Here is a 60,948-nt window from a genome sequence, read left to right on the forward strand (position 1 = left end):
TTGACAAAAGTTAACAAATTTTCCTACGAAAGTTTATATTTAGTCAAATTCAACCATAAAATGGCGTATAATTGAAATTAAAATCAGATTACACACAACAAAGGTAAATACAACGTGCCTATTATGCTTAAATTTTCTCATAATCTCATTTATTACTATAAATACAATGATTTTCAATCGGTCGGGTCCAAAACGGGTTCGGTCGGGTTTTGACCCATTCCTTTTAAGATTGCTCGGGTTCGGATAAAATCGAGTTACGGGTCACAAAATCTTGTTCAGGACCCAGTATTTTCGAGTAAATAGGTCTGGAGGTCCCTTAACTTTGCCAAAAGGAGCAGTTAAGTCCCTCAAGTTTCAAAAGGAGCATTTAGGTCCCTCAAAATGGATGGAATAAGCTATTTTTATTAACACCGTTACATTTTCCGTTAAGTTCAATTAAATAATAATAAAACTGATTTTAAATAAAGGGAAATCAATTTACATGTGTATAAATGATTTAAAATAGCTTCTTTTGATTTTGACTTAGCTTTTTCAAGTTCCTTAGCCTTTTCATTTGCTTTTTCACCCTACACATTTCATCGTAATAGAGCAATTTAACCCTATACATCTACAATAAAAATTAACAAAATATATTAAAAGAGATGCTAAAATATTTGATCTTGATTAATTCCGAGAAAGAAAAAACTGAGATCTAATCCCCCCAAACAAATAGATTGATCATTTGGTGGAAGATGGCAGTGTATTCCATTGAACAATGATATAGGGATTACAATATGATCGAGTCCTAATTCATTAATATGACTAGAAGTCTAATATACATCAAATATCCCAAGGCAAAATCCTATGAGATATCTAAGTAGTTAAAAATCAAGTGTCGATGTGATTACAAATAGTTCTTACACTTAACTTATTAAACACAAAATCACAACATATATTAATAAAGGATAATCTAGTTACATGACAATGGTCCTTCCCCACTGTACAAGGCTAGTAAATACCCGTTGCCAACCCAATCCTCAAAAGGGTAATACACTTGAACCATAACATAAGACCAACCGAGTAACGGATACCATTTATGCACAATTTGATCCGACTCACGTTTGTTCGGCCCGGGATACAGACATTCTGGGATACAGACCAATTGCCTCGCGTACCTTCTGTTCACATGCCATCCAGTCGTTTCATGTACTGCTTGAAGCCTTGATTTGATGGCCATCATCTAGAACTCTCGAGGTGAGGCCCCACGAGGTGGATCCCTTCACAACACGCCTTTGTCGAACCCAAGCTTCACTTCATCGAAAAATGATTTCCTCACCATTCGATGATCTGCTTTTCAGGATTCTCCAACATTCACAACCCCTTTGAGAATGACTCAACAAGGGGTCATGGAAGCATGACATTGGAAGGCTACTTAGACAGAGAAACTACGGTCGTGTTTTTTTTATGACTAATTTTTATTTTCTGATATGGGGGGTGATATTTGTATACGAAATCTTCTATGGTTAAGAAGATATTCATTGTGTTGTGATGAATTGAAAGGAAAAAAACTGGGTTGTTGAGTAGAAGAAGAAATATATATGGAGTATTGAATACAAACCAAGATATAAGAGATGAATATTGTTGTAATGCTTTAAGCCAACCCCCTTGTGTTTATATAGTCAAGGAAGACCAATGGAAGATAAGCTGTTTCTCACATCTCAATGCTCCTCATTAAATACTTAGGAGTAGTTAGTAGACCAAGGAAGACCAAATTAAATATAGTCTTGTTGTAATGCTTTAAGCCAACCCCCTTGTGTTTATATAGTCAAGGAAGACCAATGGAAGATAAGCTGTTTCTCACATCTCAATGCTCCTCATTAAATACTTAGGAGTAGTTAGTAGACCAAGGAAGACCAAATTAAATATAGTGCGTCTGAAATGCAACTTGTATCTAATACAAATGTTTAAATTTCCAGAACAGTGGATACATACTCCGTATATGTGCCTAGTTTGAACACATACTCCGTATTAAGGTTCATTACCTTACTCGGACGAAGCTCTTTTACGTCCTCTTATCTAACTAGTATAACCATTAATTGAATTTCGTTAAATAATACTCTGATGAGCGAGCTTAGCTTTGAGACGAGATAGAACACAAAATGAGGCTCATTAAACAAATCAGTTTGGACATGATCTGAACACAAACATGCTCGTTCATGTTACAAGCTCGTGAACAAGCTCGTTTATGTTCATTTATTTAATTAATTAGACGGGCTTGAACACACATCTAAACTTGATAAATAAATTAGATTCAGGAGCATGAAATATTGGACATATCGGTAAGTGCAACGTCTAATTGTAAATTGTAACAAAATTCATAATTCACGTTCTACAAAATTTTTAAGTGTTTTATTTGCCATGGAATGTTAAATACTCTGTTTTTTTGAGAGCCTCAACGGCTATATTTTTGTAAAAAGCTAACTGAAATGAATTTCCCTTTATTTAATTATTGGTAAATGGTAAATGTAACTGTTTTTTTGTCGTTTAGTGCCTTTTATTTAGTTTCCTTTTAATTTAATTGAATTTTAACGGCCGTTAGTAACAGAAGTCAAAAAGCAGCGGTTTCCATCCATTTTGAGGGACCTAAATGCTCCTTTTGAAACTTGAGGGACCTAACTGCTCCTTTTGGCAAAATTTAGGGACCTGCAGATCTATTTACTCCAGTATTTTCAGGTCGGGCGGGTCGGGTCGATTTTTAACAGCTCTACTGCACAGGCATGACTTGCGTGAATTTGTACAGACGCAAACAAACATAAACCTCACCCCCCTTTCTCTCTCCTTCAATAATCAAGCTTTTTCAATGGGGATTTCTTCAACTTTTTCTTCCTAGACAGTTAATTTATCTTTAGAAGTTTGTACTGTAGTAACTACAATCAATTAAATACTAGCAAAACCATCTTCCTCACCTGTCTCTTTCTCTCTTCTCCATCTCACTTTAATGGTGGACAAAATAAAACTCAACCTCCTTGTTTTCATTCTTCTAATTGATAATTAGTCTTTTCTCTTTTTACTTTAATGGTGTAGATAGGATTTCTGAATTTGTAAGGTTAGACGAGAATCTTGATTATTATATCGTCATCGATTTTTTTTTCTGATTTAAATTGTTTGACAGTGGTAATATTTGTTGGTAGACCTGTCAAAAATCGACCCGCCCGAAAACCGACCCGAACCCGACCCGAAAATATTGGAACCTGAATAAGATTTTGTGACCCGTAATCCGATTTTATCCGAACCCGAGCAACCCGAAAAGTAATGGGTCAAAACCCGACCGAACCCGTTTTGAACCCGACCGATAGATTGAAAATCATTGTATTTATACTAAAAAATGAGATTATGAGAAAATTTAAACATAATAAACAAGTTGTTTTTACTATTATTGTGTGTTATATGATTTTAATTTGAATTATACGTCATTTTATGGTTGAATTTGACTAAATATAAACATGTGTAGAAAAAGGGTGATGATAAAGGTCGCAAGTTGCGACAATATTTAGTTGTCGCAATCTTATGTGTCACAGTTTAATTGGTACATATAGGCGCCACGTAGGCTATGTGTCATCCGAATATTTTTACTACCAATGCAATATTTTTACTATGAAAATATGTAAATAAGGTAGTCGATATAAAAAAGGAAACAAATTAGAATATTAAGATTTTCTCACCTTTTTTGTACATATATAATATGTTATATATAAGTTAAATATTTCAGTTTCCAATTTAAATCATGACACGTAAACATGCCATGTCATCATTGTGACACGTCTTAAAGGTCGCATGTTGCGACCTTTATCATTTTCGGTAGAAAAATTTGTTAATTTCTGCTCATATTTTGTATATTTATCACCTAAATTAATGAAAATATAATGCGCGTTTTAAAATCTCTTAACCCTTTGGGTCGACCCGAACCCGAAAGTTCTGAGTCTTGAACAAGCATTTGTAAACCCGAACCCGAAAGTGACCGACCCGATTCAACCCAAACCCGAAAATAATTTTTTACGATCCGACCCGACCCGACCGACCCGTTTGACAGGTCTACTTGTTGGAGTATATTGTTCTAAAAATTAGGTAAGATTCCATTCGACTTTTCAAGACAAGAATTGAGGCTCCATTTACTCCTCCATCTTTTGGAATTGAACAGTGAGCAATTAATTTTGTTCATTCATTTTTTGCTCATTTACATAGATGAGCAAATACATTTTGCTCATTGTTCATTTGTGTTCGAAAATAGGCGGTTGTAATTGATTCATCTAGACTATTCTCTCAGTTTTAAGATGATCCTACTCGATTTGTTAATGGAGTGAGACAAATTAAACCCCCCCTTCGAATTGGATAAAACTCCCCGATTTGATGATGGAGTGAGTATTTGGTGATATTTGTTTGGATTAATTGCTAGAGTTTGAGTAAAAGGAGAAGGAAGGTAAGAATACTGACTGCCATAGCCCCATGGCTGCTTAAGGATGAAATAAAAATTGAGCTTATATTACAAATGAGAGTAGGAGGAAGACACCTTAACCTAATTTACACTCAAATGAATGTTAGGTTCATGATTTAGGTGTCTTCTCATTTGATTTTATGCGGCTTAACTAGGTTCTTATTACTGGGAAAGATGTTTTTGATTTTATGCTTAATTAGGTTCTTATTACTAAGCAAAATCTGGATTGAGTTTCTGAAAAAAATTTCCATAAAAATGGCATCATTAATAAAATATTATGATTATTGTATTTATTATTTATTATTATGAGTATTTATTATTTATTATTTATCCTCCCTCTCTTTTCGAGGCCTATGGGCTATGGGCAGTCTAGAGTGTCGCCTCATCGCCCACCAACTACCTAGCTATAAACTATAAAGCCACCACTTACCACGAAAACACCCACCACCCACCATGAATACAATCCCGTGAAAAAATTATCTCATTTTTTCCTATCATATTTATTTTTTAAAATAAAATAACAGTTGATAACCAAACAACCATTTATCACCTAAAATATTATAAAAAGGTGAATTTACAATAGAGATATTTCTAGAGTAAATAGGTCTGGAGGTCCCTAAACTTTGCCAAAAGGAGCAGTTAGGTCCCTCAAGTTTCAAAATGAGCATTTAGGTCCCTCAAAATGGATGGAAACCGCTGCTTTTTGACTTCTGTTACTAACGTCTGTTAAATGAATTAAAAATAAAGGCAAATTAATATAAAAGGCAGAAAAGGACAAAATAACAGTTACTTTTACATATTAACAATAATTAAATAAAGGGAAACCCTTTTAAGTTAGCTTTTTACAAAAAACTAGCAGTTCAAAGTATTTAACAAGGCCATTTGTACCCAAATTATTCAACATTTAATAAAATAAAATAAAGGATCAACGCTTCCTACTAATCAAATCCCCCAAATTAACACACCCAACAAGCATAGGTTAATCAACAACATTTCTCAGAGACAATTTATCAAACACCTTGTGTGCACACCCAAGTAACTTACATTTCCGGTAAAATTCATCCGAGCTCAAACCCATAAACTCCATGCATCGTCATCATCTTCAATCTCATGTTTAATCAGCAAGTCGATCGATCGATCGAGAACCAATACTCACAACCACAAAAACAAAGCACCTTGCTGGATGTTCCTTAACAACAGGGCCCGACTCCGAATTTTCAATCGGAGCCTCTGAGTGGGCTTAGCCAAGCTCTGGACACCTCTTGGCTGATTTCCTGAAAGGGGGTTTAATTTCCTCCGCCTCTTAATTCTTACTCAAAGTCTCGAACCATCTTAGTTTACTCCTCTTCTTCTTCGGTATTTCGTGGCTGCAAGTAGGGAAAAATCCCATGGTTGATTGGTTTCTTCACTGCTACTCTGCATCATCGTTGATCCTCATCATGATCACCATCAATCATCTACCAACTTGAGCTTGAGATCACAATAATCGTGCACCTTCAAAGATCACTTTCAACAGTATCCCATAATAAAAGAGGAGAGAGAAAGAGAGAGAAAAAGGTAGAAGAAGAACTAGTGGTAGTAGCAGACATCTGGGAGAAGAGAATTTGAAACTTTAGAGTTGTGGAAGAACAACAATTAGCTGAAGTTTATGGCGATAATTGCTGAAAATTTAGAGTAAATTTGCTTGGGTTACTCACTAAATTCGATTTGATTAGGAAGAGTTGTGGAAAAACCTAGAAAAGGGAATATAAAGGGTGAAACGTGTAAATGGAGAAAAAGCCATATGAAAAAGCTAAGTAAGTTGAAAAAGCTAAGTCATAATTAAAATCAGCTGTTTTCATTTATTTATACACGTGTAAATTAATTTTCCTTTTCTTTAAAGCGGTTTTATTATTATTTTATTGAACTTAACGGAAAATGAAACGGTGTTAACAAAAGTAGCTGATTCCATCCATTTTGAGGGACTAAAATGCTCCTTTTGAAACTTGAGGGACTTAACTGCTCCTTTTGCCAAAGTTTAGAGACCTCCAGTATAGTTTACTCGATATTTCTAGGTACCTCTAGTAATGCATTAATACAACGGGCCTATATATTTAATGTTAGCAAGCCAAAAAGTTGTCGGCAAAGTGCCGATTTATGATTTCATGGGCGTATGTAGATTTGAGATGCCCCATACACACATAAGTCATAACACTGACAAAATGGTGAATACAAAATCATATGGTACCTACAATTTTGGTTATAATTGAGAATCGTGGCAAAATGGTGATGGGAGAATGCACCTAATTTTTTGAAGGCAAAACACCAAATCATATACTTCTCCCCGTTTCAATTTTTATAATTTTTACTCTGCATAATGTTCGATATTTTTTACATGATAATTGTGGCATTTTGTTATTGTATTGTTGCTTAAGTGAAAAGCTCATCATTATTACAATACATTTTATTCTACTCCCTTCGTTCTATAATGATTTTTCAATTTAGATTTTTAACACTATTCACAGTGGAAGATAATTTTCTAAATTATTTCCAAATATATAGGAAAAAAACATATTCATGTGGAGATAATTGTTTGATTCGTCTAAATGAATACTTTAAGAATATCAAAAATTTATAACTTGTTGTGAAATAAAGAGAAAGATATGGAAATTGGGAGAGAACAACTGTGTATCTTATTCCATGAACAATGGGTATATATACATACAATAGAATAGGGTTTGCTTGGAGAACAATAAACCCTAAGATCTAGAATATTCCGGAAAGGTACTAGGGGTATAATGGGCATCCACATAATATTTCATAACACTCCCCCTTGGATGTCCATTATTGAAGACTATGCCTCGTTAAAACCTTACTAGGAAAACCCTGTGGGATAAAAACCTAGTCAAGGAAAAAGAGTACATCATTCTTCATAATACGCTTAAAATGTTGCCTCGTTAAAAACCTTACCAAGAAAACCCAGTGGGACAAAATCTAGGTTAAGGGAAAAAGAGTGCAACGCGTATTTCTCCACCTGATGAATAACACATTTTAAATCTTCTGGTGCAATCAATCCAATATTGTTGAGTAGCTTCTCAAATATAGCAGTAGGGTGTTCCTTGATAATTGATTCTCCAAAAATTGCTTGAATCTTCAAATCTTCACTTGAATAGATGAGCTAAATGTTCTTATCATCATTCTTTTGAAAATAATACATGTAAGATGTGTTTCTCTCTATCTCATTCGATATCTCTGTTCTCAAGTAGTCAAATGCAATACCCTTATAGGTCATCGATTCATGTGAGATAAATACAATTTCTTGTACATGATATTACAAACTTTTAGGCATCATATTAGAGATATATACCTTCTACGGGAGGTCATAAATAGTATAAATCGATCAATATTGATCATGCGTTTTATAATCATAATTTTATGGCAACACGTGACATCATCAAATATCATTGTCCAATCTTATACTCCCTCTGTATTTATTTAAGGGATACACTTGCCTTTTCCGACCGTATTTATTTAAGAGATACACTTGCCATTTTTAGTAACTTATCAACCCCACCATCTAATTAAATAATATATCTATACCCCACCCACACCCCCACTCCCTAAAATGACATGGTCCCCACTTATTTTTCTTATTAAAATATCTACTCAACCCAACTTGTTTTATTACTTTATTTCATTCAATTCTTTTTTCTTAATACTCGTGCTCTGCCAAGTGTATCTCTTAAATAAATACGGAGGGAGTATGAATTAGTAATATAACGTAACTAATTACATACTTTGTTCATGGTTCTTCCGGACCATAAGAAAAATAATCTCACTAAAAGATATCTCATTGCTATTCTTTAGACATTTCATATTTAATACGAGAGTTCTCCCATGAACACAAAGACTGATTAATTCTCACATACTCAAACTTCAGGTTGAGATGTCGATATTTAATCACAAACTTCGGGAGCTTTCATAATAACGTTCATAATGAGATATTCAAAATATAAATTTGAAGGGCTAGATATTTAAACACTGTGTATAAGTTTTTCATGGACGTACTCTTCTTGAATGATTCATAACATGATATTAGATCAATGTCATATATAATTTCGTCACAGCTATAAGCACATTGGAGTATAAATGTCTCCTTGTAAGTAAGTTCGTCTTACTATGCTATATATGGACGAACATTTACATACACCACATTTATTGTATGAAAGATAGTGAATGCAATATGAGATGTAAAATTCTTGATGAAATTTTGAACAAAAATATATATAATGAGTAATGCATCTAACTACTTCATACGCATGCAATGAGTAATGCATTTACCTACGACTTAAACATGCACATGAATGTAAGACTTAAAAATGTAAGACACTCTACAGTGTGGATTTAAAAATTCATTTTCTTTGATGGACTTCTAGCCCACGATAAATTTGTGCTTATCATCATTCATATTCCGTTGGACTTCTGGTCCATGATAAGCCATTGATCGTTATCATTATGTCGACATTATAATGGACATACTTTTCAGATCCCTTATTCACAAGTCCATTCTTTCATGCATATGCAAATTATTCATCGGTTCCATCATATACCGGTATCATATAATTCTTCCAAAATACATTTCGCATGCTATTTTACAATGATATCTGAATACATTTCCAATTGGTACCATTATTATACTTTTCTCATATCATAGGTCATCTATTATAATTCAGATATCTATACCACTTTTGGGGCATTTTATACACTGTGGTATCATTATTATTATTACAATTCAAAGTGTCAAGACTGTCAACCGCACTATCTTGCCATATATCACATCTTTACATTAGAACCGATCAAACAATCTACACTCCAGGTGTAGTAATTAAAGTAAAAATTGGCAAGACTTATCTCAATGTATGCACATAATATCACTATCACTATGACCAAAATGTTAGATCTCTATGCCTCTGAATGAGTTATAAACTTATAACTGTATACAATTCAAATCATAGATGTGCAACATATCTTGATAATATAGACAAAGGTTGGCATATAACTTTTCAAATTACCATTATAGGGATCAACTTATAATTTCAAATTTTGTAATTTTGCCAACTTACTCCAATTCTTCTCCCCCTAAGTTGGTAAAATATCGATCTCAAATATAAAGACATCAAGATTCTTAACCAACTTAGTATTTAATGTGAATCAAATTTCATTTCTTTGGGATGATCGTATTCAACAAAATTTCTCTCTCCTGGAGAGCATTATCCATGAGGAGGAGTATATTGTGCAGTTATTTATAATTTCTCTTATTTATTCTTGTACTGACTGATAATCGCCCCATCAAGATATTTTTATATAAATATAAATAACCTTTATGTAATTACATTAGATGGTGATCTTGTGGATCCCCAAAAACTTTAATAGTGAGAGTTACCCAACAAACTTCAGTTAAAAGTTATTTTGGTGAGCTTCCAGTCACTTAATAGTTAACAGCATATAAGAAATTCTGGTGAACTTCTGATTACCTGTGAACTTCTGGTCACTTATTACATGTTCACATACAAAGTTGTTCAAAATTAATATATAATCTCTTGAAATTTTCTTCAAAACAAACTATTAAAATCACAATCCAAATATAGCTCAATCTCAATGTTATGGTCTTGCCATTCAATTCATTTCATATATCTAACATGAGAGAGCTTCAGCACATTATTTCATTCATATCAATTGAAACTTCAGGTTTCCACAACGGGTAATTATTAAACCCGGATGACCTAATTTAATTATCAAATCCAATCACTTTTCTGACTTTAAATTCTAGTCAGTTTTCCAACACTAGTGATCACGCTATTAGACATACTTTATGAATGACCATGAATATGATGTGATATAAGAACACTGACATGTGTTTCTTTCTACAATTGAGAAGATATTCAACTAATATTTGATCCAATAATAAGTCATATTCTGTCGGAGCATTGATTATAATCTTGATACATGCTAATCTTGTTAGACATTTTATGCTCTTCTGGAGTATTGTAATAATCATGGTATATATATCAATTTTTACTAAACATAATCTTTTCTTGAGATCTATCAAAATGTATCACTTCCTCGAATTTTCCATTATCAATTGTTGCTCCTTTCCTTTCTCGAAGATTCTAATCTTTGGAAACTATTGATCTACCACGCTTCAGGTGTGCTCTAAGTTCATTAGCAACCGATGTTGTCTTTTTGGACGTCAAATATGATTGGAGCATTTACAGTTGATATATAGTCAATGACATTTATTCATATCCATCATCCGGATGGTATCATTCTAAATATTATCATGTGAGCACCTCTATTAAATAAATCATTGATATTTGTGCTAATGTATGTACCAAACTGACCATCAATGTATTTTATTATTCATGTGCAAGGATTACATAAAATAATGGAATACATACAATCTCCCCCTAATCCTTGCATATGGGGATATGAATTTAATCTAACAACCTTTAGAACTCTTACATCTTTTAAGCCATAAATTCTTTTGGCAATGTCATGTATCAAGCAAAGTAGAATTATTCTTATAAAACTCTTGCCTATTTCTCTTGGCCCATTATATTAATCTTTATGTTGAAAATTCTTTAAAGTATGGGCATAATGAATACATTTTCAACTGAGTTGCTCACAAAGTCATGTTCAATTTCTTAAACTCATAAAACTATTTATTGCTTAAATAGATATTATGTACTCACGGTTACAATTCTTAAGAACTTTTCTATAAATTATATAAAAGAACATCATGCAAACATAATATTATTCTTTCAAGAATGTAATTTATCATTCACTTCTGGGAATGAGCTAGTAAGTCTAGTTAGTTATGAATAACCACTTCTCATCCAGAGTTTGGTATCAAGAATATCCACCCAAAATACAATATATAAGCATTTCAAATATTGTGTGTATATTCTTCTTTTTTTCACGACATTGCGCTTATGAGGTCACATTAGTTATGTGAATGGTGGATAATCTAGTCAACATACTATAGAAAATATTAGATATTTAGGTCATGTACATTTCTTCCTATTAGTCTTAAGGGTTTGGGACTTTGGGTCCTTCATAAGTTTAAGGAGCTTCAAGTCCATGTGTACGAGAATTTCATGTTTTATTTACATTCAATCCAATCACCCAACTTCATGTAGGTATATAATACAATGTATAATTAAATTCAATCAACACATCGATATTAAAATCAAGACGATATTTTTCATAATAGTATCAACACATAAGTATACTAATAACGTGACCATGATATTAAGTTAATTAAAATACATGAACATGAACAAATTTTGAAACTTCTAGCCCAAAAAAGTAAGAGAGTAAGCAATTATAGAGCATTATCTTGCAAGTTACTAGTATTACACTACTTGTCTTACATATTTTGTAAGAAATAATAAGTATCTCCTATAATAATCAATTAGTTATTATAAACTATAATTCATCAAATGCATCTTCAAACAAATACTAACATAATTTGAGGTCAACAATAAACAGTCATGTGGTCAACAAAATTATGACATCGTGCATGTATAAGTAATATCACTCATAATAATATAAGTAATTTTGTGATCATCAAAGAATTATTGGTAGATCATTCTCATAAAGATTAGTCCACAAACTTCTATAATTTAAAACACATACTCAAATAGTTGAGTGCTATCTCATATAAAATATTAGAGTCGATTTTAGCAATGTAAGATGCTTCAATGAACAAAATAATATGTTAGGTATTTCGACTTCCCATAAATAATAAATAATCATGCTCATACCAATTGAGGTTGGCATGAGTGGTTAAGGGTCTCTTGCTCCTTAACCAAGGTCTCGGGTTCGAGCCTTGGGAATGGAAAAAATCTCAACTGGGAGGGATGCTGCCCATCGAGGTACCCATGAAAACTCCCGCGGGAGATTAGTCCACTCGCCGAAGGCAGTGGGAACTCCTCGTAGTAGAACCAAAAAAAAAAAAAAAATTCATGCTCATAGCTTTACACAAGTTAATACCTTGACTGGTTCACATTAAACGATCATGCGTCAAATAAGTTACGACTATGATATACTCAAAGTTTTTAAGTAACAAAATTTGTAACTCGATCAACATATATGATACGGAGTATTTACAAAGTATACCTCATAACAAATACGATACTGCTTTCAAGTAAAATATGAAACTAAAATCACATTCACGCTTTATAAAATAAAGAGTAATTAACCATGAACATTATTTGGCACATACTAAATTTGGTTAATTCTCAAAGTCAAACGATTTAATTAACCCAACTCGGAGGTAACTAATACTAGTAATTCATAATATGCTACAGTAATATGCATGATGCACTATTATTGCATGTATCAAATTCACCTTAATTGGTTACATTACCAATTAAACAATTCAACCGACAATTCAGTAACCATGGGTATCAAACACAATTAAAGCTAGATAAGGAGAATGGATTAGAGTATTAGAAAAATTAACTAGCTACGAGACTTAAGAAATATATACGGTGTAGCATAATGACGCAAATCGCAATCCAGAATACGAATACAAATTATCCCAAATTATTGGAAAATGACATATACTCCTTTAATTTATCAATCAAACAATTTGAAAAGTATAGTATAGTATAAGCGTACCTTTTGAGATGTAAATTTGGTTCAGTGTGCAAATCTTTCATGATTTATGATATAGTCAACGTGATTAACAGTTTATCCCTCAGACGCTCAATTTTCTAGGGTTGCTCGATCAGTTGGCTAGGGCTTGATGCTGATAACGTGTTGTGAAATAAAGAGAAAGAGAGAGGAAATTGGGAGAGAACAACTGTGTATCTTATTCCATGAACAATGGGTATATATACATACAATAGAATAGGATTTGCTTGGAGAACAATAAACCCTAAGATCTAGAATATACCGGAAAAGTACTAGGGGTATAATGGCCATCCACATAATATTTCATAACATAACTTTTACTATTGTGCAATTGCAGATAAAAATGATACAAAACGTGCGTTGAAAAACGTGAAAAAAGAAATTGGAACATCATTATGGAACGAAGGGAGTATAAAAGAACGTCTTAACTCTTTAATTTTTAATAAATGTCTATCCCTGTAAAACATCTGTTATTTTTGTTTTTTGAGGGAGTTAATTATAATATATATAAATACACATCAAGTTTTATTTAAAAGTGTACTCAATGTTCCTTGATTAATACTCCGTAGTAATTTATAGGAAGCGATGAAATATTTTACGGAAATTTTAATCTACTACGAGTACCGACTACTGTCTTATACTCCACAGATGCATAGGCACAGTGGCGGATCTAGGATTCAAAACTTGGTAGGTCACCTTTCAATACGCTCTTTAGAAAAAGCCAAAGTCTTTCCTCAATTTTAGATACTATAAATCAAATTAAAGAACGTGGAGTTTGTTATATCATACTATGTATGACCTAAAGTAGCATCAATCTAGATATAATAATGTGTATTTCACATTCGCATGTAAGAAAATGAACGAATTACCTATAATATAATTCAATGCGATATATTCACCACAATTACAACTAGCAAATACATTAAATAATTAATACTCGTATATAGTATATGTTTATTTTAAAAAAATGAGTTTACTAACAAAATTATTCACCTTTTATTTTTGCAGCATTGATATATTCCTCTCCAAAAGCATGACTTTTGATTTTTTGATAACTATTAATATAATAAACAAAATACAAAAATGGGAAAGGCATAAAAGAATGGGGATATAAGAAATCAAATGAAATAAAGAAGGAAAACAAACAAGGGACTGCAGTCAGTGGCAGCTCCAATAAGGGTTCAGTGGGTTCAACTGAACCCTTACTGGATTTAAAAGAAGAAGAAAATGTCGAAAACCTGAAATAAAGTAAATAGCTAAAAGAATTAGCGCCCAACATATGACAAAGAGAATCAGGATAGCTCAGTGGTTGTGTTGCAGTCGGAGGAGTCTAAGACTTGGAGAGGTCTGGGGTTATTGTATTTTTCTTCCCCTCTACTCTCCTCTAATGGTCCAACTATTAAAACTAATTGCAAATTGTTTGATTGAAATCAAGTTTAAAATTTTTATATTTAATAGTTTTTAGTTGCAATGCTAGCTAGAGAAAAGCACAGCATGTGTAGTTTTTAAGTGAAAGTTTTCTTATTTAAGTTTTTTTGGACATGATATTTTATGATATTAAGTCACTTTCAAACAATAAAAACTCGGCGAGTTTTATGTAATTGCAATTTTTCCTAATTTTAAATGAAATTGCACTCTCAAGATTTGTTTGTTTCAATTTAGGGTAAGAAATTGTATCTTATTTTATAGAATTCATTTCAGTTACCTTACGTTTGAATTCGAACCCTTACTATAAAATTCCTGGCACCGCCACTGGTGCAGTGTTGTAGTTTGCAAACCAGTCGTATGGAGTAAATAGAGAAAGAGTAAAAATGTTAAGAAAATATTGGAGAATCGTAGATCCAATCTGTAAATAGGGGAAGGAAAAAAAATTGTGTCCAGGTCCGCTTGCTGGGAATCGAACCCATGTTCGCGGGGATTAAGCTCAGTTTGAGCAGGGTGAAACCAGTGACCCAACTTACACTTTATGATTCATAGAGCACATTATATTACTTATATTTATTTTTAATTTTTTTTTTGAGATTGGTGGGTCCTGTGACCCACCATGCCATGCAGTAGCTCCGCCAATGCATAGGCATTGCACAAACTTTTCAAAAAGATTGATCTACGATAATATATTGTATGGCGGCTTAAAAACGGAAGGTTATTGCGTTATCCTCAATAGTTATCCACACCTGTACTATTCTTTTAGTTACCCTTATTGATGTTATTAGTTTTCTTTATTGTAGTTATAATTTACCTTGTTTTCCAGGTTATTAGCTCAAATGGTATAGCAATGTACAATATTGTACATGGTGTGGGTTCAATTCAAACCCCACATATCCTACTACCTATATATATTACACTTGTGTATTGGCGTATTCTCATTGTTGGTATGTATTGGTCATAGTTATAATTGTAATAAGCATACCACTCTTGATCATAGTCACTTCATTGTTTATTATTAGGGTCACATTTTTCATTGGTTATGATCACATTTATCTTTGAGTAGGGTAACTTTAGTCCTCGAATAAGGTCACTTATATCTTTGGTCGGGTATACTTTTATCTTTGGTCTGGGTCACTTTTTACCTTAAGTGAGTTCTATTTTTCACTTTTTACGTGCTAGGTTGGATGTACAATAAAATAGCGTAGATCGAGGGCCCACAATTTTTTTTTACACATTGAGTATTTTAAGGGAACATTGAATTTATTTCAAGGAAATTCTAATCTAATATTGAATTTCTATAAATAATCCGCATAATTTTCCATGATTTTACAGTCACCCGGAGGGAGCACATTAAAATACATATCGCATGCATATGTATAGAGAAAATGAGTTTTCTTTCAGGAAAGGGAATGATGGATTTTCAGTCCATTTGTTGTTGTTTGTTTAGTGGTTTTTATCAATTCCTTTATGCTTTTTTAATTCTTTTTTACTTACCCCACATCACTCTATAATGATACCCTTACCCCATATCCCTCTATAATGATACCCTACTCAGTACCCAACTACCCACCATGACTTTCCATTCCCTTATCATTGACCAATGACCACCCTCTTTTTACAATAAATAATAAATCATAAATCATAAATAATAAAATAATTAATACTCATTATAAATGACTTCATTGGTGAAATTATCTACTCTAATTATGGTGGTCCTTATTTGAAGTTGATAGTGAGAATCTATTTGCGGATTTTGGTAGTAGATTTGACAGTGAATTTATTTGCGGATATTGGTAGTAGATTTGACAGTGAGAATTTAATAAAATATGTCCCACAAAAATTTATGGAAAATATGACGATTTAGTTATAATAAAAAGAATGAAAATGATAAAGGTCGCAAGTCTATTATACATATTAAGAAAAAAAGTACGGAGTAGGAAAATCTTAATATTCTAATTTGTTTTTTTTTTTCATTTAAACTACCTTATTTACATATTTTCATAGTAAAAATATTGCATTGATAGTAAAAAATATTCTGATGACGCATAGCCTACGTGACGCCTATATGTACCAATTAAACTCCGAAACATAAGATTGCGACAACTAAATATTGTTGTAAGTTAGGACCTTTATCATCACCCTAAAATGAATCCAATGTTACGTTCCAAGTTAGTTAGTACTCCGTATCAGTCAAAGAGCATAAACAATTTATGATTCATAACAATGGCAAATATGAAAGTGATTTCAGAATGCTTTGTAAAACCAAAAAAGAGAGATAGAAGCCTCGAATGAAGCTTACCACTTGGGACCGGTTGATTTACATGTTAAAAAGATCCCATACAAAAAGGTCTTCTAGCTCTTTACACTAAAGAATTCCCTCTTTTTACATCACTAGTTGTTGAAATTAGTCCGTAAAATTAAATCAGAAAAAGGAGAAAGTGAAACAAAAAAAAAGAAATTGAAAAAATATGTAATCAACAAGCTTGAACCTAGGTTGTTTGAACAAGCAACATAGAGCATCTAAAGGGAAGGAATGAATAAAATAATCTTAGAGCAAGATTAGCGTTGGTCTGAACAGTAGTCTGAGCAATAGTCTTATTAAGTATTAACCTAAGACCTCCCATTTAAGTGGAAGAGTACGACAAAAGTCCGAGCAAGAGTTTTGGAAATCCAAGACTCTACTTAAGACGTTTAAATTGTTAATTGAATCTTATTATTATTATTATTATTATTATTTCTTTTTTATTTTTTTTATTTTAGGAGTCTTGAATGAGTACGAGGGGTGAAGTGGAAAAATTAAGTAAATCTGAAAGGGTCTCGACATGAATCTGATTAATAAAAAGATGATGTGGAAGTCTTAGCTTATACTAGCGCTAATCTTGCTCTTAGTAATAGTGAATTTCACCATTTTTTGACTCATACTCCCTCCGTCCCGGAATACTTGACCTGTTTTCCTTATCGGGTCGTCCCTTAATACTTGACCTGTTTCTAAAAATGGAAATATTCTAACGATATTATATTATTTCTCACTCCACTCCTATTAACCCACCTACCCCCTACTCCATACAAAAAATAATTAAAAATTCAACCTCTACTTTCTCCCAACCCCACTTCTTTACATATTTCCCACTAACTACATTAAAATAATACCCCACTATCAACTACTACCTATTAAATTAAATAAGTCAATTCAAGTTCCTTAAACTCTGTGCCGGTCAAACCGGTTCGAGTATTTCGGGACGGAGGAAGTAACACTATTTTTAAGCATAGTACTCCAATTGTGAATATTTTAAAGATTTGGGATCTAAAGAAATAGGAATCCCATTATAATATTGATACTTTCTATTAATTATACAAATAAGGTTGTAAATATTTTATCAGTACGTAGTAAATCATAAATAATTTAGTGCATCGTATAACAAATTGTAACTGCATGATTTTAAGAGGTGTTTTGAACAATGAGAATGCATTTTTTTTTTGTCTTGGAAAATAAAGGAGCTGGATTAATTAATTAAAGAGATGGGCCTAGAACAGCTTTCAGTCTTTCACCCCTTGTCCCCTTGTAGCATTAGTTTTTTTTTTTTTTGAGTGGACCCTTATAGCAATAGTCATTCAACCATAAACAAATTTTGGAATTTACTACATGTCCCTTCGCACGTGGCTGTTGATAATGGAGAATAGACTCTGACAAAAATCATAATTTCAGAAATTGATAGTTCATAACAACATGGCTAATCTACCCTATATAGGATAATTTTACAATGGCTACAATAAAAAATGTAGCTATTGTAATCTTTAAATTTAGACCATCGATATTTAGCATTAAATTCAGACAGTTTATTATTTAGTTGATTAAAACAAATATATAAAAATAATTACATCAATAATTTGTTTTAATTTAATTGAAAAAAAAATTAAAAATCTCTATTATATAAGCCGTTACAGATTAATTCAGTTATACAATATCATGGCTTCTTCAACCTCTCCCCAATGATTTCTTTGATTTTGAATTTTACCATTTTCTTTGTGTTTGTTCTTGTCATTTTAATGCTCGAAGTTCCAAAAAATCAAGTGGGAGAACTATGATGATATTATTATATTGTTTATTCTTAACAGGTGAACCGAGTGATCATTGATTTTCCTTAAAAAACTTTCAGTGATTTGATGGAAGAATTAAAGAGTGATGATATTCTCTTATAAAAATAAAAAATAAAAAAAAGTTGTTGATTTAATGGAGGTTTAAATTTCATGGACGTTTATGTTCTTGGTGGTGTGCCGATTTGGTTTTAATAACATGTTTTAATAATCGAATTAAAACTAAATACTTCGTATATCATAAATCATAAAATCGTAACTGAAAACTGTGACGATTTGGTCACAAAAAGAAGTTGATGCTCATATTTTTCACATGCTGTAAAATCTTGCTTTTGCCATTAGAATTTAGATGCACCTGAAATCACTAAAAGAGGTTATATTGGCTTGTTCTCAATGTCATAAAATCCGGCTTATATTACAGCTTCTTTACGTCACTCCGTGTATTCCACTTTTACGCTTAAAATGGTTGTTAACATCATATCCATAAAATGTTCGATGAAATGCTTGAACGAAATGTAGATTCTTAATGACTTTCACGACGTCATTACTGCCCACTTAAAGTCTTGTTAATATTAAAGACAAATGACATTCCCATCTCGTAGAACATAAAAGTACCCTTGGTTGCACATAATAATTTTCACCACCTCGAGTCACAGCATTATTATGTTCATGTTACTCACCCTGTATCCAATAATGAGAATCAAATTTGTCTAATTCATCCCGTCCAAACACATTATCTACTTCAACACCAAATATGCCGATTGTCATGGATTTCCCAAATTTAGCAGAACATGATATTGAACCCAATTGAACAAAATTCAGAAATAATACTTTAGTGGCTTTAATAACTATGTACTACTTAATAATTAGAAAGATCATAGTAGGAAAACAACAAACCTGCAAACGAACTCAATAAACTCCTTAGCTTTAATTTATCTTTTTCAAGAAATGTGTCACAACACTATTATTGTTCCTGAAAGAATCTAAACTAACATATCAAAGAAAAAACTAAAAACCTTAATTCAAATCAGAACCATAGCAAAAATTGGTAGATAGCATGAATCTAGAAACAAATTAGAGCGAAAGATATCATTATGCTTAAAATGGATTAAAAAAAGATAAATATAAGGAAGACACATTTACCTCAACTAAAATAAGATTATATAAAATCAATTAAGAGAACCCGATTTCAAACAATTTTAGATTTGAAGACAAAAATGCACCAAGCTAGTAAATTTCTTGGAAAAAAATTATGAACAGAAGATTAAGATTGTTGCAATGGAGGAACCCGAATGAAAATTGGTTGTGGGTATAAAAATCAATTATATCCATAAGCTCTTACCTTTTCAAATTCATGCATTTATAAATTGATTAGTTAATTAATTAATGATTTTAAAATTACTAAAAACCTTTCAATGAAGGAATGAATGAATTTGAATAAACCGTATGAATTAACTTTGTCATTGATTTTCAAGGTTGAAGGAAGTTAGAGAGATAATGAAGGTGAAACATTTTCAATAAATCTTTGTAGAATCATAAAGTTTTTATTTTTTTTTCTATAAAAAAGGAAATGAAGATGTCACGTGTCATAAGTGATTTTGAAAATAAAAAGAGGAACAAAGGGAGGAGATGCCAAATATCACCATGTCATAAGTAGTTTGGGTCTTTAAATACTAGGTATTGATTTTGAAAAAAAACACAAATATCCGTTTTTTTTTTGGCAAGCAAGCAAGGGGGAATATATCAAGCTCAAACAACAGTATTACAACCTAAGCAAGAGAAACCAAGGGAAAAATCCAAGGCAACTCAGCAACACCAACAGATTCCAACAGAAATCAAACCAAACTAGAGAGTTACAAAGCTACTAATCACTCTCTATCTGAATCACTGAGTTTTTTACTACTGATACTTAGGACTCTATGCTTAATATCAAACTGCAAGGAGTGCAGTAAGCTCTCAATAGTAGGAACTGAGTAATCCCAAACTACAGAGTTCCTAGCTTTCCAGATTTGATACACACCACCAGCCATGGCAGCATAAAAGACTTTCCTTTTGAAATCTGATTTGCAATTCCTTCTAATCCATTGCATGATCAAACCCACAGAGGTTCTGTGGGTGTTAAGACCTAGCCAAGCCAAGAGATAAGCCAAGAATTTCCTGCTGTAAACACATTCAAAGAACAAGTGTGCACATGTCTCAACAGTATTGCCACAAAGAGGACATAAGTTATCAGCACACACCCCATACTGGAATAATCTGTCTCTGGTTTTGAGTCTCTCCAGTAACAACACCCATAAAGTAAACCTGTGTTTGGGAATGGTAAGCCTATTCCACACATATCTTTCCCATTGAGTCTTCCCTGTTTGGTTCTTGATCAGGTTGTACACCTCCTTGATAGAGAATCTGCTTTTTGTAAGCCAAGAAGAAGAACCCAAAGTATCACTACATGTCTGCTTAGCTTTGCATATGCATTTTATAGCCCAACTGGCTGCATGAGGAGCCTGGTATTGCAGCCAGTTCCTATTTTTGATGTATACTGTATGCATCCACTTCACCCAGATTATCTTGCTTTTGTTCTATAGCCCAAGCTAACTTTCCCATAGCTGCCTGATTCCACAAAGCCAAATTTCTGAAACCAAGACCCCCCTGATCCTTGTCCAAACACAAGTTATCCCATTTGACACTACCTGGCCTACCATCATAATACACTCCATGCCAAAGGTAGGCTCTACAGATTGCCTTAATTTTCTTGATGATTGAATGGGGAATAAGGAAGATTTGCCCCCAATAGACACTAATACTCATCAGTACAGAGTTAATGAGTTGCATTCTTCCTGCAAAAGACAGGTGTCTTGAGCTCCACACCTTAATTTTTGCCACCATTTTCTCCACTAACAAACTGCAGTCACCAGCTTTAATCTTTCCAGTACTGATAGGCACTCCAAGGTACCTGAAAGGAAGCTGACCAAAGTTAAAACCAGATAAGGTGGCAATTTCCTCCCTGGTGTGTTGATCAAGCCCACAACTGTAGATGGAAGATTTTCCTGGGTTAACCTGCAACCCAGTAGTGGTAGAGAACAAATTTAAGCCCTAAAGTAGGAGTTTCACAGAGGTAGTATCACCATTGCAGAACAATAACAGATCATCAGCAAAAACTAGGTGGTTTAGAGACATAGATCTGCATCTGGTATGGAACTTGAAAGAACCATGTGAGGCAATCAGTTTCATAGTTCTAGACAGGTATTCCATGCTGAGTGTAAACAAGAGTGGGGAAAGGGGATCACCTTGTCTCAACCCCCTCCTTGGGTGGATAATGGAAGAAGGAACCCCATTGATTAGAATAGAGTACTGAGTAGTAGATAAGAAAGTCATCACCAACTGAATAAAGTGAGCAGGAAATCCCAACTCAACCATTACCTCCTCAATAAACTCCATTCTACTGTATCATAGGCCTTCCTCAGGTCCAACTTCATAAAGCAAGCAGGTCTAGACATATCCCTATTATATAATTTGATAATGTCTTGGCACAGGAGGACATTGTGAAGAATGGATCTACCAGCAACAAAGGCACCCTGATTGGGGGAAATGATGTCAGGAAGTACCAGCTTAAGTTTGGAGAATATCAATTTAGAGATGCACTTGTACAAAACAGAACAACATGCAATAGGCCTAAAGTCACCCACTGAAGCAGGAACAGGAAGTTTAGGCACCAGAGAAATTGAGGTAACATTGATTTCTTTCAGTAATTTCCCAGTGGTGAAGAAATCTTTGATTGCAAGACAGAAATCATCCTTGACAATAGGCCAAGCTGACTTGAAGAACTGGCTATTAAAGCCATCTAACCCAGGAGCTTTGGTTACAGGGATAGAATCTAACACTTGCTTAATATCTGCATCATGAAAGCTACACTGCAAAATGTTCTTGTGAGCCATAGAGAGTTTAGGCCCCTGATCAATTATAATAGCTTTTACTGGTGTTCTATTTTCCATCTTATCCCCAAATAGAGAAGAGTAAAATTGGGTGAAGGCTTGTTGGACCCCATCAGTTGACTGTATCCACACACCATCAACATTTTGAATGGAGTTGATCTTATTTTGCTTCCTCCTGTGTTTAATACTCATATGAAACAACCTGGAATTCTCATCTCCCAGTTCAAGGCAGTGAATTTTTGCAGTTTGCTGAAGAAAAGTGAGGTATTGAGCATGAACAACTCTGTATTTAGTATTAGCTTCCTTTTCTGCAGTTGCTAAATTGGGATTAGTGGGATCACTGTGAAGTAGATTTTGTGCCAATAGGAGATCATGGTGGCATTGAATGTTAGAGGCTTCAATGTTAGTGAACCCTTTCTTGTTGAGAAGCTTTAACTCCCCCTTGATCCATTTGAGTCTTTGGACCACCCTAAACATATGACAGCCCCTCACACTTCTATCCCAACCAGTCTGCACTATTGGTAAGAATTCTTCTGCTGTAGCCCACATGTTCTGAAATCTAAATGGCCTTTTTTGAGCTTGATCTCTGTAACAACCAAGTATCATGGGACAATGATCATAATCACCTTCAGGAAGGAATGCAACTTCTGCTGTAGGAAAGAGATCCTCCCACTGAGTGTTGGCTAACACTCTATCAATTCTGGTGAAAACCTTGTGAGCCCCTTCTTGTTTGTTAGACCAAGTAAACTGCCTCCCCACAGTCTTAATCTCATTGAGATTACATTGCAACATACATGTTCTCATATCCTGAATTTCAGAAAACCTGACAGTAGAGCCAATCCTATCTTCTAAGTTCATTATAGAGTTAAAGTCACCCATAATGACCCAAGGTTGAGTAATATCAGTGGCAAGAGAGGCTAAGTGATCCCATAAAACTCTCCTATCTGCTCTGGCATTCATACCATAGATGAAGGAACCAACAAAGTTGAGAATTGTTCCTTTAGGGGTTATGCTGCAATGGATCAACTGAGCACTCATACATCTAATATCTACCTCAAACACATCTGGATCCCAACCCATAATGATTCTTCCTCCTGTAGCATGACATAAATTGGTGGTGAAACACCACCCAGGGCATAGGTTAAGGTAAAGATTTCCTAGTTTAGGAGACTTCACCCTAGTTTCAAGGAGAGTAAACAGCTTGATTTGGTGAGATTGAAGGAATCTTCCCACCTCATTTTGCTTGCTTTTCCTGTTTAATCCCCTTACATTCCAGCAAAGAATGTTATCCATGAGCTTCAGGGGTGATCACCCCCTGAGCCAATGGACTTCCAACAGTGGCAGCTGCAGTACCACTCCCTGACAGTTCCCCTTCTTCTTCCTCCAGTAGTTGATAGCTATTTCTAGTCTGCACTGGCCTCAACTCTCTACACCTCTGAGTGCTAAACCCAGTAGCCATAACAAACCCATCATCCCCCTCCACAGCTGCCCCCCCAGATACTGAGACAGTGTTGTTCTGAGAGTTAGGTGGTGCAACCTTCTGCACCCATATTTTCTTCGTTTTAGGCTGCTTTTTAGCTTGTTTACACACCTCAACTTTATGACCAATTCCTTTGCAATTAGTGCACGAATGTGGCAGCCAATCATAAGTAACCTTTTGATCCACAGTGACTCCTTTTCATTCACAAACTGGATCACATGAGGAAAGTGTTGGTCAATCTTCACATCAACCAGAATTTTAGCAAACATCAGCTTGTCTCTATGCATTGTTGCTTGGTCTACCTTAATAGGAGTACCTACTTGGCCAAAAATCTTAAACAGGCTTTTGTCACCCCAATACTTCACATCTAAATCAGGCAGTTTAATCCATATTGGAAGGGTCTTGACATCCTCCTTAGCATAATTGATGTCAGGTGACCAGGGTTTCAAAATAAGAGGTTTGGAATCAAAGAATTGAGTACCCCCTTGAAGCACCTTAGAACAATTCTCTATGGTTGTGAATCTAACCAGAAAAATGCCTTTCCCTACCAATGCAACTTTGTCAACCCCCATTTTCCCCCAAATTCTATGAGCAAATCCCTCCATTACATGTTGAGGCGGGTTAGCTTCAATCACATAGCATATGATAGCTGATTTCCAGTATACAATTTCATCTTCAATATCCTCAAAATCAATTTGCACAGGAGGTTTAACAGGTAAGTCATCAAGCAAAACAGGGGAAGCAGGTTGGGGTACAACATTATTCACATTATTTGCATTCACAGGCCGAACATATCGCAATACATTCATATTCACATTCAAATCAGTTGCAATCATAGAGTTATCCCCTCCAACAAGTCTCCCGCCAGAATTTGAAAAATGGGTATTGATGGTTTTACCTTGACTTAATCCATTGATCCAGGCATTGAAATCATCACGAACATTGGAGCGATGCTGCAACTCCCTGAGTGAAGATTTCGGGGTAAGAATCTGGTTCTCAATCAAAATTTCATCATCTGGGTATGAAATTTCAGAAGCTTCAGAAGTGAAATCAATTGCGTCTTTCTCCACCATTGCTACAGTAGATGGTCCTTTAGCTTGTGCGCGAGTGTTAGGTTTAGGCTGAACTTGATTGTCACTATTCTTCGTCTTCTTCGCAGAGTTTTTGGCATGCTTTCGAGGCCTGGCCATGGCGTCGAAGAGAGGTTGCTCCTTCGAAACCCCTAAGCGACCAAAAAACTCTATTTTATGGTTAAATATCCGTTTTTCTTAGTTCATTTTAGTTTCATTTATTTATTTTTCTAAGCCAAAGCAATGAATGGACACGATTGACCTTTTAACAATAAAAGGGTCAAGATTGAAGACTATTATAGTGGCTACCTTTTCTTTGTAGCCATTGAAAAACCTTCCTATATTAAAAAGTGTTTCTACAAACGTCTACACGTCACATGACTCTCTCTCTCAATACATAAGTCCATGTTATCAATCCACTTTCATTTATAAAAATAAAAAAGTAAAAAAAAATATGGTTTGCACTGCTCCTCTCTTCTGATTGGTTGAGACAGCTCATCAATGATACTACTATATAAGTTTTATCCTTAGCATTATTCTAATTACTACGTTTCATAATATTAGCTAGCTTGTACTCTAAGCAAGTTAGTAATAAAAGAATTATTCTCTCCTCATCAACTCTTTTTACAGTTGATGAGCCCCATTGTTTGTGTGTTGCTCAAGCTTTGTTCATAATGTTTGTCCGATTTCATCAGATCTGTTGGCCCATAAAAAAATATAACACATAAAATGTTAATACTATGTAACTAAGAGTACGAGTGAATCTAATACATATTGATCAAAGATCCGTTGGCACTACACCCACATAATCTATCCATCCACTCATAGGCGAAGAAAGTTACGTGACGGATCGGAGGGAGTAGAACTACTTTGATCCGTATTACTGTTAGGGCACGCTTGGATTGAGAGTAATGGATTATGGGGGTAATAAAAGTCAAACCACCATAATAAAAGGACAATGAAGGTGAATTGAGGTGGTTGCAAGGAGGGTGATGTGGTGGTATTGTGATGAGAAGTTGTGGTAGTGGTGGTGTTGTGAGGAGAAGGGAGGAAGGGGGGAAGTAATTACCCCCAAATGAGGGTAATAATCACCCTAGTGGGATGGTGGGTAACTATTCCTCCCATGATGAGGGTATTTGTTCCCCCTTTCCTTTTATTTTCTTCTTGCTAACACTAGTTTGTTCCCTTTGCCACCACTTCATCCACTCATCATCACCTACAATTACCTTAGTTTGACTTTTATTACCCCTTTAATACATTACCCTCAATCCAAGCATGCCCTTAGTATTAGCATTGATGTTGAATTCAGTTGCGGACGGGGACGACAAGAATAATCAGTGTAGGGGCTGGTTGGTATAAGAGGAAGGACGAAGTAGGGATCGGATGATATGTCGAATTCGATGTCACCATTGGAAAGTCAGGTAGTGTTCTCTTCACCTAAATTTCACTTATCTTATCTTATCTTATCTTATTGGCTCTGAACTTATCTTATCTTATCTTATCTGAACTTATTGACCCTTATCTTATCTTATCTTATCTTATCTTATTGACCCTTATCTTATTGACCCTTATCTTATTGAAACTTATAGTATAACCTTATGTAATATTTATCTTATCTTATCTTATCTTATTTTATTGGCCCTGAATTTATCTTATCTTATCTTATCTTATCTTATTGACCATGAACTTATCTTATCTTATCTTATCTTATTGACCCTAATTTTATCTTATTTTATCTTATCTTATCTTATCAGATCTGAAATAAGTGAAAATAAGGTGAAGAGAACAGAGCCTAACACGCTTACAAGTTACAACCTCAAAGGTGATGCCAATAGCCACGATATGCCAAGAGAATGAATCCAAACTACATTAGCTACCTTCTTTATTACTCCATAATTCCACATTTCTTTGGACTTGCCAAACACTTGTCTCTTTAATTTGTTATTTTGGGGCCCTTTTTTGCTTCCTTATTACGCACCATCCTACGCTCTACTTATTTTCTTCCTTCATTTTGTTTAATGCTTTGTTTACTAATACGTGTGAAAAAGATACGTGTATCGTAGTTAAAAATTTGGGCCGTCTCACTCCGAAAACACATATACGAAGTAGTATATCCCAAATTATTGACAACCACATTATATAACACTCAAAATCTCAGATGTAATGCTTGAAAGTTAGCAAAGAGCTAAACATAGTTGCATACTTGCATGCAGCAAGGACAAATAGTGGACTTTGCTAATCAAATATATGTTAAAACTTCAAAGTCCATGAATTATTGAATTGAACCTGACTCTATTTATTTAGGACATCAAACAAAAAATATTTGTTTTCATCAACCAACCACCCTTAAACTTTTCCTATGTGATTCATCCATAACATTACAAATTTTGGAATTTGGAGTACTGTTTTCAGAAGGTGGCATGTCCACTTCGCACGTGGCTGTTGATAATGGAGAATAGACTCTGACAAAAATCATAATTTCAGAAATTGATACGGAGTAGTTCATAACAACATGGCTAATCTACCCTTTAATATAAAAGGATGATTTTACCATGGCTACAACAAAAAAATGTAACTATTATAATCTTTAAATTTAGACCATCGATATTTAGCATTAAATTCAGACTGTTTATTTTTTAGTTGATTAAAACAAATATAAAAAAAAAATACATCAATAATTTGTTTTAATTTAATTGAAAAAAAAAACTAAAAATCTCTATTATATAAGCCGTTACAGATTAATTCAGTTATACAATATCATGGCTTCTTCAACCTCTTCCCAATGATTTCTTTGATTTTGAATTTTACCATTTTCTTTGTTTTTGTTCTTATCATTTTAGTGCTCGAAGTTCCAAAAAATTAAGTGGGAGAACTATGATGATATTATTATATTGTTTATTCTTAACAGGGTGAAGCGGGTGATCATCGATTTTCCTTACAAAACTTTCAGTGATTTGATGGAAGAATTAAAGAGTGATGATATTCTCTTATAAAAATAAAAGAATTGTTGATTTAATGGGGGTGTAAATTTCATAGACGTTTATGTTCTTGTGGGGGGGGGGGGGGGGGGGGTAAATGGCAGTTGTTGTAGTTGCTGTTGGTGTTAACAAGAAGAAAGAAATAACGTTTTTTAAGTATAACTAGCTTTTTGGCCCGTTCATCAATAACATTTTTTAAGCATAACTAGCTTTTTGGCCCGTTTGATGAACGGGCTGATTATAGGAAGACGATTGTTTTTTTGTGTTTGTATTAGTCTTCACATTCATATATTTACCATTGATGAAAACACAGTTTTTTTATTGATGAAAAATAAGTTAATCATACATGCTACTACGTATATTACATAAAAATTATGCCAATAGAGCATCTCCTATGTCTCGAATTAAAACTAAATACTTCGTATATCATGAACCATAAAATCGTAAATGAAAACTGTGACGATTTGGTCACAAAAAGAAGTTGATGCTCATATTTTCCACCTGCTGTAAAATCTTGCTTTTGCCATTAGAATTTAGATGCACCTGAAATCTCTAAAAGAGGTTATATTGGCCTGTTCTCAATGTCATAAAATTCGGCTTATATTCCAGCTTCTTTACGTCACTCCGTGTATTCCACTTTTACGCTTAAAATGGTTGTTTACATCATGTCCATAAAATGTTCGATGAAATGCTTGAACGAAATGTAGATTCTTAATTACTTTCACGGCGTCATTACTGCCCACTTAAAGTCGTGTTAATATTAAACACAAATGACATTCCCATCTCGTAGAACATAAAAATACCCTTGGTTGCACATAATAATTTTCACCCCCTCGAGTCATAGCATTATTATGTTCATGTTACTCACCCTGTATCCATTAATGAGAATCAAATTTGTCTAATTCATCCCGTCCAAACACATTATCTACTTCACCACCAAATATGCCGATTGTCATGGATTTCCCACATTTAGCAGAACATGATATTGAACCCAATTGAACAAAATTCAGAAATACTACCTCCGTTTCAAAAAGATCTTTACAGTTACTATTTATACGGACTCCAATGCAATATTTAACTACTAATATATCCAATTTCGTATGTGAAAAAATTATAAAAATTTGATATTCTGAAAATACATTCCGAGAACAATCTAACAAGATCTTACATGTAATGTTTTGATGTATATAATGGTGAGAATTTACGGTCAAAGTTTTTATACTTTGGACACATTTTCCAAAGCGTAAAGAACTTTCTGAAACGGAGGTAGTAATACTTTAGTGGCTTTAATAACTACGTACTTAATAATTAGAAAGATCATAGTAGGAAAACAACAAACCTGCAAACGAACTCAATAAACTCCTTAGCTTTAATTTATCTTTTTCAAGAAATGTGTCACAACACTATTATTGTTCGTGAAAGAATCTAAACTAACAGATCAAAGAAAAAACTAAAAACCTTAATTCAAATCAGAACCATAGCAAAAATTGGTAGATAGCATGAATCTAGAAACAAATTAGAGCGAAAGATATCATTATGCTTAAAATGGATTAAAAAAAGATAAATATAAGGAAGACAAATTTACCTCAACTAAAATAAGATTATATAAAATCAATTAAGAGAACCCGATTTCAAACAATTTTAGATTTGAAGACAAAAATGCACCCAACTTGTAAATTTCTTGGAAAAAAAAATTATGAACAGAAGATTAAGATTGTTGCAATGGAGGAACCCGAATGAAAATTGGTTGTGGGTATAAAAATCAATTATATCCGTAAACTCCTACCTTTTCAAATTCATGCATTTATAAATTGATTAGTTAATTAATTAATGATTTTAAAATTACTAAAAATCTTTCAATGAAGGAATGAATGAATTTGAATGAAACCGTATGAATTAACTTTGTCATTGATTTTCAAGGTTGAAGGAAGTTAGAGAGATAATGAAGGTGAAACATTTTCAATAAATCTTTGTAGAATCATAAAGTTTTTATTTATTTTTTCTATAAAAAAGGAAATGAAGATGTCACGTGTCATAAGTGGATTTTAAAAATAAAAAGAGGAACAAAGGGAGGAGATGCCAAATATCACCATGTCATGGGTAGTTTGGGTTTTTAAATACTAGGTATGATTTTGAAAAAGAAAAAAAAAATACAAATATCCGTTTTTCTTAGTTCATTTTAGTTTCTTTTATTTATTTTTTAAGCCAAAGCAATGAATGGACACGATTGACCTTTTAACAATAAAAGGGTCAAGATTGAAGACTATTATAGTGGCTACCTTTTCTTTGTAGCCATTGAAAAACCTTCCTATATTAAAAGGTGTTTCTACAAACGTCTACAAACCTTCCTATAATAAAATGAGGTCAAAGTAAATTATGTAAATAGTGCGAAAAGTCAAAATAGGTCGAGTATTAAGGGACAGAGGACAGAAGGAGTAATACCTACTCGATCCTCTTTGGAAAAATATATCCTTTCTATAAATACTGTACGTTTTTGTGTAGTAACCTACAGATTGAATCCACAGCTACACAAACATATATTTCCATTTATATATATATAATATATATATATCTAAAAAGAAAAATGGGTAGCAATTCAGTAGTACTACTAGAAAATGTTAATGAGGATGTTGATCTCCTCAAATCCCATGCCGAGGTTTACAACAATTTGTTTGCCTTCGCAGACACCCTTGCCCTTAGATCTGCTGTGGAGCTCCGCATTGCGGATATCATACACTCCCATGGCCAACCAATGAGCTTATCCCAAATCGCCTCGAAACTCGAGGCTCCTTCCTTAGATATCTCGTATCTAGCACGTATTATGCGATTGCTAGTTCGAAAGAACATCTTCACCGTTGATTACAATCAAGGTGAAGGTGAAGAAGCCTTATATGGGCTAACCAACAGCTCAAGGTGGCTCATACATGACCATGACCAAAGCCTTGCACCAATGTTTCTGATATTTTCACACCATTTAGTTGTAACGGCTTATTACGAAATAGGGCGTTCCATAAAGGAAGGTGGGATCCCTTTTGTGAAAGCTCATGGTGAATCATTTTGGAATATGGCATCTAAAGATAATGAGATAAATAACATGTTTAACACTGGGATGGCTTCTGCTACAAAACCAACTTTAAATGCTGTTATTAAAGGTTATAAGGATGGATTTAGTAAGTTACAAGGAACTGTTGTTGATGTTGGAGGTGGTACTGGAAACTTGATTTCTATGATTGTTCAACAACACCCTCATATCAAAGGTATTAACTTCGATTTACCTCATGTTGTTGCTAATGCTCCTCCACACCCAGCTGTTACTCATGTTGCTGGTGATATGTTCAAGGACATTCCTTCTGCTCATAATGTTATTATCAAGGTAATCATTCCTTCTTTTTTTTTTTTTTAATTTCATTGAATAATTATTTGATCGATCATCCTATACTAGCTTAGCTTGTTCATTGTTGATTAATTAATTAATTAATTAAATTATGCATACATGCATGTCAACTAAATCAGTTGGTTAAAGTTGAAAGTTATTAGGTATACCCGGTATGAAATAAACTTATTTTGTCTGAAATGAGTCGAACAGAACAGAGTCTTACACAAGACAAGACGTGGACTTTAAACAACAATTTAATTAATATATTAATTATAAAATTTTGCATTGTAGTCTGTTTTACATGATTGGACAGACGAGGATTGCTTGAGAATCCTAAAGAAGAGTCAAGAAGCAGTATTTGAGAAGAATGGAAAAATAATAATAATAGATGTAGTTCTTCATCCTGATAGACATGAAATGTTCGATGATGCATCGATTGGGCTTGATCTGTTGTTGATGACGAATTCCGATGGTGGCAAAGAGAGGACTGAAGTTGAGTGGAAGAAATTGTTAAACCAAGCTGGCTTTACTCGCTTCAATTTCATCCCACTTCAAGCTATTATGTCATTTACTATTATTGAGGCTTTTCTTTAATTATTCCCATAATCCATTAATTATATGGAATTTATCATTTACTACGTATGTATTATTGTCCACTTTAATTTGTATTTCTACCATTCCAACTACTTTCAATTCATAATCTAAGTTAATAAATTAAGCTCCTAGCTTATTGATGGTCAATTAAGGTCCATGTCCATCTTAAGTTTACTTAATTTTGACTTTTGCTTAAATTAGCTTCTCTTTTTTTTAATTGAAGCAAATTAGGCCTACAATCATCCAACATGGTAAAAGCAGAAATTGCCAAATTGGGGATTGGATGGATGTGTTACCTTACGTCACCCAAATTGGTGTATCATCCCAATCATTACATAACTCTGATTGAGACTTCCATTGCACGAATCACGTTGATTAAAATTTATAATATACTCTCTCTCTCTCAAAATTATAGTCCTGTTTGACTAAAAATACAGATATTAAGAAAAGTGTAATTAACCGTGTGGGAAATTGAAATATAGTATACTGATGATGAAAAACTAGAATATAATACATGTTAAAAAGAATAAAGTACATGGGAAAGAGAAAATAGTAAATGTTAAAAGGAATAAAATACATTTTTGTTTTTGGTTTGTGGTCCCAAATGAGGGTAACATAGAAAAGTTATTCATAATACTCCATTAAGATGGAATTAATTTGTGTAGTAGTATTATTTAATTATGCATGTGTGTCTTATTCTACTTTCAATTCATTATAAACCTCCTTATTGATCGATGCTCAAATTAAGCTCCATGCATCTCTTAATCTTACTTTATTATTTTGACTTTTGCTTAACCACGTGTTCGGACCTATCAGGGGATCCACTCTTATAAGAAAATTACCAAAATATCTTTAAACGAAAACTCTCCGATGGACTCATATCAGAATCTCGGGTCTCAAATCTAAGCCTCCAGCAAATCCAAGATTTCATACCCCTACAATTGTTTGTGTACTAAGAACGCCCTCCGGCATTACTATAAATATGACTAATCTAATCATCACACAGGTATGCAATTGTTCTTAAACACACCATCTCTACTCTTTCTACAAGAAACTGACTTGAACGTCGGTGAGGATTTTCTCGTGATCCCTCCGAGCCAGTTTACGTTTGTCTTTTTGCAGGAAAATACGATAGCCAAATACACAAAAAACAACAACCCGGTTGAAAGAAACGGTTCACCTACTTGACGAGGTTTCCCCGTATTTACTCTTTGCATTTTCTTCGCAGAACACCACGTTTGTGGCCAATAAGCCCTTACATATAATCAACAAACCCACGTGCGCAAATTAGTCCTTTTACTATCTCTGTTTCAGAAAGATCTTTACAATTACTATTTGCACAAACATTAAGATAAAAGTGGAAATTTTGGTTGAATATAATAAATATGGATTAAAGTAAGAGAAATATGTAAAAATGTGGGTGGGTGTAAGAAAAAAAAATGAATAATATAAGAGAAAATGAGTAGAAAATGGTAAATATTGTGGGGTAAGAAGGATAAGGTAGTAATTTTCATGTCAAAAAGTAGAATAAAGCAAAGTGTAAAGAACATTATGAAACGTACTAAAACGGAAAGCGTACAGATTTTTTTTGAAGCGGAGGTAGTATTATTTAATTGAACCAAATCAAACTCTCATGTTTTGTATGAGTAGTATGTCCATCCAAACCGGTGTATTGTTACTGGCACATGCATTATGCACTTTTTTTTGGTTTTACCATCCGGTTCACTTTTAGGGCTAATCCGAATTCGGGACGAGTTTTAGGTGGATAGATTTCAGTGCCCTCCCAATTGTTGTTGCGGGGATCGAACACGCAGTCTTCCCTACCATGTTCAACCCCAATTGTTACTGAACCAACAGTGCCCTATGTGCTTGACTACTTGTTTAACAAGCCTCAAATAAGTCCCATGATTTACGTCTTTTGTACAAATTAGTCTCTTAACTTTTAATTGTAGCAAATGAACCCTACAACTATTGTGTACTATGTATGTAATTAATTACAATTGTTAATTAGCCGGTCAATAACTTTTGTAAATTGTAATCAGTTCTTATCAAGTCAATAAGTTTCAATCGTATTCTATACATTTACTTTCTCAATTTTACTCTATTACAGTTAAATCTTACCATATCCTATAAGTTGCAATCAAGCTTATTCAGTCCTATCAAGTCAATCAAATTCAATTAAATATTAAATTTAGATTTTGCATATGCCATTACTTGGATTGAATATACACTGAACCATTACACAACCCACGTCCCCACTAATTTACTATTGTCACAAACATTTAGTATTCCAATTAGCAATTGGAATTTTTGGTCCCAATAATGGGTCCTCATAGCAACTGAAGTAAATTTGATTATGACCTATAGTTTTTTTTTCCTTTCTCTTCATCTAGTTAGGTGATATGCAACAAAATCAAAAGCATTGCTAATACTTAAAATATTATCGAGCAGTGAATCCAGATCAGTGAAGAATTGAGTCGTGAGTTGTGACTTGTGAAAGATGAGAAAGTGGTTAATTTAATTCTTTTTTTACTATGTTGATTGTGAAAGAATTGAGTAGTATGAGCTTAATTACATCTTATTTTTTCTCTGAAATAACTACAAATTTCAGTTTTTATGTTGATTTCTTTCAATGTGATTATTGAACTCTTAAAAAATATTTGTTAATAATTTATTTGACTAACCGATTAATTTAAATCTTAGTTTCTTAATTATTGTTCAATAGAAGTGACATTCCATACTACGTACTTAGATTAATTATGCTTAAAAAAAATAAAAGCTTAAATGATACATGATCCCAAACTCTTTTTTGACATGAAGAACAACAACAAAATAAAAGGATGAACGAGAAGCACATGTGATGCTATTATTGTATTGACTATCGGGTTGTGACCTTATTGTTGAGATCGCTCCACATTGTAGATAATATATTTTGCATCGATCTTGAACATAAATATAGGCGAACGTCCATGCCTACCAGATGTCAAACTCCCTCCTTACAATTTATTACATGTATCGTTATTGGACTATAAGGGAGATACATGTGTCTACAAGTCATATAACCTAGTCGTACAAGTCAGAGCCTAGGTTATACGACTTGTAGACACATGTATCTCCCTTATAGTCCAATAACGATACCGCCAATAGATTTGAGTGATTAATTTCTAAGTGTAAGCGATCGGTACGTTGCAAAGGACATAATTACAAAGCAAACACATTATAACTTCAAAATTCCAACCCCAATCCCTTATTCAAGGCTATACAAATTCAATCCCCAAGTTCAATTTCCAATTAAAAGATACAATCCTTTTAGCCATTTGATATTGTTCACAATGACTTATGGACTTCCCCGGCCTTTTTTAAGATACAATCCTTTTTGCCATTTGATATCGATATTATGTTCTCTTCTTTGATGATTTTTCAATTTTTTTGTGAACATTTCCTTTGGCTGAGAAATATTATGTGTATGGAAAATTCTTAGCATTTAAGGCCCATGTTCAAACCCAATTTGAACGTCATATTAAAAATGTCAAATGTGATAACGGGAGGGAGTATGATAATGGTCAATTCGGGAAATATTATGAGTCAAATGAGATGTTCTTCAGCCATTCGTGTCCTCGTACGTCTTCCCAAAATGGAAAAGCCGAAAGAAAAATTCGATCCATAAATAACGTCACCCACAGTTTACTTGCATATGCCTCACTTCCCCATCCTTTTGGGGTCATGCATTGCAAATGACAACATATCTTCTAAATGTTTTACCAAGTCAATTATTGAGTCATGCCTCCCATCTCCAAATTCTTTACCAACGAAAACCTTCTTATTCTCATATTCGGTGTTTAGATGTCTACGTTTTCCCCTATTTCCGTCAACTACTGCGTTTGTTTGGGGTGCCCTCCAAAATCATTATTTATCGTCATGTGACTTTCGATGAGACTAAGTTGCCGTTTTCTACTTTGAATTCACCAACAACTCACACTTATGATTTTTTGGATGAAGGTTTATCACCCTAGTCATCCATCACCTTGCCTCCCATTCTGCTGCACAGCCCAGCCCAAACACCTCCACGGAGGACCAGTCTGCCAGCCTCCCTCAATCCTCTATTTCTGATATGCACTCACTGCTGGCCCACAGCGCTCCTGCAGCCCAGGAAGCACCTAGTGTTGTCCCACTGCCAACTCAAGTGGATCAGCCCCCACACTTAGCCCAATCACCTACTGGCCCAAATCCTTATTTTCTATTCTACAGCCCATACGTCTAAGCCAACAACCAATTGTCAAACAGATCCATAATCCCAGGGATAAGCGGATAATTGGCGGAGACAAACCGACGCTGGGCATCTCTTGTCTCCATACCAGGTACTCCGTACTTGGTATCATGGCATGCGACAATGTAGTTGGTATAAACAAGTTTATGACTAATTGGTGGTGATCAACTCGATGAATTGGATTTGGCAGGCCTCATGTGAGGTTAGTGGGGTCGTTGAGGATGCTAATCGGGATTTATCGAATTTGGATTCATTTTCAAACAATCATTAGTAAAGATATAAACTTAATGCCTAGTGTAGTAAAGGAATAATTTGATTGAAACCAGGCCTAATTATGTAAAAGATTGAAACCAGGCCTATTCATGAATCATGAATCATGATTCATGATAAACCTGAGCCACAACACCGACTCAGGTGACTGATGCCTATAAACGATCTCGAGAAAAAGTTCCATCTCTTTCTACGGGAAAAAGAAAAACTTACATTGAGCAAACGGCAAACCCATCTTTGACATGGGTCGAAGGGAGAGTACGATTGTAAGAGTAGGGAAAACATTATTTCTTATTGCAGAGGATAATACGGAATATTTTTTAGTATACGATAGAAAACTCTAGAAAGGAGTAGCAGCCAAAGAACATGATTTATCTGCATTGCATATACAGTTGCCGAGGACTATAAGATGCCTCACAAAATGAAAATCACTACACGATTTGTACATTGTTTCATAAAGTTATCTAAGGCAACGCATCAAGTCTCGCAAAATGAAGACCTGGATGACTCGAGAAACAAAACGATAAATATTGCAGTGAGCAATGTCTACCACAACATACGAGCATTGAAACACCAAATTGTAAGAGGATTATCTCTTAGGCAGTCTGTCATACCTGTCCTAAAAGAAGCTTCAGCCTCAGTTCAACCGATCCTCCATTTTCTCGATAGCTTTCTCTATAGCAGGAATGTTCTTGTTGAAGGAGGACCACTGCTCAGCTGTTAAGCTAATTCCTACATGTAGAACAGAATAGCAGGGATATTATAAGGACCTGAAGCAATCAAAAGACAACACGACTCCTTTAAACATTACTTCTTATCAACACAACGCTGAAAACATCCCTAAGACTCCGTTTGGTAGGGTGTAAAACGTTTTCATGGAAAACGATTTTCCCTTTTTCAATCATTTTATGTTGTTTGGTTTGACAAGGATGAAAAACAATTTTCCATAACTCCTTCAAAGATGGAGAAACCTTTTTCCATTTCAAAGGGGGGTAACCACTTTTCCACCTTTCCTCCTCACCTCCCTCTCCCTTCTTCCCCTCAATATTCACCATCTTCTCCCATTTTCTTTTAAGCAACCAAACAAAGAAAAACTAGTTTGGAATTGTGTTTTTCCTTGGAAAATGTTTTCCATGAAAAATCATTTTGCATGGAGCCTAAAAGTCACCCATTAGAAGCACAATGAAATAATTTTCTCGATATCACCAAGGCTGTAAACAACTTATCTTAACTTCACAGTTTCCCAAGTTTTTATAAAAACTCTGTTGATTAAGGATTTAACTTATGCATCTCCAGTACATGCTCTATGCCTTGCTTCTTTTTTATTGAATGTTTTTGAGTAAAGAAGGTTCTTAGAATCATCTTAACTTCACAGTTTCCCAACTTTTTATAAAAACTCTGTTGATTAAGGATTAACTTATGCATCTCCAGTACATGCTCTATGCCTTGCTTCTTTTTTATTGAATGTTTTTGAGTAAAGAAGGTTCTTAGAATCATTTTAACTGCAGGTACCCCTTGATACTTTCAAATTAAAATCCATACCCCTTCAAGTTGACATTTTTAAAAAAAACAAGCGGGTAAAAAATGAATTTGCCTGGCAAATTACAAACTTGCAAGGAAACACAACTCATAGCTCTGAGCCTCTGATAACTGTGACACCTACAGCAGTTACTCCAGATATGGTTATCATTCCCAAAACAATTGCTTTCCACCTCGTCATCTACATTTAAGTTTTTGAGAATCCCGGAGGGATTGGGAAAGATCGTGTACCTTCAAATTTGTTAGATACGAGATACCTTTTCTTAAGGAAAATTTCTCAGATATGACCTTTATAAACACACTTTTGTCAGAAAGGACCTTGTAAAAGGTGGCAAACGAGGACCTTATAAATGGTTTTGGTTGCGAGGAAGGACCTTTTGCCGGTTTCCTAGAGTTGACAAATCTCTGGCATTGACTCTCACGTGGACTGCAAGTCGCTAACCATGGCTCAACATTGGATTTGGTTTGAAAATAACCAAGGTATTAATAACCCTCTATGGATTCAATTACCTAAATTACCGCTTTATTTTTGTCCTCGAGTCGACTTTCTAAGAGACGAGAATGTAAATAGAAAACGTCGCCTGAGAAAGCCTCACGCCCCCCCCCCCCCCCCCCGTTTCCTTTGTACGAGAGACCAACAACTAAAGAAAGAGCTTGTATGGACTGTTATAAACAAATGAAAGTTGCACATTTAGAAACACGAACCTCTTAAGAGCTCGGTTCCATGAAGGTGATGCAGAACTATAAATGGACTCCCTAAAGGTATACCACTTAGGCAGGAAGTAAACAGACCAATAATTGTACTTAGTAACATTTCTCCCTCTGAGGCAGGACCCAGGAAAAACTATAGAATCATTGCAGAGGAAGAAGAAGCAGTAAATGACATGCTGCCCACGTTATATAACATACAGAACTACTGAATCATGACTCTTTCAATATCTGACCCACATACAGCATTTCAGATTTTGACTCAAATTCAGCATAAACATCAAAATTCAATATGCTCCTTAAAATAGATTGCTTCACCACGGACCTGCTATTTGGTTCGAGGCAAATACATTATAAACACTCGTCAAAGATAGAACACTCACAGATTCCAGTCTCATCCTAACAATGCCATCGCTGATAAAGCTTTACGGTTAAAAATCTGAAACGTATACTTAAGCGCACAGCCCCGCAAATACATATATAAACACGTAACACCATGCCATTTTCCTATTTATAAAATTGAAAAATATGTCAAAAAATAGTTACAAGCTACATTCCTTCTGCTCTTATTTTCACCTCAAGTATTCACTTCAACATGGTTATAGACTTATAGTCCTCACAAATACTTTACACTTCATTTCAAACCAAAAACTGCAACAAGTTGTGGCAAAACTAGACAAATTGACAGGTACCCATGCCCAACACTAGTGACTCATCTCAGTAACCGGGTAGGCGGGTACAAGTATCTCTAAAACTCTGATAGTACAATTATTCACCAAAATACCAAACAATCAACAATCACTTCACTCAAAATATGCATTGTAAATTAGGGAAACTACATAATTAGCTTCAAGGAGAAGTGGAAAACACATGGAATTTGCAAATATCGAATGACAATAAAGTTCACAATTTGAAGCTAGAAGTACCAATGTACCATAGAGAAAACCCAATGCAGCAGCACATATATCTAGCCAATACAATGATGGCGGCAGGCCGGAAGTAAAATAGTAGACTCATACCTTTAGAGGTAGGAAGAAATTTTCCATCCTTCTTATAGTATTCCCTAATTGACACCAATGTCTTCCCCTTGAAATCCTGAATCGTCACTCTTCGCTTTTCAGACAACTGCATGAAAAAATCATCCAATCAAATCCAATTCTGACAAGCTAGTTACCCCAGCTCATGAACAAATACACATAACATAGACAAAATTAAACCGAAAATGACAGAACTAATCGGTAAATTAAAGCATTTCAAGCGACAATACACAAAAACCTGAAACTAGGGTTTACAAAATCACAAATTATTTCAGAAATTCAAGCTTTAAAAACAAGTATTGCAAAATCACAAATTGAATAAGTTCAAAACAGAAAAAGGAATTAAAGAACTAACTTGGCAGATGATAAGATCGCCGGCTTCGTCATACTCTTTGCCATCAGAACGTCTCTTATTACTCTCTTCCTCCTCCTCTTCCTGTTCTTCTTCTTGTTGTACCTCTTCTACTTCGCCGCCGCCGCTACCGCCTTCAGGAGCATCGATTTGCTGCTGCTGTTGAAGGAAACCTTCAACAATCTGCCGGACAAACTTCTTACGAGAAGGTTCAGAAAGGTCTATACCGAGCTTCTCGCCGGCGAGAGTGCGGACGTTAAACTCGGTCATCTTTAGCATATCGGCGGTACGAAGGATTTCTACCACCGTCTCTTCCACCTTCTCCTTCGTCGCCGCGTCCATTTTCCACTCTCTGTAAGTCTGATGAACTGGCGTTCGTGCAGGCTGCAGCTGTGAAAGTGCAAGTTATATTCCGTTTTTGGAAGGACCGAATGAATGCGTAGGTGATTTCTTTTATATTCATGGCATTGTTTTGGTAATTCACATAGGATTGAGATTGATAATAAAAAAATTAAAAATAAATAAATTAGGTAGGTAGGAAAATCTGAAGGTACGAAGGTAGTATTTCGGGTACAGTACATACGAGTTTTAGTTTTGTAGAGCAATTTTCGGCAACAATGTTTAAAGATATCTCAAAATACGTCACATTTTCAATTAATTCTCAATCTATCGTCCACATCAGCATTGACATAAACAGAAATACTAATGTTTCCGGTTCAGCGATTAAGGAAATATCGCTAATTCAATTGGCGATCAATTTGTGATGTTGCTCATATTTATAACTAACTAAAAAAGTCTCTGGTCAAGTTTGACCAGAATTGATAACATAAGAACACCGCACCACCAAGCCTTCCTCAACTGCTTCCAACCTACTTGCAACACAGCTCATTAACCTGACCTAGCCAACAGCCACTGCAGCGCATGAAATAACCACTACAAACCGACCACTACAATAAGGGACATAAACCTACCCCCCTTCAAGCTGACAGCCACGACTGCGCCATATCTGAAACGTCACCAGCAACAACATTCAAAACAATAGTCAAAACACACAATGACATGTTGTAACCAAAACTATATTCCTAGCCAATTAGCTCATATTTCAAATCAAGCTCATCCTTGCATAATACTTCTGCTAATATCACAAAATCAGAATACTTCTGCTAATATCACAAAATCAGAATACTTCTACAGCTTGATTCGAAAACTACAGGATGAATTATTTTATCAATACAAAAGCTACTTCTTTTACCCTTTCAGTGCATTTCATATATTGTAGACTAAGCCTTGAATTTTACAACTTGTAGCAGATAAACAAAATTTAAAACCCTTCATTGTATAGACACCATCCCCGTTTGCACAGAACGACAGAAAAGGCTTAAGAAGTTATTTGAGTGAAAAAGGAATAGCAGAGGTGCAAACAACATACTCCATATGCATCTGATTGAGACAGACTTCTACCTAACATAACATTTGATCAACTATTCAAGATCATGTTCAACACGTATCAAAAGAAAAATATAGTCATTGCATAAAGAAAAAACCCAGCTAGTTCATCTTGCATAAGAAAAGCAATCAAATCAAGGCACCAGGTAGTTTTTGTGAAAATAGAATACAATCTATTACGAGCTATGTAAATACATCTATTTTTTATGGGCTAGGAATTTAGATCGCAAAGTCGGTAAGTTTCAATATCATACTCTAAATTATTAAAATCCCATCACAATAGTTATTTTTGTAACATAAAAATCGGCAAAAGCTCAACATGAACTGATAAATCAAGCATATTTTTTTCAAGTATTATTTATTCGCGAGAACATATTCATTACAAAAGGCAATATATTTGTATATCTTGATTTATTGAATCACCCAAATTAAGATGGTTGTAAAGCTAATATGAGAAACCCTCAAAGAATCAACACCAAACGAAACAAAAAGGGAAAAAAATAGCACTTGATTAATCCTACCTAGCAGGTAAAACGTACTTTCCGGTTCAAATTGAGTACCCTCCATGTTCTTATTCTCCCCAGTCCCCGATCCCCAATCCCTCCCACCCCCTCCCCCTCTTTCGCTCCCTCTCCCATTCTTTCTCCAACTCTTATCTTCAAGTATGTCGTACTCTTTATCCCTCTCTATCACCTCCTCTATCATTGTTTCAAATAGAAACTGAGAATTTATGTATTGGTATAATTATGGTTAATTCAAAAATCATGTACAAGGGGATGATTAGTTGCAGAGTTGCAATGAATACCAACAAGATTATAATTGTGCATGCTTGCCTGAAAAACACAGCCATGCTCCAATTGTAGCAGCAACATCTGTTCAGAGCATCTGTTCTGTCTCCACAAAGTATTATGTATTAACAACATCTATTTATTATGACTTCTAACTTGATGCCTCAAACTTGGAACTGATGTATAATTGTATATAAATATTACTTACCACAACAGCAAAAGAAAAAGTGAGGAGAAATGCACTTGCAAACATAATAGTCATCTCCATATGCAGTGCCAACTCCAAGAAATATACATAGTATACATTCTGAATAAGCTGAAGTTTACAAATAAAGTTCCTTTATATCCGACAAAAGCTATATTACTAAGCCATAAAAAACAAACCAGTAGAGCTTAAAAAGATCTACTATAATTGATGACCAAAAATCATGGGTGGGAATCCATTTTCAAGTGTACTTATTCCGATGCTTGCGGAGTAAGCAGATTTCATATACTCTTTCTCCACTCTTGAGTTCACCTTTATGTTCTCAATTGATGACCCCTTATAGTGCTTCTTCTTTAGCCTTGTTAGTAGGAAATTGAAATGTATTAACAAACAAAAAGGAGTCCAACGATAACATTAACTTGTAGTACTACTTCCATTTAAATGGGAAGATGGTGCAAAAAAAAGGACACAAAGCTCACCTAATAGTTCAAAAACCTGCAAATTTGTACCCCATCACAATTATAATCATACTTTTTAATAGAATTTAGTAATGCTTGTTCAATAAATTTATATGTGACCTCCGAGAGTGCATTAGATGTTGGATCATATTAGTCGTAGATTTCAGAAAGTGCATTAGATATCCATTATACTTTTCCCTCTGACAAACAACACAATCGAAGCAGTTAGATTGTTCGGTTTTCATTAACATTCTATTTAAACAACAGACCCACTTTATTTTTACCCATCACGTACGTATTTGCTGTTCAATAAAAACAACAGTTTCTAAACTACCAACAACTCAACAAGTGATGCAAAGTATACGCAAGTAACAAAAGTGAGACACGATAATAATCTGTTCATAAAGAGTAACATCCAAAGATATTAAAGCAGATTCACATTTACAATTGTAAAGATTCAAAAACGAAGCAAAAAATTAGTCAATCAAAACCATATTCAAATCCAATATTGAACCTCAAAATTCAACATTGGATGAAGGAAGGTGGAGAGTAGAGCTGGCAATGGGTTGAGTTGGGTCGAAATCAGGTCGACCCATTTATAAACGGGTTGAGATTTTCCCAACCCAACCCGACATGTTTAATTAAACGGGTTGAGATTTTCAACCCAATCCAACCCAACTATAAACGGGTTGACCTGAAGTTGACCCTTTTAATTTTTTTTTCCCACTTTTAAGTGTAAATTGATTTGACTATAGAATTGCGAGGTGATTTTGTTATGGCATATCTCATAGCAAAAAGTAATTTTTCAATATGTATTTGACATGAATCAAAACGTCAAATAATTATTCAATGTTGAAGGGAAAATGAGAAATAAAATCTTTCAAATCACATTATACATATCTATATTACATACTTGCTTGCACTTAAACGGGTTAGACGGGTTGTTTTCGGGTTGAAAATTTCAACCTGACCCAACCCATTTAATTAAACGGGTTAAAAATCTTGACCCAACCCTTTATTATTGGGTTGGGTTCGGATTGGGTTGGTGGGTTGGGTCAATTTTTGCCAGCTCTAGTGGAGAGAAACAAAGAAGATAGAAACCCTAGAAATCTCTTTCAATTATCTCCTAAATTAAACCCTAAAAAATCAAGACACTCAAGGAGGAACACCGTCCTCTATGAATTAAACTCCAGTTCAATCAGCAGCAAAAGTTTCATGTTCCCTATTTTAATAGTGTAGTAAATTCATTAGGCACATCAGGATTCTACAATTCAAAAGATACACATACACACCTTAGAATAAACAACTACTTCAAAATCAAATTAGGCTTTAGTTTTACAAGCGTATCTCATGGATGTAAACTTCCCCATCATAAGAGCTAGAACAAGAGCTTGCATAGCTGCATATAGATAGTAGAAACATTCTCAGACAAAGGAAAACAGTTTCATAACCAATTTCTTGACACAAAACGTTTACATGAATAGTTGTTTGAGAATAAGCACAACCTCCTCATATACTCTACCCTTCAGCAAGACAGGTGCTCTAGCCTCTAAACCATTTTAGAATAATCACCATTGTCCAATTCACTACATTGATCAGGGTGTTCATTCTACCCACAGTACCTACCCCTAATCTTTCAGCATTCAAAACAATATGACAAATTAATGGTCACTTCTATATTGTCAAAATAGAAAGAACCAAGAAAATAGTCAGGTTTCACCCTCATATCAGAAAAAAAAAAAAAACAGATGAAACTCAAGTTCGCTAGTTGGTCAGGTCTAATACACGTGTTAAGTTTTCTTTCTCATAGTCCAAAGTGACATGGCTGACAGTGACGAACCAATTAGCACGTAAGTACCACCAAGTAATAAGGTCCCTGAGATTATGAATAAGACAAAGATCTCTTATAGTTACTGCCATGATTAGCATCTACTTATTATCAGAGGGATAAACATTAATTCCTAAGCCTGAAAACCTCGACCAATTTACCAGGGTCCAGGCCCTTGTTCAAATGAGTATAAAGACAAAAAAAAAAAACGCATGTACGGAAATGTACATCATTGTTGCAACATTGAGACCAACCTGAACAACATAGTTTCCGTACCTATCCTATACCAACACACTGCATAATCTCATCCATATACATTGAGTTGTTGGGTTGTTGCAGAACTCTGAGAATCAAAATTAACCAATCAAGATTCACATTATATCCCACTAACATCAGTTGTACAGCTTAGAAACATTTGCATCAACAAGAGACAATAAAAGTGTTAGTATTGTTAAACATGGATAACATGACAACCTTATGGATGGGTTAACAAATTTGCAACTTAATCATAGGAAGTTGATAAGATAAGCTAGATATAATCTTCAGGTATGCACTCAATGAACTTTTGGGGATGCATGATTTCCATTTTGGTCGCGTACACAGCGCATCAGATGGTCATCAAGTTCCATAACCATATTCTTTTGCTGGTCCAAATCAACAACGTAACTTCAAATCTTCAATGGCATGTTAAGCAAGAACAAAGCGTCAGAACCTCAAAGAAGTACGATGTAAGTCCTGATAACCAAAACATTCCCTATTTTTACTTTTCTTAAGAAAAATAACTGGAAGTTCCATTAATTGTGATAATCATTCATAAATAGTTTAAAAACATTGGCACTACGACTACTACCCCCTAAGCACTGAATTGAGTGAGAACAAAAGTTTCCTCTGAAACATATATTTCTGATAAAGAAGCTTTATCCGAAGCCAAGACTTTCGAAGCTTATTTTCTGAAAAGGGAGAAATAGAGAACTACAATAAAGAAAAAAAAAACCATACCTTCTGGTCAACAACCATACATTTGAAGACTTAGTGTCAAAATATGACCAGCTATCTTATCAGCAAGTTCTCTGATTTGGGAAGTTGTTTCGTGTTCAAAACACTGCATGCCACAATTCGAATCTGTCGGGAAAAAGGTACAGTCCCATTTGAAAAATTAAACATAAGCACCATTGTTCGAAGGCTATAGAAAAACTCATAAACAAAGCACATGGATGCAGACATTTTGTTCTCCTTAACAACAAAAATATGACACTTAAAATATGCTTACAAACAACATAATTGGAACTGGCATGGGGCATAAAACGACACTCCAACATTTTCGGCTTCCTATTGAACATAACCTATAAAAGTTTATACTAACTACGAAGTATTTAGCATCTCCCCTTCCACATTACTAAAATCCCTCAACTCGGTGTAATTGATCATAAATTAAGACTTCCGGAAGCACCAATAGTAACCAGATTCTAAACAATATAAGCTTTAAGAAAATGTCCAAATTTCACTTCAAATTCACATTAGGATGTTACCAGTACATCGAAAATCCATAAGGCTTAACAATCATACAAGTCTAAAATTGCAAAAGAAAATCTCGACCAAGACCTAGAAATTAAAATCGGGGATAAGTGAAAAAAGGCTAGAACCCTAATGAACCAAAATTACGAACCTAACCAACATCCCAGTTGAGAAAACAGATAGAAACCTACACAACAAAACAATAAACCTTTGAATTCTATGCCAATTAAGCAAATCAGACAAACGCCTAACCTTACGGAAATTGGGATAATTGGTGTTAGCATCATCTTCATCCGCTTCCTGTCAAATTTAAGGAAATTCAGAAATCCCTAATTCGATTTTTGAATAAAGAACCCTAGAAACTACAATCATTGATAAGAAGAAAAACATACCTTAGCGTCACCATTCTTTGAATTGTTATTCACTTATTACCGTCTTCAGCTCACAGAGATCTCCATAACTTGAATTCGAGAAGGGAATTGTGACAATCAATTGAGGATTTCAGCAAGCTCGCCTGCCACACTTTGAAGAAAAAAAGCAATTAAATATCAGATTTAACCCCCCAAAAAAAAAAGCAAAGACAATCCATTTGAAATATTGAACTTGGCGAAACAAAAATGGTGAGAGAAAAATAGAGTACCAGGCTCGAGAACAACACAAAGAATTAGGGCACCGGATTGGGAGTGAAGAGGAGAGGGGAGCTAATGGCAAGGAGAACGTGGCACCAGATAGGGGCAAGGGCAGAATGTAAAACAAAGAAGAATTAGGGGTATTATAGTAATCTAAATGTTACAGGAATAGTAAATGAAGTTTAAGCCTTTATAAGTGTTAGGATTCGGTGTAATAACCATGCTTCTATGCTCTGTTATTTTAACTCTTGTAATGATTTGTTCTCCTTCATCACTCGAAATGATGAGTTAAGTTGGTCTTATTTTAAGAGTTAATATCGTTTCTATTTCCTTAAAAAAATAAAAAGGATGGTGTAATTCTTGTGAGATTTCTAGGTACAATATGGTATTCCTTAGTGCATGGTATTTCTCACCGTTTTAATGTGGAAAATTGTGTATTTAGTAAAAATATTTCACTTCTCATTAACATGGTGGAAATTTCCTCCACAATCATGATTTTACAATTATCCTGATTTTAAAATTATATTTTTGGGTTTTTATACCTGTTTTACCCCGTGAAATAATGCCCTATATTAACTATGTTTTGTTAATTTTTTTTTATCGAGATTTAGTTGATAGTTTTAGGAAGCAGTATGAAATGAATTGGGTTTATTTTGTAAGTTGTTGAGAAAATGTTACCGAGTAATACATACTCTATTACTCTGGTATGTTTTATTTTGTGTAGACTCTACTACCATGTGGAATGCGCGACGACAATTATGTGTGTATAGACACATTTTGGGTTTGTTGTAATGCTGGTTGAACAATATTATATGGTAAGATTCGAGATATGCAATTTGATGTTTAGGCTTGTTTCAATAGGTAGAATTGGGATTAATACGTAGCGAGAGCCAGTTAATTCTAAGTCTATGATTAGTATGGATTCGAGAGAGCATGCTAGTCTAATTAACTGTTTTATTGATTATTATTGATTGTTTATCATCCTGGATTGTTTTTCATTGGTGAACCTATGCCCTAAACCTTTTAATATCTAACTTATTCCGTTTTCATTATTGTTTTAATTCTAATCTACAAATCATCTCATATTCTTGTTTCCCAGTAGTCTAGACCTTATATTTAGTAGTAGAAAGAACGATGTTTCCCTGTGGCTTCGATCCTGACTTCCCTTGCTATTTAGCTAGTGATTTTAGGTTTATCTTTGACTAGGTGATACGACTTTAACCTGTCAGTTGTGTTACATGTCAGGCATCTAAACATGATACTTCGGCTTACCCTGGTCTTCTGCAATATCTACGTACTACTGATCATTCATTCAAACTAAGAATTTTGTGGAAGATAATTAGTTTTGCCTAAGCTCTGATACCATGCTAGATATTGTGAAAACTCCTTGAATTGGAGTGTATTCCATTATTTAAATATATAGGGATTACAATCTGAGTCCTAATATAATTAGGAACATTAATATGACTAGAAGTCTAATATACATCAAATATCCTAAGAGATTAAATCCTAGTAGATTTCTATCTCTATCATTAACTATAAAAGAAAAAAAGAAAAAAAAGAAGGAAAGATTGACTTAAGATTATTTAACAATAATTCTTTTTAAAAAAAATCTTCTTGCTTCCTTTGTTTTGTTCATGTGACATAAAATTTAGATTTTGTAAATTTTGGATCCAAACATTATATGTTCTGAATTTTTTTTGAAGTTAACATCAATTTCACTAATAGCATATTATTTGGAAGAGATAATAAAAGCAGTTGTAGAAATATGGATGATGATGAATTGCCGCAGTTTTTTTTCTTCAATTCATTAATTTATGTTGTTAATTTTGTGCGGAAATATTCTAATTATATGATGATATTGATAAGGTTCATTGACAAGTAATTGTGTTTGTTATAACCAAACACAACAAACACGTGCCACGAACTAGTGAGAATGAAACCTGCAAATACAATAAAGAACAAATAGCAAAAACAATAATAAAGGACACAAGTGTTTGTGAGGAAATTTAGATTTCCTGCCCACAAATATTATCGTATTACGGAGTATTAAGTTTCTGCAAAATAATACAATAACCCCTCAATTGATGATTCATTTCACCAATGTATTTTTTCCTCTTATTTTCTAGTTAGGCCTAAACCTCTTTTATAGGCTAAACTAGAAACCCTCGTCTACTAGAATTATATTTGCTCCCCAAGTCTAAATAATTCAAGAGATTGTTACATACCAAAACATATCCAATTTCCTAATTACAATTCTAACTAAACTAGGAAACAACATATAAACTATGTTTGACTCCAAATCTGTTTTGTATTCTTGTCAATTTACTAAATTGTGTTTAATTCCTAACAGTTAATGCCATAGATCCCATTTTGGAGGCTCATCACTGGAGTGCAACTTTTTTTTTTTGAAACAGAGCGCCAATGTGTTTTTTTAATATAAATACCAAATATCATTTTTTAATTGATTTTTTCATAAATTAAACTTTTAAATATATTAAATGTCAAATAATCGCATGGACAAGATTTGAAAGATTGAGATTGAAAACAACTATAGTGGTGTGATTTTAGCTGTAAGTAGTTATTGAAAAGCCTTTCGTTTGGGCAATTGGACTATGATTGAAAGTTGGATATACTCATATACATGACACGTATTAAAATTGACAAAAAATGAGGATAAGAATCACTCAATTTAAACAAAGCTTTACAAAATCTCAAAGCATTTTGACAATAATACATTAGTATAGAAAGTTGAAAAATCTAAATCTACTACTATGAAGTATGGATCATTAACATATGCATTCATATTGTATTCCCACAAAACCAATAAGATTTTAATTAATCTAGTGGTTAAGATGAGAGTTTTTAACCTGTGTACAATAAATTACAAGTCTGAATTCCTCCTCTTTTATAATTTGTATTGCCCTATTGGCTTGTTCTCACAAACCTCACTCTTTTGACATCACTAGTGGCATAGAGGACAATGAATTAAACCATTTTCATTGCACTTGGGACATCTTTCCTTATCATTTCCAACTATCAACTTACAACTCCCTCCACATTCCATACATGGCACAAACCGGGCCCCACCACACCCTTCACATCCATGCCAACCAAGCCCTCTTTCAACTTGGGCCGAACTTAGTATCCGCCCGAGTCTACCCGACTCGTTTAGCTCCACCACCTCCTCCGCCCCTCCTAAATACCTCCCTTTCACAAACAACCTCGGCACCGGGACTCCCGTCCCGTTATCAACGCTCACCAACTCCTTCAACTCGCCTAGGAACGGGCCGTGTAACGACACGTTCCGTTCGTCGAACACGACCCGATGGTTCTCTAGGATAGCCCGGACCCGGTTACAATCTTCAAAAGTCCTCCTTACTCCTCCTAACGTAGTCGTATATAGAACCACTAAGTGGGCCCCATTAGGAGGACATACCTCGGGAAAATCGCTAAGTGGGTCCCGTTTACTCTTCATTATCTTATCAAACACGGCCTCCTTTCCTTCCTTCTCTTTCTCCAACCGGTCCTTCATTATAAACGGGTTCGCCTTCAGTGACCCGCTCACCCCGCCCGAATTCAAAACCGGAACAAGCGACTCGTTCCTAGTCGACTCAGTCTTCCTCAGCCGACTCAGCTGGTTTTTAGCTTCATTACTACTCTCCAATGCTGAGAAATCCTTGTTCGACTCAGTTTTACGAAGCTGCGGCTTCTTCTTCTCACCATCTTCGTCCTTCTTCGCTTCCAAATCCTCAAGCGTGTGGAAGGAGAAGTTCTTCTTCATGGGCGGGCCTGATTCTGGGATCGGGTCCGGGCCGGGCTTATTGACAACCGGTCCTGGCTTCTTAAGGTCTTGCAACGCCTTGCTAACTTCCTCCCACGTGCCAGGACCATCAGAAGCTTCTTTCTCTAACGTGTCGAGTTTTTCAAGCAAGTGAGTTGGCACGTGTGAAGGCTTATTTTGCTGATTCTCTAGTTGAGCAGCATTGTCTAGCTTAAGCCACGGCTCTTCTATGGCGTTGATGTCGAATACGGCGAAACTAGACGGCGGTGGACGGTAGATATACGGCGTCGTAGCATCAACTTTCTTGGACGCGCCACACCCCATAATTTCTCTAATTAGAGAATTTCCTTTTTTTTTTCTTTTTTTTGGGGGGTTTTAAGGGGTTGTTAATCTTGTTATTGCATGGGGGAGATGGTTTATCTATAAGGTGGAACTCGTGTGGGCTAAAAAGGTGGCACGTGTGGGTGATGGATGAATGGTTATGAATTAGCCAAGCATATATTCATAATGATTCCAAAAATTCAATATTTGGATCGAATAATAAATGATATAGGATATGGTTTTCATACAAATAATTAAATGACAACCCCAAAAAAAAAAGTTATAATTCAAAGATTGATGTTGATGGTATCAAGGGGTTAACCACTTAACATAAGTGGTTGTAATGGAATTTTGATTACTAGACTAACTTGGAAAATATTTCTCAAAGTACGGGATGCATAACATAATAACACATAAACATAAATGATAGATTTTTTTGGTGGCAAACTGGCAACATAAATGATAGATGTGAGTATGATTCATTGTCTGCTTTACAATTACGTACCATTTTATTTTACGGGTTGATAGTAACACGATTATAAATTTTAAAATTAAAAAATAATATGTATGAGAGTAAGAATATCATCAACGTACCCGTCAAAGAAGCCACACTAGAAATTCACACACTTAATTCGTAATTAATTTAGATATATTATCAATTTAAAAGATGGATAATCAATCAAAGCCCTAAATGTATTTTAGGGAAGTCTACTTGATGGAAATTGTTACTTGTAATTAAGATGGATAAGTACGTATGGATAAATTCTTACTTGGCATTGTTAAATGTATTTCATTTCAATAGTTTTGTTGATTTAAACAATAAAACAAACTAATAATCTCTCTAAGTTTTGTTTTCCTACATATATTTCCACAGTGTTACTTTATTCACTTATAGGGATTTGTTAGCCATTATAATCTCTAGCTCTCTATAAAGCGAAGTGAATGGTGAATCCAAAAGGGTTAATACTAAATTCCTTAACTTTGATTAGCTAATTAACAAGCTGTTTTTATTTGTTATTGTATAATAATACCATTAATATTCAAGAATTTAGGTCTTCCTATTTTGTACTCATACTGTTTTGGGTTTATACGTACGGGGTAACAAATACAAGTCGGTGGAGTTGGTGGAAAACTCACCTTGTGACTTGGAGTTCGCAAGGTTTAGCCCCATCGATCAACTGCGAAATGCTTGGAAGTGGCTCAAGCGTAGACTAACCTGGGTTAATTAACATGAAGTAGACTAATAGGTGATGTTACAAAAAAATGCATACGGAGTATGCAAATTAAGATTTCATTTATACGAGTTAGCACTGTGGCAATGCAATACTCGGTTTTATCAAGGTTGAAATATGGAGAACCTCGGAGCAATGTATTTAAACGTTATGTGGCACTATGCAGAGTTCCTTAAGCACATTAGCTTAAGTAATAAGACATCGAATAAAAGTAGCTTAAGAACACTTTTTTGCTTGCTACACTACTAAAGATGGTCGTGGGGCGGACCGGACTTCGTGCCGATACCACGGGCCTAACCGGACCGGGGCCAATCTAGGCCCACGTTGTGGCGTACCGGGACGGGCCGGAAAATTCAAAATAAGGCCCAGGCCCGGCACGAGTTCACGGGCTTTCGTGCCAGGCCGGGCCGGACGTCGTGCCTAAGGCTAACATTACAAAATTTAGCGTGCTTTGTCGTGCCGTGTCTTGCCGTGCTTTTTCCAAAAAAATTAAGGCCCATGCCCGGCCAACGACTTCGTGCCCGTGCCAGACCGGGTTTTTTCGTACACGGGCCAGGCTATTTTCGTGTTGGGTCGGGCTTCGGGCCGGGCCGGGCCATAACCATCTTTATACACTACTAAAGTACTGAACTACTAAATTGGTTTACATTGCCATAATACTCAATGTATTGTGGCATTTCATTTTTGTCAACGTTGGGGTTGGCTATTGAAATTTATTCAAGCACCAATGTTAACTGTTACTAAACTTTCTTTTACCGTGTATTAAAATTGGAAAGGAGGAGTTTATGCGATCATTTTCTCACTGAAATCCTTAAGAGACTTCCCCGTTAAATGTTTTTTTTTTAAATATTATATGTATCTTTGTATGATCTTTTATTTGCAAGGTAATTTTAGGAACTATAACATATTTACTTAACATGATAAATCGTTTACTCCTCGTCTAATTATTCAACATATTTGGCTCGGTTCGATTTGCTAATTGATTTTAATTTCTTGGGGAATCTGCGTGTGTACGTTGTTAAGATATCTTTAGATAATCATATCAGAGAATTATGTACAATAGGTACAGATAATGATTTTGTAGAAATTTACATAATCCGTGGCGTGGCCGAATCTCAATTGGTAGCTTAATAAACTACGATTTTAGTATTTATAAAAAAATATGTTTGTATGAATTCAGACTTATCAATTTATCATATATATGAAATAAAACTTTCATATTATTTGTGTCGTTAACATTTCGTTAATTCTCATTTTATGTTAGCGATAATTTTGTTTGTCGCTTTCAAAACCTTATATTTTAACGTTGCTCCGTATTTTATGGGGATTTATAGCATGCTTTTTGTAACACCCTGTATTTTTAAGCCTATTTTATTATTTTGTAATTACGATTATTAACGTAATTACGTCTTAATTTTTTTCCGATATTATTTTATATTTTGTATTATGTCTACCTTTTTATTGTGACATAATACCAATCATTCGAGCCCAGTTTATTTTTCATAGGTGAAGTTTTCTCTTTTAAGCCAATCTTATTCTCCAAAATCTGCTTACTCATTTTGAGCTCTGATACCATACTGTAACGCCCCGACTTTTCGATACCTTAATTAACGGTAATAAGCCGTGCTTAGCTCATCATTAGCAGCGGAATTAGGCATAATTAATCCTAGGACCTGTGGGTATGGGCCCACAAATAAAATAATTCTCAAATAACACTCCTTTAAATAATACAATATTTCCAAAATAAATATAACAATATTCTCATAATAAAAAATCCAATAACAGAATTTCCATAATAAATAATTTCTCGTCTTAAAATCTCCATAATAAAGTACTGACTCCAGTAATAACTCTCTTCTTGAGCAACTTTAGCTCCTTAACCGAAATTGTACATCATTATAAAATAGAAAACAGGAAAACACACAGAAAAATTCCAAAAATGAGTGGAAAACTCAGTAATATTACTCCAACTCGTCAAAATGGTTTTATTTTGAAAATCATTTGGAACATATCAATCATTAGCATTTATTGTTCGGAAATAACTAACTTAATCTCGTTATCTTATAAACTGTGTAGGCAAAGAATCATTTCCTTTACAGCTCATGGCAAGTACAGGTTTTGGCGGAACTTTTCTTACATCATTAAGGGGGGGGAACGCGTTCCATTTAACTTTGACTTAAGATGGCCTCCACTTGTAACTCGCCCATTTACTAGTTCAGTTCACTTTTCCATGCCGACAAAAGCAACATCGTATTTCTTTAAAATAACTTTATCATAGTTATTCCCGAACAACGTCTTTAACATCATAAAATAATAACATAACATATTATATAACAATGAACTCATAAACCTTAAATTATCCATCATTTAGCACATAATTCATATAATCACGTAATCACATATTTCATATACGGGCATATAAACTTAAATGCTAGACATTAAAATAATCTAATACTTTTATGTACGGACGTATAAACATAATTGTTAAAATTACAATAACAATTACCTCGATCGCTTATCCTTAATCATCCGATTTGATCTCTAGTCATTATATCTGAAACCTTATTCACGTCCACTTATTTCCTTATGTTCCCATATGAAAGCATAAATTAGAAACTATATTTATTGTTCTTGACTTTTGGTTTAGGAAAATATCAAAACCATTAAATTAGGAAACTATTACTTAGCCTTCCTTCATATATTCTGACCAAGCCCAAACAAAATGATCTTTATTAAAATAAAACCAATGGCCCACTAACAACTCTTCTTTTTATTTTGGTTGGGTTTCCATAAGGAGATTATGAATTAGAAGGAAGCAGCGTGAAGCAGAAACTGCTAATTCATTATATATACTTCCTCCATTTATTTTTTAATTGCACCATCCGAAATTTCACGTTTGCCAATGCACTATTTTAACCACTAATATCTCTCATTATATATACTCTTTCCGCATTTATTTAAGAGATACACTTGGCCGGACACGAGTAGAATTGAATGAAATAAAGTAATAAAACAAGTGGGATTGAGTAGATATTTTAATAAGAAAAACAAATGGGGACCATGTCATTTTAGGGAGTGGAGGGTGGGGTTGGGGTGTAGATATATTATTTAATTAGATGGTGGGGTTGATAAGTTACTAAAAATGGCAAGTGTATCTCTTAAATAAATACGGCCGGAAAAAGCAAGTGTATCCCTTAAATAAATACATAGGGAGTATTAAAAAATTATAAAAATTTGATAATTTCAAAGAATATTTCAAGACGAATCTAACAAGATCCCGCATTAATATATTTTTCCTTACATATAAATCACAAAAAATAACTACATAAGAATATGAAAATAGTGTTAAAACCAAGATGGTGCAATTATAAAAAAAAATGGAGGAAGTATATATCTTCAGAATTATAAATTTGTATTAAAATTACTATTTTTGGTGGAAAATATTTTCAAACGGGATATCACAAAGCAAAATGGGAGCCTAGTCTATGCTAACAAGTTTGCCCCTTTTATGCTCTTTGCTCCTCGATCCTATTTTATAAAGTAAAGTGGAGATACGAAAGACGATGGCGGAATGTAATTGACCTAAATGACGATTAAGGATCAATATATAATTTTGCCCCTTTTGTATTTTTTACTCTTCGATTCTAGGTCTCGAGTTGAAGCGGAGTCATTAAAGAAGATGGTGGAATGAAGGCTAGACATTGTCGGAATTGGGATAAAATTGTGAGATCTTGGTTTTAATATAAAATATTATACCTCTATTCAAATGTTTTCAATTTTCACCAATCAGTTATGCGTCTAATTTTCAAGTTTCGAGGACGGAACTTTTTCTAAAGGGGTAAGAGTGTAATACCCCGAAATTTTTAAACTTGATTTATCAAAATTAAAAATATTTTAGTTTTTAATTTTAATAAATAGCACAATCGAAGCCATCCAAACTACCCAAAGATATGAGATTGCGATTAAGTCTCGAAATATACCTCACCTCTCGTAATTTTTCATTCTTCCCATCACGTGTCTTGATCTCAACCTCACCTATACCCTCAACCTTAGCCTCTTCCCCGTTAGGCAAGGTTACACACAACCCATCACTTTGTTCATAAGAAGTAAACCACTCCTTCATACGACAAATATGTTGTGAGCATCCCGAATCCAAAATCCAACTCTCTTTTGGATCTTTACTCTCCTCCACCGTTAGAGTCATATCCTCATCAATAGCAATAGAAGCAGCACCTCTAACCCTACCGTTCCTCAACACCATCAAGTCTTCCTTGTACCTAGGACACTTCGATTGTATATGTCCTACCTCGTCACAGTACCAACACTTGATGTTCGGGTTTGTAGTGTTCGTCTTCTTATTGCCTTTCCATTTGTTGCTACTACCCTTCGCTACTAATCCTGCTCCTCCATGGATTGACGATCTCTCTTGCTTCATGAACCTCTCCGCCTCGAATAACGCCACCACGGTATCGTCCAAAGAAATTGTTGTCTTCCCTACAAGTAAACTAGTAATCACAGAGTTATAACTTTTAGGGAGAGATGTAACAATAAAATGGCCTTGTCCTCCTCCTCAATTTTCACATCCAAACTCGTCAATTGGGTGATCAAGCCATTAAACTTATTTAGATGATCTTGTAGTGCGTTGTCTTCTTCTATCTCGGGTGAATAAAGGTCTTTTTTCAAGAATAACTTGTTGGTCAATGACTTAGATGCGTACATCTTAACCAATTTGTCCCACAACTCTTTTGTACTAGTAGCCCGTAGTTGCATTTCCTCCCACTTGTCCTTGTCCATCGAATCGGGTTTCTTATACATCAAGGTCTTCACATTCTTATCCTCCAAAGTCTTGTGAAGACCTTGATGTATAAGAATACCCTTAATTGTACTTTGCCATATTGAGAAATTCGTCTTCCAATTAAAAAGTTCTACCTTGTACTTGTTCTCAGAATCATCCATGACTAAATCCCAGCTTTGATACTAGTTTGTTATAACCAAACGCGTGCCATGAATGATTAGGAACAAACCCACAAATACAATATAGAACAAATAGCAAAAACAATAATAAAAGAAACAAGTATTTGTGAGGAAATTTAGATTTCCTCCCCTAAAATATTATCGTATTATTAAATTCCTTCAAAATAATACAATAACCCCTAAATTGATGATTCCTCTCACCAATGTATTTTTCCCTCTTATTTTCTAGCTAGGCCTAAGCGCTTTTATAGGCTAAACTACAAACCCACATCTATTAGAATTATACTTGCTCCCAGGCCAACTCTAAATAATTTTAGAGATTGTTACATACCAAAATATATCTAGTTTCCTAATTACAATTCTAATTAAACTAGGAAACAAGATATTAAACCAATCAAGACTTATATTTGACTCCAAGTCCGCTTCTTATTATTTTGGGTTATGATTATCGATAATTTGGGTTGCGAGAGGTAGCAAAACATGAAAAATATTTGGGTCTTCCGACAATAATTGGAAGGTCAAAAGAAACTATATTTGCGTGTTTGAAAGAAAAAATATGGAAGAAGTTGAACGGGTGGAAGGAGAGATTTTTATCACGACCGAGAAACGACGTACTTATCAAAGTTGTAGCACAAGCTACACCAAGATACATGATGAATATCTATAAAATTCCATAGGGTCTTTTTGATGAAATACACTCCCTACTAAGTCGGTTTTGGCGGGGGTTTAGGGAGGATGCTCGAAAGCTACATTAACAAAGTTGGGAGAAACTGTGTGTGGCAAAAGATAAGGGTGGTCTGGGTTTTCGTGATCTCAAATGCTTTGACCATGCTCTATTGGCAAAGCAAATTTGGAGACTATTGGATTATTATGTACTAAGTGATGCAATCAGCTTATTGTAGCAGCTGTGATTAATGCTAATTGTAACTAACTGTTGCTGACTCATCACCACATCAGCATAACAGATTCACTAGAAATCAGTTACGCATTGTAACAACTTTTAGTACATTCTAGAATTATGCTAAGCTATAAATACTACTTGTAATAAGCTTGTGATTATCAATCAATACAATTTCTAAATTCTGTTTTCTTCCCAAATCTTATCATGGTATCAGAGCAGGTCTTATTACCTGCGTTCTTCCTGAAAATTTCGCGAAAAATTCTTCTCAAAATTGTTCCTGAAATTCGATTAAAATCACAAAGTGTTTGCTGATTCTGATCAGAAATTCAGAAATTCTTTTCTGATTGATTGTCAATTTGTTATTTGGCTATCGTTTTTCTAGTTGATTACTTCCTGAAAATTGTTAATTCTTCATCAAAACACTGAGAATGGCTGGTGAAACTGAATACAATGAGGATCTGAGAAACAATGGAGTTCTTCCTCCAAATCAAAATCCTGCACGCATATACTACATTCATCCATCAGATGCTAATACTGCACAGCTTGTTTCCTTCAAATTTAATGGAGAAGGTTTTGCTGGATGGAAAAGATCAATGATGTTAGCATTGTCAGCAAAGAATAAGATTGGATTTGTGGATGGCAGCATAGTCAAGCCAGTTTTTGATACTATTGAGTGCAAAGCATGGGAAAGGTGTAATGATCTGGTCTGTTCAATGATACTGGGAAATCTAAGTGAAACTTTGGCTAAAAGTGTGATGTTCTTGAAATCAGCAAGGGATGTTTGGCTGGATCTTGAAGACAGGTTTGGTTTCACTTCAATGACACAAGTTTATTCACTAGAAGAAAAAAAACTAGCTGAGTTGAGTCAAGGAGATAAGTCAGTATCTCAATTCTTTACTGAGATTAAATCAATCAGGGATGCAATTGAGGAGGCACATCCAATGCCATATTGTACTTGCAATAACTGTACATGTAATGTCACCAAGAAGTTTTTCCAGAGGCAACAGGAAAAGATGGTGATGCAGTTCATGATGAAGCTAACAGACCAGTTTGCAACAATCAGAGGAAATGTGCTGATGGTACCTACTCTACCAAAGGTTTCAGAAGCTTACAGGCTGTTTACTCAAGAAGAAAGACATCAAGAAGTTTCAAAGAATGTTTTTTCCACAGAATCCATGGCATTTGCTGCAGAGAAAAGGAGATTTGGTGGTGATCATTGGAACAACAAGAGTTATAAAACTCAAGCAACAGGTTCTCATTCAGCCAATTTTCAGAAACCATTGCTCAGTAAAGGGAAACCAGGATCTGGATATTTTTGCACACATTGCCAAATACCTGGACACAGTATTGACAGATGTTTCAAGATCCATGGTTATCCACCAGGTTTCAGGAATTTTAAGGATAACAGAACAGCTGCACTATCTTTTGATAATTCTGAAGTAGTGCCTACTAAGGTTGAGCCAACAACTACAATCTCTGTGGATCAATACCACCAATTGATGGAGCTGCTAGGCAAGCAACAGCAACAGGCACAAGGAGCTCTAACAACTAATCAAAACCATAATGCAGCACTGATGGCAGGTAACATCTTCTTATTGTCTCATTCCAATTCTAAGTGGTTGCGTGATAGTGGTGCATCAGATCACTTTTGTTGTGATCTTTCACAATTCACTGCTTATAAAATTGTAGAAGATAAATCTACCTATATCACTATACCTAATGGCAGCAGAGTTCCTGTGAAACACATTGGATCAGTTGTACTCAATGATGAGATCACTTTGCATAATGTCCTGCATGTACCAGAATTTAAGTATAATATGATTTCTGTACACATACTATGCAAGGACCTAGATTGTGAAATGCATTTTACTCATGAAAAATGCTTTGTTTGCTGTCAGAAAGGGAGGGTGATTCCTCTTGGTGATGTTAGTTCTGGTCTGTACAATGTGGGAGAACAACAATTAAGAGGAGCAGTTCCTGTGGAGTCACATGTTTGTAATGCAGGTTGTTCTTCAGTCATTGACAATGCAAAGTTATGGCACTTGAGAATGGGACACCTACCTTTTAGTCAGCTGAAACATGTAGACACTAATTATGAAATAAGCCCTTGTATGCATGATACTTTATGTCAAGTATGTCCTGTAGCTAAGTAGAATAGGTTAAGCTTTCCTCACAGTAGTATTAAGTCTAAAGCTCCATTTGAGTTGATTCACATTGATGTTTGGGGACCTCATTCTGTAAAAATCTCAACTGGATGTAATCAATTTTTAACCATAATGGATGATTTCAGCAGATTTACATGGATTCACATGTTGAGAAATAAAAAAGAAGTTGTTCCTGTTATGACAGATTTTTTGAATATGGTTCAGACTCAATTTGGTGTATCTGTCAAATGTGTTAGGTCTGACAATGCCAAAGAGCTGTGTGAGGGTGAATTGAAACAGTTGTATCTTAAACTTGGCATACTTACTCAAACCAGTTGTAGCCACACACCTCAACAGAATGGGGTAGTTGAGAGAAAACACAAGCACTTATTGGAAACAGCAAGAGCTCTTTATATACAATCAAGGGTTCCATCAAGGTTTTGGGGAGAG

The 60,948-nt window shown here is 34.6% G+C and overlaps 3 protein-coding genes and 1 long non-coding RNA gene across 5 annotated transcripts; 1 reads left to right on the top strand and 3 right to left on the bottom strand.

The window, feature by feature from the left end:
• Nucleotides 1-30,625: 30,625 nt before the first annotated feature.
• On the top strand, nt 30,626-32,247 carry LOC110786382 (desmethylxanthohumol 6'-O-methyltransferase). Its single transcript, XM_021990928.2, has 2 exons — nt 30,626-31,503; nt 31,798-32,247. The coding sequence occupies exons 1-2, from the start codon at nt 30,715-30,717 to the stop codon at nt 32,098-32,100; spliced, it is 1,092 nt and encodes a 363-aa protein (XP_021846620.1). The 5' UTR covers nt 30,626-30,714; the 3' UTR covers nt 32,101-32,247.
• A 4,663-nt stretch (nt 32,248-36,910) lies between these two features.
• On the bottom strand, nt 36,911-40,745 carry LOC110786381 (RNA polymerase II transcriptional coactivator KELP). Its single transcript, XM_021990927.2, has 3 exons — nt 40,277-40,745; nt 39,904-40,009; nt 36,911-37,369 (listed from the first exon to the last, which is right to left on the bottom strand). The coding sequence occupies exons 1-3, from the start codon at nt 40,613-40,615 to the stop codon at nt 37,275-37,277; spliced, it is 540 nt and encodes a 179-aa protein (XP_021846619.1). The 5' UTR covers nt 40,616-40,745; the 3' UTR covers nt 36,911-37,274.
• A 1,849-nt stretch (nt 40,746-42,594) lies between these two features.
• LOC110786380 (uncharacterized) lies at nt 42,595-47,310 on the bottom strand. Of its 2 annotated transcripts, XR_002532863.2 has the most exons (6): nt 47,154-47,310; nt 46,906-47,035; nt 46,766-46,813; nt 45,998-46,120; nt 42,716-45,672; nt 42,595-42,609 (listed from the first exon to the last, which is right to left on the bottom strand). It is a non-coding gene; the product is annotated as an uncharacterized lncRNA (long non-coding RNA). The 2 variants fall into 2 exon arrangements; XR_002532864.2 differs by lacking the exon at nt 42,595-42,609 and having other exon boundaries at nt 45,349-45,672; nt 46,906-47,027; nt 47,154-47,291.
• Nucleotides 47,311-49,796: 2,486 nt separating this feature from the next.
• Nucleotides 49,797-51,413, bottom strand: LOC110786379 (uncharacterized protein At3g28850). Its single transcript, XM_021990926.2, has one exon. The coding sequence runs from the start codon at nt 51,248-51,250 to the stop codon at nt 50,108-50,110; it is 1,143 nt and encodes a 380-aa protein (XP_021846618.1). The 5' UTR covers nt 51,251-51,413; the 3' UTR covers nt 49,797-50,107.
• Between the last annotated feature and the right edge of the window lie 9,535 nt (nt 51,414-60,948).

Source organism: Spinacia oleracea, chromosome 6, assembly GCF_020520425.1.
Source record: "Spinacia oleracea cultivar Varoflay chromosome 6, BTI_SOV_V1, whole genome shotgun sequence".
Taxonomy (NCBI): Eukaryota; Viridiplantae; Streptophyta; class Magnoliopsida; order Caryophyllales; family Amaranthaceae; genus Spinacia; species Spinacia oleracea.

Excerpts from the sequence above, each read along its gene's own strand:
- LOC110786379 (XM_021990926.2), bottom strand. The coding sequence starts at position 51,250 with ATGGGGTGTGGCGCGTCCAAGAAAGTTGATGCTACGACGCCGTATATC.
- LOC110786382 (XM_021990928.2), top strand. The coding sequence starts at position 30,715 with ATGGGTAGCAATTCAGTAGTACTACTAGAAAATGTTAATGAGGATGTT. Across the intron at positions 31,504-31,797 it reads CTCATAATGTTATTATCAAG|TCTGTTTTACATGATTGGAC; the intron begins GTAATCATTCCT and ends TTTGCATTGTAG.
- LOC110786381 (XM_021990927.2), bottom strand. The coding sequence starts at position 40,615 with ATGGACGCGGCGACGAAGGAGAAGGTGGAAGAGACGGTGGTAGAAATC. Across the intron at positions 40,010-40,276 it reads GCGATCTTATCATCTGCCAA|TTGTCTGAAAAGCGAAGAGT; the intron begins GTTAGTTCTTTA and ends TTTTTCATGCAG. Across the intron at positions 37,370-39,903 it reads ATTTCTTCCTACCTCTAAAG|GAATTAGCTTAACAGCTGAG; the intron begins GTATGAGTCTAC and ends TTCTACATGTAG.